Source organism: Falco peregrinus, chromosome 5 (genome assembly GCF_023634155.1).
Source record: "Falco peregrinus isolate bFalPer1 chromosome 5, bFalPer1.pri, whole genome shotgun sequence".
NCBI classification, from domain to species: Eukaryota; Metazoa; Chordata; class Aves; order Falconiformes; family Falconidae; genus Falco; species Falco peregrinus.
In genome coordinates this window covers 50,836,767-50,908,855 of record NC_073725.1, presented here as the reverse complement: position 1 = coordinate 50,908,855, position 72,089 = coordinate 50,836,767, and the positions used below count along the sequence as shown (strand labels likewise).

General features: G+C 37.1%; 1 long non-coding RNA gene across 1 annotated transcript; it reads left to right on the top strand.

Annotated features, from left to right (window-relative positions):
* Positions 1 to 40,944: 40,944 nt before the first annotated feature.
* On the top strand, positions 40,945 to 61,184 carry LOC114011183 (uncharacterized). The gene is made up of 4 exons (XR_003553014.2): positions 40,945 to 41,211; positions 44,360 to 44,694; positions 47,143 to 47,229; positions 60,369 to 61,184. It is a non-coding gene; the product is annotated as an uncharacterized LOC114011183 (long non-coding RNA).
* The last annotated feature ends 10,905 nt before the right edge of the window (positions 61,185 to 72,089 follow it).

The following is a 72,089-nucleotide window of genomic DNA, read 5'->3' as shown; positions in this document are numbered from 1 at the left end:
CATTTTCAAGAAGATTATAATGAGTAGACATTGCCTGAATAATTACATACAATCTATTTTCATAAAATTATATCTGTCATATGATAGTCCTAGCAATTAAATTTGAGCTGGGAATCTAAAGCTTTATTGCACCAAAAAAAAAAAAAAAAAAAAAAAAAAGATACAACATTCAGTAATAAAAGTAAAGTGAATTTCAAGAACTATCAACCAGACTCAGAGATTTTAACTTAACAAAGTGAGATGATTATGTAATAATGTCATTCTGGACTGCTAAGATTTCTTCCATACTTGTCACCTCTTTGACATGTGTTGCCATTCACAATATTCTCTGACAGATGTTACTGTTTGTGCTTTCACTGTTGTTAAAGTGACCAACCAACCCTGACAAAAATGATGAGCCTCAGATGTACTCTTAGCAGATTAGGATGCATCCTTGGAGAATACCGTTCTCTTCAGTAGAAGGCTGTAGATACATGTTCATCGTTCCCCAGAAACACATGAACCAAATTTGAGAAAGATTTTTTCAAGTAATCAGAAATGTTTTTCAAAAATGTCTTACCCAGAAGATTCAAACCAACCAACAAAAACCCCATCCAAAACCCTATTTTATTCAAAAAATAATGAAAAAAAAACCCCAGGTAAACAAAACCTTTTCTAAAAAATGTTCCACGTCTAAAACAGATTTCCTGACCTAAGAACACTCTCGCACTAAAAATGGATAGTTGGACTGACAGTAAGTGTTGTACTGTAGAAAGTCAAGGTTTGTACTCTTCTTGAGCCTGACTTGGAACAGCAATGTTAATCTGGATCCTCTATGCCAATAATTTCCCAATTGTCAGTTTGCTTATTGGGGTATAACCCAGGAGGTAGCTCAGTCCCACACAGCCTCTCATTCACTCTATCCCAGTGGGATGGGAGAGACTCAGAAGGATAAAAGTGAGAAAACTCATAGGCTGAAATAAAGACAATTTAATTGATAAAGCAAAAGCTGTGTGCATAAGCAAAACAAAACAAGAATTCATTCACCACTTCCCATCGGCAGGCAGGTGTCCAGCCACCTCCAGGTTCCATCACATGTAACAGTGACTCGGGAAGGCAAATGCCAGCACTCAGAACGTTTCCCCGCTTCCTTCTTTCCCCAGCTTCATGTGCTTAGCACAGTGTCATATGGTGTGGAATATCCGTTTTGTCAGTCAGGGTCAGCTGTCCTGGCTGTGTCGCCTCCCAGCTTCTTGTGCACCCCCAGCCTCCTCGCTGGTGGGGCAGTGTGAGAAACAGAGGACTGGACACTGAGTAAGCAGGCACTGCTCAGCAATAGCTAAAACATCAGTATGTTATCAATTCTGTTTTCAGCACAAATCCAAACCATAGGCCCATACTAGCTACTATGAAGAAAATTAACCCAATCCCAACCAAAACTAATACACTGCTGTTTCTTTCCTTAGGTGACACCACAAGCAAAACTTCAAACAAAACCAAGGAATCAAAAGCTTTAGAAACACAATGTTTCATATTTTAAATGGAATTTTTTTTTCTGTCTAGCTGTAGTTCACAACAGTGCAACAATCAGACACCAATTTATACTACGTAGATCCAATCTAATTTTACATCAGAATGACCACAAGACCATCCATATTTATGAAAATTGCAGTCATATTTAATAAAAAAAGCCCCATATATTATTTTCTTATTTATCTCAGCCAACAGATGCAGGTGCATATAACAATAGTCTATAAATATTTAAATCTTGAGGCGAGAAAGGAATTATTTAGGGTGGATTTAATACACTTACAAAAATAATTAAAAAAAAAACTATAAAAGAATCTGTGGGCTGAAGATCAGATCAACAGCTTGGTGATAAAAGCTTATGGAATACTCCTCCCTAAAAATGTGACACGTTACTCAAAGTGGAAGGATTATGTGTGGACACAAGAAGCTGTACATGTCATAGAATATGCCATAGGTGGACTAGACTAAATGTATTCCCTTTGTTAGTCTTTGAATTACTGATTACCAATTTCTAAGTCAGAAAAGATTCTTTTCATTTATTGCATGAGGGGGTTTTGTGTTTTTGTTTTTGTTTTTGTTTTGCTTTGTTTTTTAAAATATACACAAAACACTAGAAATAGCTCTGTTTTTGAAATCTCTTAACAGAATGGCAGATTATAATGCTTTTTCATCTCTAGTTCTTATTTCTATGATACATGTATACCACAGATCAAATACTGCTTCATGAAATTATGTATAGTAGAACAAAATATTGAAAAAAACACAGAGATGTTTAGTTCAAAAGAACAGCCCTTTACTCATATTATATATGTGTATTTTGAACATCACATTTCATTCCAAGGCTAATACACAGACGATGAAAAAATTTATTCAGATTAAATTGCATTTTCAGTGTCATGACTTAGTATTGCCAGAAACTTTTCTTGACTTCAACTAAGACTTAAGGAGTGTTTTTGCTGATATTTTACTAGAAAAAAAAATAATAAAATAATGAAAAAATACTACCAGCTTTTTGGATTTGTCAGAAAATGGGGATTTTAAAAATAGAAGTATTTACAAACGTTTTTATTCAAAACATTTGTATTTGTAAATTTTTTCTAAATCTATTCTTTACAAATTTTTAAATCTAATTCCATTCTAAACTTCCATTCATTTTGGAGCTTAACTGCACTTTTTGCAGATTGACAAAGTGGGTCAGGCAGTTTCCACACCGTGAAACTGCTCCAATTCACTGCAGTGACACTGGTCAATACGGATCAGAAATGTGCTTGGAAGATTTTCACTTTTTTCCAAGTCTTTTCTCTTCCTTGTTTTCCTATAACACTAGGGCATTCCAGCACTAAATGTAATTGATTAATAATATTCCTTTCTGATTACCAGCTTGAAAATATGCCCTTAAGAATTTTGCAGTTATTTTCCACTTTCCTTCCTCCCCACCAGGTGCAGTGAACTGCACACTTTGGAAGAAAAAAAAAAAAAAAAAGAAAGGGTCAGTTTTCTCCTCATTAATTTTCAAATAATTTTCAGCATCTTATGTATTGAGAAGATAGGAAAAATGTGCTATATATCAAATTAGTCAGTAGATGCCAAACCATGCCCCCCTCGCCCCCAGCCCATATGCTAGCTTGCTGTGCAGATTGTGATTAAATAAAGAACAGAGTCCTACTGTAAATAGGCAAAGCTGTGCGTTTAGTTTTGTTGAATCATCACATCCTTTGTGCTCCTTCTGATTTTTCATACATACCTTCTCCCTTCTTATGTTTTAAATGATGAATATCCCTAAGGCAAACTCCTTGTGAGGTTTTATGGCCAAGTTACTATTCTCTATGGGCTGTTGTAATGGCGCAGGTTTGGGCGGTGGGGGAATTCTTTCTCCCCCTTCGTAGTTATGTATTGAAGGTTGTCAGGGAATTAGCCAATGATTTCACATGTTCTCATCTTCCCTTTTGTTTTGAAGACTTTCTTGATACCGAGTTTAACAATTTTGTCCTTAACTGTTGTGCAGTGCACATTTTCAGTTCAGGTATTAAAATTTTAAGAGCTCATTAGAGACTTTTTCTTAACACGGTGAATTTATATCTTGCCATTCACTTATATGAAGCACATGTGGCCACTGATGATCCTGTGGTAGAATAATTATTCCACATTTAACAGCTTATATAACCTTGCATTCAGCGATTCAAGGTAAGGCTAGTTTTATACAGTTCAGTATTTTGCTAGAGTTAGAACATTATGTAAGATTATTCTTGTTAAAGAAGCTGTAGCGTACCACAAGCCAGCTAAAACATACCAGAAAGAGAAAAAATGCTAAATGAGATCAGTGAAAAGCTCTATCCACCCTTGTATTCTATTATGAGAGGTATTTCAGGGCTAGTCTTAGAAAACCTGAAAAAAACTTCACCCTCTTTTCCTCTGCCAAGAAAGCTTAGCTTGCAGCTTTAGTAATTCATTAACATTACTTTCCATTGGCATATCATATGAGTAATTTTTAAGCACTTCTCACCACGAAAACTGGCATAAATTTCTCCTTAAAAGCTGAGAACATGATCTGATTCAATTACAGAGATGTACTCCAGTTTTTAGCATGGCTTCCAAATAACTATATTAATAAAAAGTCCACAAGGTGAAGTAATTGCATGTGTAATGAAAAGAAATCAAAGTTCAGTAATAATCCTGTCTAATATGTTTGATAGGACATTTCATGGAAGATCTGAACATGGAAGACGTGATTGGCCACTGCCTGGAGAAAATTATTTTCCAAGACAGAAAAAACCTTCATTAATCTGCAAAAGCTGTTGGTATGTTCATAGGAGAATCAAGGACTGGACTCTGGGCTGTTAGTGTTACTGTGAAACCTCACACACATGAACGTTTCATGCACAGTCTTTTACTATGCCCATTCCAACTGCTCTGAGGCCTAAACTGGTTTCTCAATTCACTTCATTTTCATCTGAGCAAAAGCCAAGAGAAAATCTTAGCTTTTTCCATGAGGATGTGATCTTAGAGTCTTCTCTGTGCTTACCATACATGTTCATCCTCTGCTATTCTCCCGAACATAGAAGATAAATACACCTTTACAGAGGAAATTTTTTAAGGTGCAGACTTTAGAGCAAGGCATATGGCTTGAAAAATGCAGGAAAAGGTTTGAAGAAGAAGCAGAAAGAGAAGAAGCTTGGAACTGCACAGAAGAACAGTAAGTAAAATGGCAGCATTAAAAAATATTTAAATTAATAGAAAGCTTCAATGCTGGTCTCCAGAAAGCCCATTGCAAGGAAACTTTCCTCGCGAGCACATTCTTGTGAAATATAGATCAAGGGTTTAAACAGCTCCTCAGTATCAGCAGGACTGCAAATAGCAGAGCAAAAAAATAGCATCAGGAAGCATATTGCCTCCCCACAGCTGCTCTCAGATTTTCTGTGTCCCCAGGGTCTGCAACTGCCATGTGCATCTGCAGAGGACTGCATCCGCAGACAGCTGCACAGCAAACTCCCATGCCCAGCTCCAAGGCTTTCTGCACAGGAGGGAGATAAATTCCTCACACTGTCTCACCTTGCACTGAATACCTCCTCTGACATCTGTCTCACACCTCCAGTGGTCTTCTCCTCTTTTATTTTTTAGTCACAGGGTTTGATTGCTTAACTTGGATCTAGTACCTGCTCTGGAGTCTCTGCACAGAATTCCTTTTCTGCCTTAGATCTGGCCCATGGGGAGGAAGCCTGGAGTGGTATAAATGTGACAATGAGTTTGCAGCAAAATAAAAAGTATCAATGGAGCTCTTGGACTTAAAGGTCCTCTTCCTCTTGGTCAAATACATATATCTTAAAAGCCAAATATTAGAAAGGAAAAATAGGAAGGTGGAAGGATATAGGATTTGAAGAATATGGCAATAGTTTCGAGAATTGCATGAAGGTTACCAGGGCATTTTAATAATATTTAATGTCTCACTTCCCTTTCAGTTTCACCTGTTTCAGTGTTTACTAATAGCCAATGGCTTTCTGTCATAGTTTAAACTTCACTGACTTCCATAACTTTGGCCTTTGATAGCAAAGCTGGTATTAGCCTTAGGCTTTTTGCTTATGTTTTACAGAACTCAAAGCAAGCAGCTCTAGTCTAATTTAAAAGGGGCGTCATCTGAACTGCAGTCCCTGCTGTCTCTAAAATAAGGAGAGGTAAAATGAAAAGCATCAGAAGTTAGGCTCTGCTCGGATGAAAACTAAAGTCCAGTTATTTATTGAGTTGAAAGAAACAGCTGACTGCAGATATTCTTTCCCTTACAGTCATAAGTGACCAAATTAATTTTTATCCATTTATCCCTTCATGATAATGTCACACAATATAAATGCCTATGTAAAGTAACTACAATTAGAAAAATCTTTAATGGCTGTTCTCCATGGCTGGAAATGCACAATATATGAAAATGAGTAGATTTTATTAAAGAGTTTAGACTTTGAAAGTCCAGTGATGCCATGAACTTGGTAATATAAATTAAGTCAGTGAATAAATAGAATACAAAGTCAGTGAAGTTGAAAAGCCAATTCTTATACTTACCTAAAGTAGCAGAGTCCTACACAAAATATTTAAACTCTGTCAAATTATACCACTCATATAGCAAGGTAACTCAGCAGAACTGTGCGTGGCATCATTTTTCCCAACCTACTTGCAATTCATATTTTAACCTAAAGATGAGAGAGCACCCATACATGTTTTTAGTCGATAAATTTCTTGCCAGTTCAGTTTACTGACATTTTTACTTGAACATGAAATTAAGTAGTAAAGATTTTTGTCTTAAAATGATCAGAAATGCCCATAGTGTCTTAAAAAATTCCTTGTTCCTCTTAGTAAGGGGTTATTGAAAGAAAAGCTGTCTATATAACCTGTTCTTTGAGCAAGCCAGTTCAGTTTTTTTAATGCAGACATCCTGCAAGACTACATGGCCTGATAAGGATCTTTGGGCCTTGGTTCCCCCACCTGCAAAGCACTGTTCTGCTCAAACATGTGAGCTTGCTATATTCAGGATAGTGATGTATTCAGATGCTCCACTGATGGAAGCCATATACGTACCATATTTTTATTTTCCAGTCTGTGACATTCCTTCTTTAAAGTATACTGTCTTTTTATTGTTTTTATTTCTATTACTTAACTGATGTGGAAGGTAATCTCACTGGTCTAAGTACATCTACTAATGCAATCTATCAAGCTGTAGAGATTACACTGCAGGGGCTGTTTTCAGAATTGCACTGGATCAATAACACAAGATTGTTTAAGCACACTTGCCTTCTTCTCACCTGAAGCAAATGGTTTGATTATCTCTTCACAGAGATTATGACACAAGGTGCTGACTATGGTTTTAATTTTATTTGATTGATGGATTTAGATTTCAGCTGCATACTATCTATCTATGCTTATCCACCCACAGTCCAGTTGCCACGTTGATATGCCTTTTCTTGTGTGTGTGCGTCTCATCTAAAGAGTGGAGATGATATAGTGGAATAATAACTTTCCAGTTTAATATTCTGTTGAGCATCCCCACTGCAGTTCAGCAAATGCAAAGCTGAGAATTTTGCTCATTACATTTCTGGGAGCTGTTATCTTATTGGCCTTGGAATATGCTAGGAGAAAATAGAAGCCTCAGAAACCGAATGAAGAACATAAAATGTAAAAGCCCAGAAGCTCAGTTACTGAACTGAAAGAAGTTACTTACATATGAAAGAAGTAAGAAAAATAAGCCATTTGCCCCAGGCTGCCTGATTTGTGCGGGCCTCATTACATTACAACAGATGTAGTTTGGAGCTGCTAGTATTTTTCGTCTTCTATCCTAAGCTAGGAAGAATCATTCTGAGTGTTCGTATTATGTCTCATAGTCATGCTCCCTACAAATGAAATCAACTTCCTTGCAGGGTAAAAAAAAAAAAAAAAGAAAAGAAAAGGAAAGAAAAAAACCTTGTAGGATGTTACATATTTCACAATGTGATAAGATATGATTGGTTTAGCTACTATGTTTTTGTTGTGCAGTGTAATCAACATAGTTGCAAAGTCAAACTTTATTTTGCAAAGAGAGATTCTTTTCCCACCTACGTGGACAGAGAAGCAAGCAATTCAGGAAGGCCTTGAAGATTTGCAACATGCGTCAGTTTGGCTAGTGACATAATCCACTGTGATGGGCTTTGGGTAATAGGACATAGGCAGCTGTATTTGAAGGTGTCCAATCTCACAGTTTTGGGAGACAGGTGACATCCTGTCATCCAGCTTTACATTAATTACCAAGTATAACTAAGCAATAATTTCTATTTCCACACTCAGAGGTATCCAAATAAGCTTAAAGCCACCATAAAATTTTATATGCTGCAACTTTTTATAGACAAAAAATAGGGGATAGCAAGAAAGGACTATCATTTTGCTGAATGCCAGTGTTCCCCATCTATCCGTAAAGCAGATAATGTCTATACGTGATGATGTGGGCAGGTGTTAAAGCAAAAACAATTTTGTCCAGTTTGCTATCATAAACTAATACACAGCTCTTATATTCAAATAATATCTTGAATTTCTGTACTTAAAACTTCTTTTTTTCTTTAACTAATCATCACAGAAGGTCAAAAAGTATTTTGCTTCTCTATTACATACACGCAAAGTATTGCTATTTTCTCCCTGTTCATTTGAGATCTAATAGCCTGTCTGCCCAAGCTGTGAAATGAAACCCTAGGTCTCCAATTAAGAGTCAATCACATAAATCTTGAGATAAAGAAGAAGAACAAACACTTGCTCACAGTTTCATTTTTACATTATGCCTTTAATTGTGATGACCTTTCCCCATGCACTGCTTTAGCATTGAAATCATGGACTGGAATGAATGCTTTTTATCTTTACATTAGGTTGGCGTAAGACTGCCATTTGAGTTGCTCTTTATGACAAATACCAAAAGCCAAATTCTGATCTCATGTACGTGGTGTAAATTTAAGGTCTCTCTATTGAATTTCATGTGATATTAAGCTACTAATTAATTCTGTTTGAATCGAGTCCTTTTTTTAAAACATGTATACAGTATGAATAACAGAAAGAACAGCAGTTTTTTGATAAAATGTAAGTTTGATATAGGCAATATTCCTTTAGTAATTAATTACCTGTTAATCAGGAAAAGCAATTAAAGACTATTATAAAAATACAATGTAATTTCAAAAATTATGGAAGATAGATACTTTTACAGGATCACATTCTTGAAATAAGCATGGACCATCTGATGAGTTAAATAAACATGGATGAAATAAACACTGGATGAAATAAACATCACCAAGACCATGAAATAAACATGGACCATTGACACTGGAGAGAAAAGAGGTCCAAGAAAACCGATTAATAATCAAGTATTGCCTCCTCCATGATGAAAAGCAATCTACCCCAATGAGCAGGGAGCCAGGCAAAAATATCAGGAGGTCTGTGTGAATGAACACAGAGCTCCTGGCAAAACTCAAACTTGAAAAGAAAATATACCAAAGCACACAGTTTCTACGTTCCCCAGCATCAGAGAGAGATGGAGCTACTGGAGAGAGCCCAGAGAAGAGTCACAAAGGTGATTAAGGGACTGGACCATCTCTCATATGAGGAAAGGCTAAGAGAGGAGACTGCTCAGTCTAGAGAAGGGAAGACTCAGGGGAAAACTCATAAATGTGTGGAAATATCTGAAGGGAGGCTGTAAAGAAGACAGAGCCAGTTCTTGAAAATTTACCTTAAGAACAAGAGCAAATGAGCACAAACTGATACACAGGAGGTTATGTCTGAACACAATGAAACACTTCTATGCTGAGGGTGATTCAGCAGTGGCACAGGTTGCCTAAGGAGGTTGTGCAGTCTCCATCCTTGGAAATATTCAAAAGCTGTCTGGACATAGTCCTGGGCAAACTGCTTTAGCTGCCTCTTCTTAAGCAGGTGGGTTGGACTAGATGCCCTCCAGATATTGCTGCCAACCTCAAATATTCTGTGATTCTGTGATTTCGGTAGAGGATCTAGCTAATTCAGTATAAATCTTGGCAAAAATTCCATTATGGAATGTGATTAACAAGATATTTATCCAATATCATGATTGAAAACCATTGAGGAAGCTCTTCCATTAAAGACCTTGCTAACCTCCTTTTACCTCTAACTTCTAAGGTCACATTTCCTTTTGAAAACTTGTGTGACAGGTCAGGGTTTGGGGGTTTTGCTTCTTTGCTTCCTTGTTCCTGTCAGCACAACAGCATTTGACTGAAGGACTTCTACATCCACTAAGCCAAACTTAAATTAGAGAGCCAAGGATACAGGATTAAGAGAGACAGCTTATGCTGAGCTTGTGCACAGCTGAACTCGTAACACACCGATGAGTGTGTTACCATTACAGCAAATGGATATATGGAATTCTGCCTCCAATCTTAAGGATTTTATGCTGCTTTTTTTTAAAAAAAAACTGTATTGATTGGGTTAAGATTTGAGGTATCACAAACATTCTAAAGTTAGTATAAAAAGATTATTGGTATTTCAAAACAGAATAGCTTTTCTCCACACAGTACTGTACAGACTGTCATGTGACATGATGAAAGACCACAGTAATAGGTTGTAGTAATGGTACAAATGAAAAGCTTTTCCAGGGAAATAAATTGTGATTTTTAGAATGTGAGGTGCAGAGCGTAAAGCAGAATAAATGTACCTTGTGCTGTAGAGTAGAAAATTTGTGTCCCAAAAGGCTACAGCATAAAGAAGGGAAAAATAAAGAGAGAGAGAGAAAAAAAAAAAAGAGAATAAAAATGGAATTGAATGACTGAAGGAGGATACATCTCACTGTTCATTAACCTAAATGCATATTGGAAGGAATGGGATATTTGAAAGTTAAGGTATTATTTTTCCTAACATTCTTGGCACTAAGAAAATCAACAGAATTTGTTTATAATATTTAGTTGGTAGAATACAGATGTGTTCAAAGGAATTAAAGCATGACTGGATTAAAGTTTTTTAAATGAGATAATATAACACAAAAAAATATAAATCTCATGTGACTTCTACACATTCAAACAGTTAAAAAAAAGAGGAATTCTAAAAGAAAGAGATCAGAAATAGCTTTTGTATTTGACATTCAATAATTGCTATGTCTAATATTGCTAGGTCAGATCAGAGGTCTCTGTCAGTGTCTCAAACACTTGCCAGGAGAGTGGACCTGGAACATTTTTATGGAGTCATCTTTCCTTTGAAATATCTTCCCTCTTGCAACAAATACGTTTAGGGGATTCCAGAATGAAAGTTGTATCTGAACCGTTGCTTTCCTCATAGTTACATATTTATCTAATACCTTCTTGAACCTTATTTACTTCTGGTCTCTGCAATATTCGGTTTCTACGGATATGTTCTAAATGCTAAATAAAAAAGGGTCAGAAAATGACACTTGAAGACAAGTGTCGTGGTTTGTCTTATGTCCTCTTAGCCTCATGAGTAGCTTGGTCACATCCCTACTACATAGCACTTGACCTTATGCATCCAAGCAGTCCCCCATGATAGTAAGACCACTATTCTCATGTTAGCTTGGTTCAAAATGTCTGAGGTAAAGTTTGGGCTGTGCAGTACTAGCATCAGTACAGTAGTGCTCTACAACACCAAACAGAGTGTGCTGACTGCCTTCCCTCAGGTGTGGTGTGACAAGAAGAATAAGCAAAATATTTCAAAACACAAATCCCTGCTGGGATACGGTATATGGTAGTTAGAATCAAACTGCATACAGCATCACCTATATGGCCTTTTAGGAACACTGTCTTCAGTAATTCCAAAACTTCTAGTCTTTGTAGAGAACTTATTGCTAAAACTGAGGTACAAGCAGCATAAGGAACAATTATCAGTATTATTGTTAACCATGTCTGTATTTACATTAGAAAATAACACAATGCAGAGTGTTCACTGGCCCTGAATGTCTAGTGCAAATGCTGTAATTCTCTTCATACCCCAGATAGTCTGTTGTCATTCATCCCACATGTGGGACACAGCCCACGTAAAAGCAGTTCCTTGAAGAGTATGCAAGATGGCTGTGTATTACGCAGGACAACCTAAATCCAGGTAAGACCATTAATTACATAAAGCAAAGAGCTGCACGTCCGTACTTGAGTTAATGGTCATACTCTATTTTAATAGGCTGATCCCATGTATTCAGAGTTGGTCTCATAAAGAAAAGTATTTCCTTTGGTCATTGAACCTACTATGAATTAGTTTTGGTGGTTGTGTTTTAGCTTTATAAAGTTAGAAATTGAGAGCAAATTCTCTAATCATATTCTCCATAACCTTCACAAAACCAACAAATCTAGTCTTTCCCACTCAGTATTTTCCAAGATTAAAAGTTTTAATTATTTAATATTTCCTCTAATAATCTTATCCTTTTTTCCCACTGTTATGGTTTAACCCCAGCCATCAACCAAGCGCCATGGAGCCGCTTGCTCACTCCCCCTCACCCAGAGGGATGGGGAGAAGAATCGGAAAGGAATGTAAAACTCAAGGGTTGAGATAAGAACAATTTAATAGGTAAAGCAAAAGCCACACACACAAGTAAAGCAAAGCAAGGAATTCATTCAGTGCTTCCCATGGGCAGGCCATCTCCAGCCATCTCCAGGAAAGTGAAGACAAACGCCATAATGCCAAATGTCCCCCCTTCCTTCTTCTTCCCCCGGTTTACATACTCAGTGTGATGCCATGTGGTATGGAATATCCCTTTGGCTAGTTCAGGTCACCTGTCCTGGCTGTGCCCCCTCCCAGTTTCTTGTGTCCCTCCATCCCTTTGGCTGGCAGGGCCTGAGAAACCGAAAAGTCCTTGATTTAGTGTAAGCATCACCCAGCAACGACTGAAAACATCAGTGTCCTGTCAACATTGTTCTCAGATCAGAGCCAACACCCAGCGCTGCACCAACTACTAAGAAGAAAACTAACTCCATTCCAGATGAAACCAGGACACCCACTTTACAGTTTTTCCTACAGCTTTTTACGAGGTAGAGTGACCTTGTGGAAATAGGGCTTAAAAGGTTTTTCTTGTATAAGATGATACTGCTTGTTGTGACCTTTGATTTTTGAAAAGACAAAAGATTTATGGCCTAGATCAAATAAAGCATTTAAATGTATCTTTAAGCATCTCATTACTATTTTCAGGTAAGTTAGGCAAAGTTGTAATGAACCTAACCATTTATCTAAGGGTAAACAATATTTCAACTTTTTCTTGGCTTGAGTATAAAAATTCAGATCAAGCCCACAATAGCAGCCGTAGTGGAGGGAATAAGAAACAGATTACCTGTTACTTTTTTACTTCAATCACTGTTGGTATATTTTTTGATATTAAACATTTAATTGTCATACTCTTTTTTTTTTCTATCAAGTCAATGATCTGATAATTGTTAAAATCAGAGAAATGTTCGCTGACTACAATGGATGCTGATATGGTTTGTAATTCCTTAAGTATCTGTACAAAGATAAGAGTCAATGAAGGATTATTTTACACTGCACTATAAATAAATGGTATGACTAGAACCAAACCAAATCCTGATTCAAAATTTATCCATTCTGTAAAGCTCGATTTCATATCACAGCCATGATTAGGTATCTCAGACAAGTCATTGACTATAACAGCATCATTCATCATCCAGGAATATAGCCACCTTGTCCATCTGAGCGGACACATGTTAGCAGATACACAAAACTATTTATCTGCACAGTCACCTCTGTGGTTACACTGCAGCAATACACTCATCTTCCAGCTCTGCTAATAGAGCTGTTCCAACTACAATTATACCTTCTAAGGTCAAAGCTCAGACTGTGCCCAGGGGAGATACCGGAGAAGGACAAAGCTACTTACAGTCATATGAAGCAAGTGCATTTATTTACTGTATTTTTTAAGCTATGGGTTTCCTGGAGAGAAGCCTGAGACAACCTTGAGCTTTTGATAAAGGATCATAGATCAGTTTAGTAGTTAGATTAGTTTGTTTGGTCTAAGAATAGTAAGAACACTATTAAAACTGAGAGGAGAATTAAAAGGGAGACTAGACTTGGTACTAGCATGGACCTGAAGAAGACTTAGGGAGGCAGAGGGACTTTAGTTAGACAATATGAAGAATGCTGGAGGCATCACACACAAGCAGTACAACAAGCACACACAAGCCCTCACAGCATATCTGGCCTTTATTTGCCTTATCAAAGTGGTTTTCAGCTTTCAGGGGCATCTTTTCTGGGTTTTCACCATTCCTGGGGCATGCTAACAGCCATCAGCATGGATTTTCTTGTAGAGGTGAAGGCAAAGTTGGGCACTTTAATCATTGCTCTAGCTGCTTGCTAGCTGAAACAGGAATAATAAGAATATTAACAGTTCAGATTATGTTTTTCAGTTCTTGTAAACTGCATTACAAAGACAAGAAAGTTATCACAGAAATTTAATAGAGATTAACATAATACCTGTAAGCAACATATGTTAGAGGTGTGTTGTCTTTAGGTTGTTTCACTAAGTATATCTAGAAAAGACAGCCAGAATACACTCAGGAAAGGATGTAGCAAGAGAGGGTTTCTGGGGAGATGTGTAAGTACACGGATGCTTACAAAACTATGTAATGGTCTTTTTCACAGCTACTGAAATACTCAGGAGGTCATAGTATCCCAATGACAGTAGAACACACTGGATTTAATACTCTGATACATTTTCCTCACTTTTCCATTTTTTTCAAAAATCTAGTGTTATACACAAAGGCCTTAGTTAACCACTAGTGCAAATCCTACAATATCAATATGTAGCACAGAACCCCTGTTATCAGACGAAAAAATTCAAGGGTCCCCAGAACGTATAATAGATGTCCACAGCATTTGGAGAGGGAAAATCAAGTTAATTGGATCATCCCAGTTTGCTATGATATTGAGGGTGGAATTGGACAGAGTCTTAGCTTAGTCACAGCTCTCTCATATAATGGAAAACTGACTTTCTCAGCCTCTACTTCCTAAAGAACCTGTATCCATCCATGGCATCTCTCCAGTTTTGTGAACTATCCCACCAAGCCTCTCTGATCCCAATGGGATTATAGCGCTGTGACTGCATGCAGACCTCTAGTTCCTCCTGTTTGTTCCTCATGCTGTATGCAGCAATTTGCAAGCATTCAGAGGCACCCCGTCCTACCGTTGGGATGGACCTCTTTCTGCCCTGTTATGAAGACTTTGAAGTCTCTCCTGTCCATATCACCCTACACCCTTTGCTTGCCAACCCAGTCCATGATTTCCTCACTTGACTGGATTATCACGTCTCTTCCCTATTGCTCCCCACTGGGGCATCCCCCAATGGTGCAGTCTGTAAGTCGTCAAGGCCAGACTGAAAATTCTACACCAAACCCAAACTTCTGTATAGAGAAGACAGTAATGATATTATTTTGGTTATTTCCTTCAGCTCCACAATCAATATAAATCTAATGGGTGTCAATGTTGTTTGGTGATAGCTAACAGTGCCTTCTTGGAGGCTGCTCTCTACCAGAAGTTTTCTAGGTCTCTAAGTGACCACAACCCCTTACATTTTCCTTGTTAAACGTAGGTAGCAGTTGTGCTTTTACTTTTTTATGCCTTTGTTTTTCTGAAGTACTTGCTGATTTTCTGAAGGGATTGTAAGGTGATAGGGATGTGAACTTAGTAGTAAACCTGGCTTTTAGTTGTGTAAGTGATGAATTCAAAGACCAAAGGTGATAACAAACAGGGTTTCTCAGGGAGCTCTGTACATGTATGTGAATACCTCTGTATCATTATCTATATCCTAATGAAGGATGCTGAAAAGTGTGGTATTAATACAGAGTTCTTGTCTGGAGCTTCTCTGCCTACTGCCTACTGCTCTTAATTCTTTAAAAGATATCTCATGGATGGATTGATATAAGGGTATAGTCTGTGATGATACCAGAATATCTGATATATTAATAAATTTAGATATTTAGAAAAAAAAAGAAAAAGGATGTTGATTTTAAATTTCTTTAAAAACAGCATATTGTCTTTGCCTTTAAATGTCATATGGACAGATCGGTAAAGAGGATAGGATGGGTAATTGAGGAAAAATTTACTCTAGCTAAAAATTCCTTGGATACCAGTGTTGCAAGTTTCAGTTAAATTACAATGGGAAAAAAATCCAAAGAAATGCAAGCTATTATTTGTTGTAAATACCAGAGATCTGTCACTGTGTCCCTACAAAGTAATTGAGCATGCATGCAGCTGTCAAGCTGCCTTCATATGGGTATAATAGATATCATTACAGTTATCTAGCTAAATTAGGCCCTGCCAAAAAAAAAAAATAAAAAAATGCACCACTTCCAACATTGTCCTCCCTAAACTGGAAGAGATTATCACAACGTCTGAGCTTTTATGTTTTTATCCAGCTCCAAAATGTGTTTTTTAGAAATTGTAATATTAGGAGCTTTCATATACCACACCAGGTGAATGCCCAGTGATGACATACGCAGCTTTCATATTAGAGAGAAATAGCGCACATTGTTCATTGCTTGATCAGTGTAGGGACTCAGAAGTCTTGCCTTCCATAGATGTTTGACTTAAAGTTTATTTTCTTATACGTTTGGAAAACAAGACTGTATAAATAGCAGTACATATAGTAGTATTGGTTGCCTTTTGCTGGGACAGTGTCGATAAGGCTGTTTCTGGGAAAGAAACTTTTCATTAGTGTTCTCAGAAACTTAGGGAATTTGGGTAATCTCCCTGAAAAAAAGCCCACGTGTCATGTTACAGGATGGTCTGGTCATGAATGGACACAGAAAAGATCATTTGACAGCTGGTTAAAAAGACATGTATAAATTTTAATCCAAGCTGCAGAAAGCACAAGCTTGTAACAAAGTTCCTGTGGAAGATTGTATGTATTATTTCAAAAATCCCATTCAGTCAAATGCAGGGATATCATATTTTTTAACAGAAAGATTAAAATGGTTCTGCTACATTTATATTCCTTTCCAGAATGCTCAGCATTTCTGCATGATCAGCCCTTTTCCTATCCTTGTTCCACCTTTGTAGCACTAATCTTCTTGTAGTAACTGCTCACTTGCTAAATATATCCATCAGTAAAAGATAACTATAATATATGACAAATGCACCTTGAGAAGAATTCATTATAGACACCAATCTGACATCACAGGATAGTGGTATGTTAGCAGCATCTCTTCTCCCAGAACAGGTTGTGAAATCAGACTTTAAGATAATTGCATGTCTTATCTAAAATTCTCCCACCTAAATTGATACTCTGTAGATGACTACTGAACTGTTCCTCCAAAGCCACAAATCTAAATTAACCTCAAGTGCAAGAGAGGTTTAGTGGTTCAGCACTAAAAGTTAATATAAATAGAGAAGTTTAAAATCTCTTTAGCACTGAATCTGTTATCTTAATTATTTTTTCTTATCAAAGTAAGCATAAAGTTTGCAAACAATACACCAAAGACTCAGAAAGTATGTCATTCTGCCACCTCTGTTTCTTTCTTCTTGTCATTTTGCCTGAGAGAAATGAAGAGGAATTTTTTTTTTCCAGGTCCCTCAGTTCACAGGGTTATTATAACCTCCTCATTAAAACATTCTCTGTCACGGCTATCATGGAGAAACTGAAGTCCACTTGTACTGACTTTCAGTGATAGAAAATTCTCATCATTCTGGGTCTAACTGTGCTAACCTCAAACTAGGGCAATTTTAGGTGAAGCAGATAAAATACTGAATTCTATTAACACTGAAAAATGTTTGAAAGGCATAGTTAGATACCATTTAAAAACTTTTGCTTTCCCTTTCCATTTTTTTTTTTTTTGTTTTTATAAGATCTGGTCCACATCTCAGGCAGACCTTCAAATGAAGTCTTTTTTTTATTTGCTTTGTTTTTGTTAAAGTAGAAAATAATTCAGATGTGGGAAACTATATAACACTTGAAGTAATTATTTCTAGGAATTCTGTGCTGCAGGAATACCAGCACTGGCAATGGAAATGTCTTCAGAGCAATAGTTTATTGTCTGTATAAAATATGTTCCTCCACAGCAGAAACTTGTTCATCTGAAATGCTGCTTTACAGTCCAACTTAATCTGTATCTGATACAAGCATTAGTTGAGTCAAAACATGATGGATTAATTATTGGCTGAAATATGCATGGAGTCTAATATTAATTCAATAATATGCTGTTGTAAGTAACTTCTGTCTTTTTCTGAAGGTTTTTGTTTTTATCATCATCTCTTTGCAGGGCTCAGAAGTATTTTATTAAAAACACATGAAAATGTATTTTATTTCAAAGTTTTATAACTTTTTAACACATAATGTAGTGACATTTTCAGCAGTGACAAATTTTGGCCATGCAGTTGGTACTAGCTTCATTTTCAAAGAACAATGCATTTCTAATCAATCCTACTCTTGGCTGAAAAGTTGAAAGGTGCAAATCAATTGCTACTTTTGAACAAGGTTAAGCTTTGGTTTTAGCTCTTCACATGTACTGTTTTGTACAGTTTAGTTTATGGTTCTGAAAGAAAGCATACACCATAGACCCTCACACCTTAAACATATTTAGAAAGCTGTCTGTTGTGAGCTAATCTAATACACTGAGCCCAAAAGTGTCTCCTCACAACATTTTCCATTCCTCCCCCCATGCAATTAAATCACTGCTGAAGGCAAAAGTAGTGCAGAGAACTTGGAAATATTGCCTTCACTGCTCCTCAAAGGCCTTTAAGGCACCTTCTTATTTCTCTGCAAGCACTTCTATATTGCTACTCATAGCATATCTGTGGAGAACAGAATAAAAGAAGCTCTTATTCTCTTTCTTTCTGATGGAAGATGACTGAGGAATGTTTGGCACCCTTCCTTGTGCTGAATATCAATGCAAGAAGAGGAATCAATCACCTATGGACCTTGCAGTTCAGTGCTGTTTTAATCCTTACTCTAGTTCTGAGGTAAAGTCACTGTATGGTCTTTTGCCTTAAGTGCAAAAACTAACAATGTTGAGGGAGGACTTTAACACTTCATTCCAAAATGAACCCTGTCCAAGAAATATTCAACAGATGTTATTTTCCCTGTAGTCTTTTCTCCACGGCCTTGTCAATGCAAGAGATTGAATTTTTACCTCAGGGACTCAAAATTTATTACAGAAATGCAAGTAAGATTCTTTCTTTGATCAAATAAAATAATGACAAAGAAACACCCTAACTTACAGCTGTACAGGAAAACATCAGAGAGGAAAGCAGGCTGAAATTTTGGGTCATCTTAATCAAATTATACTCAAATGTGTTTGAAAGAGAGATACTACCCTCACTTTACTGCAGATGTGTTGCTGTTAACAGATGCATATTGCATTGCTCAAGAAGCAGTAAAAGGCAAAAAGAGAAAAAATGGTAGATATTAAATGAGTCTTTCTCAGAGTATCACAATTGTAACAGCTATCTCCATCCCCAAGCCTCAGAAGAAGGAAAGGTGTGAGGAATGAAGCATAAGATTCAAGAATATTTAACTGTGACATGGCACCTTAATCCTAAATCTGGAATATTTGTTTTACAACTGCAAGAAAGAAATTTTATTGACTCACTGCCGGTCTTTACCGTCTGTGAGTTACGGTTCTCTACAGAAGCTCAGCTGAGCCAGACGATGTATTCGTAAGGGAGTCAAAGATCCACATGTATCTTTTAAAACAATAAAAAGCTTTATCTGACTTTGTAGTGTTTCCCCTAACAGTTCCTAGTATTTCCTTCCATTTCTGTACTCCTGATTTTTCACACTGCAGACGCTTTACTTTGAACACTCTGACAAGGAAACCCAAGCATGGACTAAACAATATTTTTGGTCTTACTGCTAAATTCAGCGTAGAAGGTGGGAATCAATTGGTACCATTCAGTTTAGACACGATGCAGCATTCCTGGGATCTAATAAAAAGAGTAGCTGTTCTGTATTTAAAGAATCCTAATGAAGAACAAAAAGTCTCTTAAGAAGGCATAATGCATATTCAAAATACTATGATTGTGCATGACCTAAGGAAAGAAAAAAATCTTTTAATTCCCTACTATCTGCAGAATGATCTGTAAATGTAATTTGTACACCACCCAAAAAGATCTCGTTACCTACGTAAAATAAGCCATTACACACATACCCACAGTTAACACATAATGACTTTTTGCAGATACTCACTACTATACATTTCTGATATTACATAATGAACCATTCACATCCCCTTTTCAAACTACCATGTCTTTCTGCTCTTTTGTTTGTTGCCTGTGAAACAGCTGCATTCTCTGAGTGATGCCAATAGAATACAGAATGAAGAATTCAACAACCATAAGAATGTCCAGTTTTGCCAGACTTTTACCATTAATATAAAATTCTTGGTAGTATTTCCTCTAAGACGGATCTAAAGCAGTGGATAATACACAGCATCAAGAGAGTTCACTGGGCAAGATAACAGCATTTGCTAAAATGAAAAAAGTTAACTTTTTTTTATTCAGAAGGAGTACTTGATCTGTTCTATCAAAATAGACCCTAGGCTTCCAATGTGTTTTCCAGCCAGGAAAATGGAAATCTACTGTGGTCCTTGTCTTCTGCAGTAGAACTATATATGTTACATGAAGATTTAAGATACATCTTTGTGCATTACAATGTATGGATATGCCACACAGGTCCTTCCCACTTCATCCAAGTTCAACCCTGTCAGTCATAGCAAAGTTGAAATTGCCCATTAAAAAAGTACCCAATTTTTTATCTGAGTAAAGGTAACATCAGTCTGATTAATATTCATATAGCTTCTCTCATTAACTACTTCATGATTTACATAGACTACATAATGGGAAATTGTTTTGCCGTTTGACATAACTCATATGACTATGTTAAACATAACATGTTCTCTCTAGCCTGTAGACCAGAACAGAGACAGAATTTTCTCAGTTGCTTTACTCTCAAAGTCATCAGTAGCAAAGACTTCTCACAGCTCTAGCTCACTGGCATTGACCAGTTCCAGCCACTAAAGAATGATCCTAGTTTCAGATTTGTCATGTCCAGGTAAAGACACCTTTATATATAAGAAGTCATTTTGCATGTTTACAGCAAATGTTGTCAGAAAGTATTTTACATTTTTACATTTATGTATTTTACAGTTAGCTTCATGATAACTCTAGATACAAGTAAAAACACTGTTATTTCAAGTTGACATAGCTTCATGAGAGTCTGTCTATGGTTTCTAGATACTAGGTTTTCTGCAGGACCTCTTTGTGAGTAGTCCCAAACACCTGGCTAGCCCAGAAAGTTAATTAAGCTCCACAGTTTGGTCTCATCCTTGGCGACCACTCAGTTATTTTTGTAACACACATCTTCTGAGCCTTGAAAAATTATTTCTTCAAATCCTGGCTGCACCACAGCCATCTTGAAATCCTAAAGAGGAATTTACATAAGAGAACAAAAGGGACATTTCCTTTATAACACAGAATCAAAGTGTCGTTTCCTAGCCGAAAAGCAAAATCGTGTTTTACTGATTCACTGTTGAGTGTAGCAAGGAAACAGCTGAATAAGTTCCCCCCACAGACACACACATTCAGCCCATCACACAACCACACTGGTGGTGTTCCCTGTCAGAACAAGCACATTCTTATCGCTTAGCATCTGTTTCCTTTTTTCTCAGACTTGTTTACCAGGTTTTTCATTGAGAAGCTTCCTTGCAGAGGGTAATTTTTTTTACTATCTCATTCATTCATGATGGAGTTACACCTCCCAGCTGCAGCTATTTTAATAGCTTTAAGAGTTAGGTATATAATTTTTCTGTGTGACTCACATCCTATCAAATAGTGAGCTAAAATGCAGTACAAAACTTTTGCAATCAAAGCTGTTTATAGTGACGGTTAATTTAAACAATATTCTTTTAAATCATGTTGCTTCATATTCTTTGGCAATAAAAAGAAATGATAGAATTATATTTTTTTTATTTCAGCCTAAAAGCAAAGAGATTATTTTAATAAACAATAACACACATAAATATGATTTCTGTCATTCTAAGTAGTTAGAACCTAAGAGTATATTAAAGTGAAAAGTCTAGATGAAAAAGGCTCACACTGGGTTTGTAAAGGTTGGAATGAAATTGCTATTTCTAGGAGTTTCCATGGAAACTATAGTCCTAAGTGAACCTCTGTACAAAAAGAAGAGGGTTTTTTTGTTGTTGTTGTTGTTGCTAAGCGTTCTTGAGAAAATTCACACTAGCATCATTATAATATGTAGCCAAACCAACAGGCATGCTGGTTCAATAATGTATAGCATACAACCATTGTGTTTACTTGCAGAATATTTTAGAAATGAAAGTTCAGGCATCTGTGCGACTTGAACAGTTGCAGCTGTACAATATTTAGATTTATCATTGCCATTATGTTTAAAGTGAATCTACATGGTTAAAAAACAGAATAATGCTGAGTAAAACAAAAATTTGTCAAATTTTTACATTCAAAACATGCTTGATATTCTCAGTAAATAAGTAATTAATTGTCTTTTCTTTGTTTTTTATATGATCAGTTATTCTTAGTGTTTATTCAGAGCACCCTTCTATCCTCTAAGCTTTTGCTTAACTTTGGATATAGGAATTTATACCTCCCATAGAAAGTTTTACTATCTGAGAAAAGACTAAAGTCTTTCCATAGTAAAGCTGAGAAGTAGGGCTGGCTTTTCTTTCAAACCAAACCAGAAAGTCTTTGCATAAAGGGATATATGCTCAGATTACAAATTCTTTATGTTCACAAACCAGTTTTGATCCTCTTTCTGTTTCTGCAGCTACCCAAACCAGCTTTCATGATTCCTGAAAATTCAGATAATTCCACAATCAGTCTGAATGTGGAGTGCTTAACATTTGACAAGGATTTAAGCGAGCCTGTAAGAGTGTTGATGTAAGATGTACAAAACAAGACACTAACCAAAACTGAACAATGTCAATTTATACTTATTTAAGAATACAATATCTATTTTTTTCTCTGGGACTTCTAGGGAAAAGAAAATATTACAAGTTTTTCCTTTACTCTGTTATGAAGATGAGAAACTGAAATTCATGTCCATCTATCTTTCATCACTTCCAGTGTTAATACTATTTAGAAATCACTTACCTTTCAGTGGAATAATGACAGAAGTGCCCGTGAGTATGAATTAACAACACAATGTGTTGTGATTATTGGTATGATATATATTGATTGCAATAATTTATTTCTTTTTTACTAAAGCAGTAGTATACTGTAGTGAGGCTTTAAATATTTGATTAAAAGCCCTGTATTAATAAAAAATGATTCAATAAGTCACCAAATGCAAAATTCTACAATGATGCCTCTATATATTATTTAACAACCTCAAGAGTGTTAGCTTTGGTAAATTAAATTCAAGGACATATGGTCAACATACTTACAAAAACTAAAAATATAATTCTTGTTATCAATGCAGCAGTCTGGGCTCTTACATTTCACCATGAGCAACTTGAAATTTGCTTGATAACTTCCTCCTAAGAAATGCTTTTTTTGAGGAGGATAAATTAATGATATGAAGAGGAATTTATGAAACACAACCAACAACTAAAATATATAGGCTTATATCTATCCTTTAAACACTAAATAACTGGTTAGTTATCTAAATGCAATAATCAGCATTTTTCCCCTCTTCCCGAATTTAGCTAGACATCTGCTATTTTTTTGGTTGCTAACAGACACAGACTACACTTCTCTAGAAGACCTTGGGATTTGTACTTCTGAATCCTGCCAAGAGATTCCATTTTCCATATAGCACACTTTGGACTTCTGATATACAAATTTCTTTTAGATTAATTTCTAAGATCTCCCTACTTTAATCTATTTTCAAACTGTCCGTAATCATACCCAGCACAGCTACCGGTCTAAGTAGCTACTGGTATTAGTTATTTCTATTGTACTCTAGTTAAGTTATTGAATAAATCCATGCACATACTTAATAAAAGGAGAGTTGAGTTTGTTTGTTTTAAAAATCCACAGAGTGACTAACCACAGCAAGTTATTAAATGGAGATTTTAAATCTTCCTCTTCAGTCAATGAGCTAATTGACTTTAACTCTCAGAATAGATTGCTCTGGTAATCTATACTATACACTTTAATAACCTATTTTCTCAAGTATTGTTCATAAGTAATAAGCAGAAAGAACAGTTATTTAAGGTTATTTTAGAAATACAAAGATATCTTCCAGCTGCAATAGTACATCCAAGAGTAAAGAGCTTCCTGTTGTGTTTGGTATTCAAAAGCCCCTCCACATTTTAATTACTACACTTCACTTGAATTAACTCAATTGTACTGATTCAATAGGCTTTGCATCTCAATGTTTCTGCCACACACCTAGATTTTTGCCTTTTTTACTATTTTTATTTTGTAGAAGAATAACTTAACAAAATATCTTCAAGAGCTGAGTTTTCATTTATACTTCATCTAAGAGAAGTAACCAAATTTCCTAAAGGCTTAACAGAATCTAGCACAGTGTACAGACACTGAAAAACATGGAGGTCCCAGTCACCTAAGGAAGCATTAAACACATTTGAAGTTTCAGAATAATTTAGGAACTAGTAGATGTTCAGCTGTTATAGAAGTTTCCCTTTGTTTTATTTTTTTAATGCTTACAGTAAGCATAAACCAGAATTGTGCATCTGGTAACACAGCAATCACCTGCTTACAATAAGTAGCCTTATCAGAAAGATTTTATTTTTTTTTTCAAAATAATATGTGGGGGGGAAAAGTTCACAGAGTTCATTCAGATTTGTAAATTTAAACCTTTCAGATTAGGGGAGGGTTTGCTCACAGAAATCTATGAAATGCAAGTGTACTACCGCCAGTGAATGTTTTAAACAAAATGCAAAATGCTGAACATTGCTTAATGCTGGAACACCTTCCACCACACCTTTGTCTCATAATTGTTCAGCTGCCTTTTACAGCAAACGTGTCCCATGTCCAAATGAATCATGGACAAAGGGCCAAGAGAAGCAGGATCAAACAAATGGCTGCAGTGACAGCAGCAGTGATTTACTTCATTGCTCCTAAAATAAAGCAAGTTAAAAATGAAAATGCTGACTTTTTCAGAAGCCTAGAACTTTAGAATGACTATTCAGGAAGAGCCCATGGCTAAGAATTTGCCATATAAGGATAGTTCCATGATGTATTCTCATCACTACATGATTAAATACACATGTTCAATGAAGCAGAGGACAAAAAATTTTCTCCCCTCAAAGCCAGTGGTAAAAGTACTTCATCAGGACAAGAATTTTTCATGGATTCTCTGGCTGTGCAAATCAAAGGAGGCTTATGTCAATCTTTCAGGTTTAAAAGCACCTGTCAGCATTTTTACCCACTTACCCTCATGGGATATGACAAGTTAAAAAAAGTTTGGGATTTATTTCCCAAATTTATTCCAGATTCTTGTGGTTATAACTCACTTGTGTGTAGAGCTTTGAGTTCATATTTTGCTTGTGATGTCAAGCATCTGGGGATCAAAACCCCGAGTCCATCTTTTTGAATCATAATCCATCTGGGGACAGTCACTGGTGCTTACTAGGGAGCTGGGTGGGATGGTGCCTATTTTATCCTTGGTTAAACCACACTTAATAACTTATTAAAGGGAATGAATACAGGCTCATATAACACAGTCTATGGTCCCTTTCTTCCTTTTTGCCCTCACTAGAGCAATGCAAAAGCAGCCTTAACACACCCTTAGTTTGGGAGGAGTCCTTAAACATTTGATCTTCAATACTTTCAGGGTGGAAAAGGTGAGAAATGGATTTTAGCAAGTCACTGTAAAGAGTCTGGCAATTTACCTCTTCAAGAAGAAAAAGGAAGACAGGGGCAAAATAGCATTTTAACCAGAGTTTCCAATTCTGGAAGTAGTTTTTTTCTGATGGGACTCAGTCGTCATTAAAAATTCTGACTGATTTACCCACTAACTTTATTATAAGCATTGGCTTTGCTTTCCTAACAGAAAAGAAAAATAGACTTTATTGAAATCATTGAACAATAGCTAGCTTTTCCTTTTGGCCAGTTAGGCTTCCATAATTTCCATTACATTTGACTGAAATCAACATTTGTTTTAAATCAGAATGCACTACAGTTAGTATGCAGAACTTTTTTATTAGTTTACAGGGAAATCTCTAATTATAATTGATAGCTACTTTACTCTAGTCTGGACTGTATAAACAGTTCTCCATTTCACTTTGGGTTCATAAAGTAATCTCATAAAATATTGGGAGTGGTAATTTCATTCATACGTTATTCTTAATCACTAGAGAAATACTGTGCATGCTTAACTCCTATTGACTTCACTGGCAGTATTGCAAGTCATAGTAATGATAGAAAGTATCACTACTCAGACAATCAAAGACAGAGTGCTTGGCTAATTGAAAGAAAAGTTTTGTTCTTCCTCCAAAATCAGTAAACCAGTGGGTCTGGCCTCAATTTTTCCACCTTGTTGTCCAAGAAATATTGTTCCTAGGTGAAAAGTAGATCGGTCAGTCTCTCCTGGCAAGAAAACTGGAAATTACTGAGCAAAAGAAAGAAATAGCCTGATACTATTGCAATATGTCTAGATAATATTTAAATCAACTTCAAAGAAATTGCTAATCCACATAGTCTTTTTGGACTACATGAGTTGTGTTTACTGCTTTACAGTTCCATACAATCACCAGAGCAAGGTCAATGAGGTTTGAACATGTCGCACTAGCATGTTTTGCAGACCATGTAATTTTGGCGGATTCAGAAGCAGAAATATTGTGTTCTGTGTCTGACCTATTGCTTAAGCTCTATTGTTCTAGGCATGAGCCACAAACTCAATAAACAGCTCTGTGTGTTTAGATCAATTGCAATATTTGCACGGAGTCCAATACATTTGGGACAGACTCACTATGCGTGAACAGTAGGATTTGTCTGCAGCCACAACAGCCATTCAACTAGAGAACCATTAAATCACAAGACAGAACAGTAGTGTTGCAGGTTTTTGCAGAAGTGGTGGCTTCCTACCAAAATCAGGAGGGTAGTGGATCTGGGTTTGTAGTGGTGGTTTTCAAAAGAATTAAGTGGGCTCTTCATAATGGAGAAAGTTTGCCTGTGGAAAACAAGCCATTAACAAACAAAGCGACAGAACAGCTCATTGTGTAATCCGGCTTTCTTCTCGGATACATTATGGTAATTTCATACGATGTACTTAGGATGCTGAATGGGAAAACTGAGCTGTAATATCCATGCACAGGGCTTAATAAGAAATGTACTACAGGCTGACAGGGCAGATTAAGACAATCGCTACAAGAAGACAATGACGTCTAAGTTAAGAGCAGGTTTGTAAATACTAGTCCAAATGTATGTTGTTAAGATGGCAATATTCAATAACACAGTTGCTATTCCAGGCAGTTCTGTAGTAAAACCCACATATTTGCAAACTGAAGGTGGGTAACATCTCTTAAAGGAGGATATGGATAAAAGGGAGCAGTTGTTTATAAAGCAAAGGGTTATACTTTAAGGAAACCTGAAGATGAAAATAGAAATCTAGGGCTGAATATCTTATGTATTGCTATCTGCTATGACATAGTTTAACACCCTAAATCATGTTAGATGGGAATCTGAGAAGTGCAAAGCTGTTAAAAGCCTTAATTTACAACTACTAATTTTCAGCAGTTACAATGGTTCATAACTTAGAATATAAACATTTTTTCTAAACATTTTTATAATAAAAAAATCTTAGCATATTGTGTGGGAATGCGTGCAAAAATATTTCAGCTTTAAAAGTAAGCAAAAAAATAAATGTTTCTTTAAAAAAGAAAAGAAAACATACAGTCCTAAAAATACTTTCAGGAAGGAATAGCCTATTGCAATTTGCAAAGAAATTATCTAATTCTGAGGTCTATGGATCAAAGAGAGAATTATGAAGTGAGAATTTAATTCAGGAAAAAAATTAGGATTTGCAGAAACATTTATATATTCAAAGAACTATTAAACCTTCTTTGTAGAAGTAACAGATAATTTCCAAATACATCATAAGGCTGATCTAGCATAGTTAAGCTGGCAAACAGTTAAGTGAAAAATGTCAGAGAGAGCTCTGAAACTTTCGATTTGTGCAGTGACTTCCTCTGAGCTTACAATCACTAGTAACTCTTTTGATTTGTGCAGTGACTTCCTCTGAGTTTACAATCACTAGTAACTATCATCTGCACAGAACTGACAAAGGATGTATAGTTTGAGAGGAAATTATTAGTTATTAAACTCAGGAAAAATCTAAAATGCTCAGGAAAAAACACTTGAAAGGAGGAAAGTAGGGTAGATTATTTGTTCTAGACACTGCATTTGACATAAAATTTAAATCATAGATGGGTTGTAATTCAGAAGATGAAACAATAGCTTTTCAGTTATCATGGTTTTATCAAATAGCAATATTCAGAAAATTTTGTGCTTTTTGGACATGGTGCCTTGAATAAAAATATAATTTTCCTTTAACTACTCGATATAAACTTTCTAAGTGAGCAAGTACACTCATTAGTATACTTTTCTTTCCATATTAAAACAGGATAATAAGTTATACCATATCTGTTCTATTTCAGAGACTTCCTTTGAATGGCTTTCCTGTGGTTTTATTCTCAGCTGATTATGGTCATATAAGTTCATTTGCTTAAGAACTTGAAAAGAATAATTAAGGGAATGAGCCTCATGTTAACTCATGGCAATCTTTCTGGGAGATTCTAACTTGCCCTGAAAGACACTGTTTAGCTTATCTGAGAGAAATAAGTGGAAGGCAAAGATCCTTGAGGCTATGTAGCAATAAATTATCTATTTAGAGGGTACTTATTATGAATTTTAATATTTATTAGATATTTTAATATCCCAGTTGTCAAGTTAAGTAATAAAATATCCCAGGAAACAAACTTTTTTCTAGAAATGTAATTGGTGTATTCTGGCAAAAGAAATGTAACAGATGATCATTCACAAAAAAAACCCCAAAACCATAACAGAATGAAATGTTCTCACTAGTTAAAGGAAACTCTCTTTTTTTTTTTATTTTACCCTGAATTACTATTAATTTTATTTTTTGAAACTGCTGTTGCTACTTTCTTAGATCTCTGTAGTTTTATTTTTCCTATAATGTACAACTAACTTAAAATCTGCTTCCACCTTTACTAGAGTCACATCATCTTCCTTCCTCACCCCTAGAGTGTCTATGGTTGCACTTTCAAGAGGAGAACTAAACTGTGTGTTTAAATCAAATTTAAAGAGAATATCATAATATATGCAGAACAGAATGCAACAGATTGAGCCAAACTGCATATTAATGCCTTATGCAAAACAGTGGGTATTTAACTTAGAAACTGCAAAAGTTTAATACTATATTTCATTCCCATGAGCAGCAGGTATTGATGAAATCCTATTTTAAACTATATTATTATATAAACTATAAATAGTTTATATAATTATAAACTATAAATATTATAAAAATATAAACTATATATTAAATTTGGATCACAGGCAATGAGAAAAGGTACCAAAATTTATTGGACAAGTCTTTCTAGATGTCATCAGTTCTGAATATATTCTCATTACTGGAGAAAACAAGAATAAAGTCTCTTCAGAATCTCAATTTTCTTAAATTGTTTATAACAATTAGTTAAAAATAGTTCCTGTTAAGTAAGAACTCCAGACACACAGGTGCCCAAATCCCATTTGATTTGTAATTTTTATCCTTGTACCTTGAGCAGTTTTGTAAAATTCCACTTTTATTCAGCAGTTCAGAAACAGAATAATGAATAGCTTTGTGGGAAGCTAGTGAGAAGGTGGTAAGGCTTTTAATAATTAATGAAACTAACAGAGCCAGGAAGTGCAAAGTTGCCAAAAATTCCGTAGTCCAGGCTAGCTAAGACAACATATAGTTGTGCTGTAAACTGTAGTTTATAGTATTTTATTTATAGTCAATCAAAGGCTGGTTTTGGAGGCATAAGCAACCAGGTCAGCTGGCTTTGGTGCAAACCATGTAGAAAAAGGTAGCGACATTGCATTAAGGGGCATTACAAATCATCCCATGTGTAGCAGTTAGGAAAGAGGGCTCTTGCCCTAAGCTCTACTCAGATGTCACAAGTTTGATCCCAGCTGTAATGCCAAGGATTCACAAAGATTTTGATGGGCATCCTTTCTTTCCAAAAGTATTGATATAAACACACCTCACCTGTATCTTATAGCACTGGATATTTGTGTTTAAATGGTGTTCTGACCTGAATTTGATTAATCAAGGACAAAAAATGCAAGAGGAAGCTGTTTGATGGCAAAGATGTTAAACTTGAGATTAACAGGTCCTTCCCTGGCATAGCAAGACTGGATTGTTGTCCTTCTGCATGGTGTATTCAGAGAAAGTGGATTATTGAAATACCGGGCAGAGACTTACTTGAAAATAACACAGGAGTTATTTAGTAACAATATTCTAATTGATCATATTAATACCATAGATATTACTTCCTTAAAAATATCAGCCCTTGTTTTTACTGCTGTTTGGTTTTCCTGCCATTTTCCCACATATTTGATGGTGGTAATGGTGGTTTTTAAGACAGAATTAATTGGTCAAGTTCTTTTGTATAGACTGTGTTGTGATTCTGGGCCTTCCCCAAGATCTGGCCGCTCAGACTCCTGAAGACTTTCTGGACTTTTGGTGACTTTAGGCACCTTAACCCAAGTCTTCATCTACCCACCATGTTTTGCAATTTGGGCTAATGCTGCCTTTCTCAATTTTAGCTTAAGTATTCCCTCCAAGAGTCCATTAGCCAAATGAAACAGAAGAGCAGATGACCAAATGGGCAGAATGTGCATAGTGCATACATGTAGTCTATGAGCATAATTTTAAGCCATTACCTTTCATTTATACCTAAAGGACAAGAAACTTAAACCAACACAGAATCATAGTGACCCTCATAGTTTATTCTTTCTCATCTCAAGGAGCAAGATTCCTTCTGTTCTATAAAGCTTCTTCAAATTTTTCTCCTTCTGACTTGATAAAAATAGACTAAGAAAACATTAGTTTGTCTTCTGCCTTGTTTTTAAGGTTTCAGCCTCCTCTCCCAGTTGGCTTCCTAGAGCTCAACAGGGAACTTCCAAAATATTACCAGGCAACTTTTCAGTAAGACATTTTCTGATAAAACAATTCTCTTTCTTAACCAACTAATTTTAGAGTGAGTGCATTTTTTTTGTTTGCTTTTTACAATTATACTTTGGAAGTTTTAGCCCCACTTTTTACCTAAATTTTGCCATCAAAGAGAAATATGGAATTAGTTTCCTTAGTTTTATTAGTTTTCTCAACCTTCAGAAGATTTTATTTATTTTTTTTAATCCAACCTAGTCATCAAATCCCTGGTTATAGACAATGGAAACAAAATTAGGCATTTCAAAGAGAAGATTACCCCAACTGTTTAAAATGGGGATGAATCCTTTACTCAAGATGCTGTTCCCTCGACTGACTACAGACAAAGAGAAAACACTTTACCATAAACCCTAATCTGGATATGTGAAATATTCTGTTTCAATTTATTTTTTATTTTTAGGAAAACAATAGCAACAACAATGATTTTAATTTTTATATGTTACATTTTGCAATTTTTAAAGTAAAAATTCCCTGCTTTTTTTTTTTTTTTTGGTGATTTTAAGGAAAAAAGCCCAATATTTATCAAAATTGTTGATGTTTCTATTCCAAGAAGGAAAAAAGTTTCAAAGTCTCAAAATGTTCAAAGGATGGCAAAGCATTTCATGCTAGAACTGCTAGTTAGGGTATGGGATGGGCAGTAATAGGTGGAGTGGTATCTGCATTAAGCAGCCTTTAAGAGGTGTTAGGCAGGCCCTGCAAGGGGACCTGACATGGATCACTTGTTTTGCAACAAGCAGCCAGATATGCTTTTGCATTGTAATTCCCACCATGTGTCTGCCCACGGAGGGTGACCTGGCTTCCCACTCAGGCTGCAGCCAGCATTGTTCTTCTTGCTAGCAAGAGCAGTGCAGTTGATGCCCGAGGGTTTTAGGAGGAATCCTGGATGGGTACACTGGAATTTGTCTACTGCTCATCCTCACTCTTATCCCTCCATATCCCTCTCACCCAGCTGACATAATTAATACATCTTGGTAAAAGTGTGAACAAAGATGTGATTGCAGTACATCACCACTGCAATACAGTGCATCCTTTATTCACATTGAAAGAGAATATTTTAGTGAAGTGGCTGGAAAGTGGCAAGTAAATTTTCAGATTAATCTATTACCTGTTAACCATTTTACAATAGTATTTTCCTATTAATCAAACAGATAAAATCTTTACATTTTATTTAATAGATATCTATACTGATGCTCCCAGTGGACTGTTAGCCCTAAGACAGTACAAAGTACCTCTGTTGTTTAATTGGAACAGTATTAAGAAACACCAAATTTAATTGGAAAACATTTGCCTTATTCCAAGGGGTTAGGTAACTACTGTTTGCCCAGGTGTTTGTGTCAGGGTTCTGGCATCGTGTTACAGAAATAAAGGATTCAAAGAGAGAAACAAAAGAAAAAAAATAAAGTTGCTGAGTAACATTTTTATTCTTGGTTCAAACCATTGTCTTCAGAGTTTTTATTTGGTTTTATGTTTGGTTTTGGTGAGGGCTGAAATGTAATGTTGGATATCATTCACGGGCTTCATATGAGTGCTAAGTACTGTTATTCAGAATAGATGTTAAAAGCAATTAAGTTCCACCTTTCTTACATTACTGCCATGTGTATGCTTGCTTGGTTCATAAGTAAAATGAAATTTCAGGCCCTGATATTAGTAAAATATGGCCAATTAGTAGATCAGGTAAATATTTTCTACCAACTGTGGTTATAGCAATATATTCCAGTGAAAGAGAATTGAGAAATGGCAAGCTAGTCTTCATAAAAGAACTATGATTGTATATAAAATTAACTAGCAGTAAAATAAGATCTGAAAATCTATATATTTATTCAAACAGAAAACCACCCAACACATAGATGCTGGTTGTACTTTGAAATGTTTTTGTTATTTCTAATTTTCAGTTTTGAAAATTAAAAAACCAAGACTCATTAGCTTCTTTAAAGCTTTCAAGATGCAACCAGTATGTAACGGCAGTGGAGCAAAACTACTGTCGCCCAAAACTTTAGTAAACTTATAGACTAGTGAGAATTTTCTAAACAACTCCAAGGTGTAGCAGGCAGGAAATTGTGTACTCTGCAGGTCAGGACAGATTAATTACTGTTCTAAACAATGCTAAATTAAGAAAATTGTATTCTGAAAACCTAATGTTATGATTTATCAAGTAAACCTATGTTTCTTTGGGCAGTTTTGTAAATCATCATAAGGCCTGCCATCTATTCAGGATTTCTGTTACTGGTTGAGGAGAATGGCAAAGACACAAAATTAGAATCATAGAATCATTTAGATTGGAAAAGGCCTTTGAGATCAAGTCCAACCCTTAACTCAAGACTTCTAAGTCCATCACTAAACTGTGTCTCTAAGCACCACATCTACATGGTTTTTGAACACCTCCAAGGATGGTGATTCCACCACATCCCTGGGCAGCCTGTTACTTTCAGTGAAGAAATTTTGTCTGATATCGAATCTAAACCTCCCCTGGCACAACTTGAGGCCATTGCTTCTTGTTCTGTTGCTTGGTACCTGGGAGAAGAGACTGACCCCACCTGCCTACAGCCTCCTGTCAGGGAGTTGTAGAGAGCAACAAGGTCCCCTCTGAGCCTCCTTTTCTCCAGGCTAAATAACCCAGTTCCTCAGCCCCTCATCATCAGACTTGTTTTCTGAACCCTTCACCAGCTTTTTGCTCATCTCTGGACACGGTCCAGCACATCTACGTCCCTTTTGCAGTGAGGGGCCCAGAACTGAACACAGGATTCGAGGTGTGGCCTCATCAGTGCTGAGTGCAGGGGGACAATCACTGCCCTTGTCCTGCTGGGCACGTTGTTTCAGATACATTAAGATACATACCAGGATGCTGTTGGCTTTCTTGGCCACCTGGGCACACTGCTGGCTCATGTTCAGCTGGCCGTCAACAAGTCCCCACAGATCCTTTTCCTCCAGGCAGCTTTCCAGCCACCTTTCCCCAAGTCTGTAGCGTTGCGTGGGGTTGTTGTGACCCAAGTGCAGAACTTAGCACTGAACCTTCTTGAACCTCATGCATCTGGCCTTGGCCCACCAGTCCAGCCTGCCCAGATCCCCCTGCAGAGCCTTCCTGCCCTCAAGCAGGTCAGCGTTGTCCCCTGCAACTTGATGTCATCTGCAAACTTTCTGAGGATGCACTCAATCCCTTCATCCAGATTGTTGATAAAGATATCAAACAGGACTGGCCCCAATACTGAGCCCTGGGGAACACCACTTGTGACCGGCCGCCAGCTGGATGGAACTCCATTCCCTACCACTCTTTGGGCTCGGCTGTCCATCCAGCTGTTAACCCAGGGCAGAGCACACCCATCCAAGCCAGGAGCAGCCAGTTTCTCAAGGAGAATGCTGTGGGAGACAGTGTCAAAGGCTTTACTAAGGTCCAGGTAGACAACATCCACAGCCTTTCCCCCAGCCACTAGGTGAGTCATCTTGTCATAGAAGGAGATCAGGTTCATCAAGCAGCACCTGCTTTTCATAACCCCAGGCTGGCTGGGCCTCATCCCCGTGTTGCCCTGCACATGATGTGGGATGGCACTCAGGATGATCTGCTCCGTAACCTTCCCTGGCACTGAGGTCAGGCTGACGGGCCTGTAGTTCCCCCGATCCTCCTTCCCGCCCTTCTTGTAGATGGGTGTCACACTGGCCAACCTCCAGCCTTCTGGAACCTTCCCACTTTGCCAGGACTGTTGATAAATGATGGAGAGCACCTTGGCAAGCTCCTCTGCCAGCTCCCTCAGTACCCTCAGGAAGTCATGGAGGATATAGAACAGCTCCACTGTGAGATAAACCTTCTGGGATTTTTGTTTTGTTTGGGTCGGTGTGGTTTGTCTTTGCATTTTTGTACGTTTCATTCTTTTTGGGTTTTTTTTTGTGTGCGAAAACTGAATTTCTATGGCAGCAGAGAGAATTTCTTAAAATCATGTCTGTTTCTTACTCATAAACTCAGAACCGCAAATTGTGCTGCAGCACAATATGTGAAGTGAATTAATCCTGACAGAACGACATGGGAATTTGTGGTATCAAAGTACAAGCCATTGGCCTTGGAGTATCAGTCTGCCAGATGGGAGAAACAGAACTTTGCTCCTGGAAGTCATGTACAGTCTTCTGCAAGTTGCTAAGACTGCATCTGTGTTGTACATGTGCTTTACTCATTTTACTCAATACAACTGAGTAAGTAGGTAGTTCAGTCACTAGACCTACTTAAATACCCTTTCCCTCTTTTCAAGAAGCTTCTTTGAAGCTCAAAAACTTCTCCTGTGACATGTGCCATAACTATATTTTGCCTCTACCTGAGAAATTCCAGTGCTTTTGTGTCATAGATAAATACGATGAATATTGGGAGGTTCTGCAGTACTGCTGAAGGAAGAAAGGGGAAGAATGGGAAGGATGGTAGACTAGATATTGCCATTCAGCATTCCTCCCATTTTGTTTGTATTTATAGAACCAATTTGATATCAATATTTTAATAAGTGGACTAAAGGATTCAGATGCACTTCCCTTCAGAGTAGTTCTCAGTAGCTGGTCTGTGCTGTTGCAACTGAATTCAAGAGCTGAGTTTTGGAGCTTGCTTTTCATTTCACTCCCAATAGTGTTATTCTACTGAGCTTCACAGAATTGTTCCTGATTTGCATTACTATGACTTAAATGAGAATTTAAAGTCCTCTGTGCTCTTTTTGCTGTATTTGCTGAGAACATAATTTCTACTTCGCCGAAAGAAACAAAGGAATAGATTTCCAATTCATGATGTTTTTTGCTGATTTTTCTCTCCTTACTTCTCTCTAATTTGTATCCTCCGTCTGTCTCAGGATGCTTACATAACTCACAGGACATATTGGAGGGATTTACAGTTTACTTAAAGATTACCTTTTAAGCTGTTGCTTTCAAGTTTTATTAATAATGCATTATGTTTTCCATCTTATGCACTACATTTCTTTTGTGAACCTTGTGGAAAGTACATTTGGAGGAGAGAAAAAAAAAGCATGTTAAAAGAAAATATAAAAAAGTAGTTTTCAAGTGATGGTGTATGTGTATATGTAAGTAATTTTATTACTAAAAACAACTTCTCAGTCTGCAAGTTCTCATCTGATGTAAATCTGGTTGTCCTTATCTGTACTAGAGGAAGGTTTGGGCCAAACATATCAATGACTTTAAAGCAAACAGCTTGATACAAGTGAAATTACAGGATTTTTTCTTATTGTTGCCAGCACATCTGAGCTGCTCTGAACCATGAAACAGAAGCAAGAAAATAAACATGTGTATTCCTCACATAAAATTAATCATAGGGTTGGGTGAAAGACAAAGAATTTACAATATTTCTTCTTCAGTTCTAGTAAATAACCAGCACAAATAACTTAAGCTGGTCAGTCCCCTATGGTATGTGAACATATAGTAAAACAAATCGTTTTTATTTATCCTTCATATTAAATCACAAAGATGATTGTAAAGGTGGGGGGGGAGGGGGAGGGGCAGGGGTGATAAGGTGGGAGAAAGGTCTCAAGAATCATCTTGTAGTTATAGGAAAAAGCAAACAGCTAAAAGCCAGTAAAGTCCCTGTTGTGTGTGACTGGGGTCAAGTCACCTGGTGTCTTTTTCATCATCCTTTGACACAGCTCAAGAGAAGACTAACAGTAGAATCTCACTGAAAAAGCAAATCTGTTTATGTACAAAGGTTTAATTATGAGCAAACAAAATTAAACCAACTTCTTAGGGAATGTTATTCCAGCTGCACTGCATGCACAAAAAAGTGAAATCCCAGATGGTTAGCATGCCTGTCAAAATTTCAAAAAATGACAACAAAAAAAGTGAATTTGATGTGATTGTTAAGTTCAGCAGTCCTTATAAAAGCCTTCAAAACCCTCCAAATTCAGCTTACCTGAAATTCTAGTGGCCAATTTGACTTAGTAAAAACAAAAATAAATTAAGTGTCTTCCATCTCGTATTTTCGGTAAATCATGTGTTGTGCTTGTCTGACATTGCCAAAGTACCATAATTATGACTGTGAAATTATTTTTGACACTTTTAAAATATGATCCATCTCACAGGAAGTGAATTTATTAGCTGTGTTATACAAAGTGTGCTAAAGGGAAAAATATAGCTGATACTGTAGATTTGTCAGGAGAGAACAGTTAGATGACACCGAGAAGATACAGCTGTAGTTGGTCAATACTGGAGGGAGCCTAAATATCAAGAATAATGGTTTGTTTACATATTTGCATTTGTATAGGTTGAATGATTGTTCCCTGAATCCAGTGTACACCTGAGGGTTGTGGAAATGTTGTTAGTGGGTCAAACAAGGGAGGTGAGAATTCCAGCTTGGCACAGAGTCATGCTGTGCGAGGAAGCACAGCTTGGCTTGCTTTCAGCTATTTCAGACAGCCACTGCATAACACTGTGTTGCATTCCTAAATGGGAAGGCTTCTGTATTAAAACGGACAGATACTCCCAGTTCTTGGACCTGGCGCTCCACACCCTCGTCTCTTGGAATACCCTTATAGTCAATTCTGTGGAGCATCAAAGATCCATTCTGAGCTCTTCATACTAATCCTGACACTGTGTTAATCAAGCCTGCATGTTTAATAGCATTTTGGATTTGAAATTATCTGAATTGGATGTCTTTACATTATGATCAGTGTAGATCCAAAAGAAGAGAAATAATATTCAAGCCTACTTTTTCTCCCTTTACAGTTATTTTAATTTACATCAGTTAACGTCAGGCCACCATTTCACATTTTACACAGCATAGAAAAATATCTGTCCCAAACCTCTTATACTCTACAAATAGAGCAGGAAAAAAGCACAACTGTTTTTTATGTCAGTAAGGAGTATAGACCGAAAGGGGATAGATATGCAGAGCAGAACAGTTTGTGCTGAGGACCATTAAAAAAACTGTAGACATTTCAGGGTTGTTAAGTTTGGATTAATTCACATCTGGTCCTATGAGCAGAATAATTTTGCGTGTGTGTCTAGAGTCCATTAAGTGTGCTCCTGGAGCACAACTTCCAGTTCCTACACTCTGAAAAACTGGATCCAAAGGGAATCTAGCTCATGCACACTGAAAATACTTCACAATGCAAATCAAAAAAGAAAAAGAAAAAAAAAAAAAGAGTAACAAGAAGGTGTAAAATCAGAATGCTAATGTTGTGTACATTTAGGAAATACAAGAAAAAAGAATTCACTTCCTTAGCTCAGTTCCATTAGAACTCTGTGACCAGGATTGAATATTAATCTAAAGTAATGTAATACAAATAAAAACATACACATTAAAAAAAGCATAATTATTTAGAAGTACAGTAATTATATAGAAAAAAAAAGCCAACATATGAAGTTAATGTATGGGGAAATGTTTTTCATCACTTGCAGGTAAGAGTACATGCACAGTCAGTCGTCCTGGTTTCCACTTCTGATGAACAGAACCATAGCCTGTTGGAAAAGTAAAGAAGCATCTCCAAAGATGACGATTCCACTTTGTATGTTTTGCAGTTTATTAAAAAACTTTAATTTTTATGGAAAATCATAATTTCTGGTTTTAATTTTGTTTTCTTTTACACTGGCGCTCATACATATATAAATATATACAATACTTTTATTTCACTGCTATGCTTTGAAAACCTGGACAGCTAGACAGCTATTTTCAATATTTTCTTTGGATATCCTAAGTTCAAATATTTTGCTGTGAACTGACACTGCTCCATGAAATTCAATGGCACTGACCTGTTAGGAATTTTGGCCCACTATAAATATTGAATCTCAGTAAAGATTATCTACCCATAATGATAAATCTTTAGTTTGTATGAATAAACTCAAATTTTCAAGCATCTAAGGTAAAGGAAAGTGTTATGAATCTGGTGAAAGAGAAGAACAAGGGCTGAGAAAAATGCAGATTTCCCTGACACTAGGGAGTGTCTCCTGATTCTGCCACATCTAGCAACAACACACCTGAAATATTTTATGCGACCTTATCCAAAGCAGAAAGTGGTCCCTCCTGATTCCAGTGACCCTGGATCTTTCTAACTTTTAAGATAAACGAAACATTAAAAGAATATCATTGTCAGGCAGATAGATTTATTCCACAGCATGATGAACTATGATTAAATTTTGGACACACCGCTAGCTTTTAACCAACTATTAGTCAAGAACTGAAGTACTGTGAGCTTATCTCATCAGCCAGAATCAACTGTTCAGCTGAGGACAGTAGGGGTAAAAACATTTAAAGGAAGCAAGGAATTAAATTCAATTGCAGGAGTACAATGTAGCTGATGGGACATGTTTAAAACCTATTTTTCAAATAATTTGAGTTCTATGGGTCTGAAATACATATTGACATATGCATTTACATAACACTCTTACTTGTTCATGATCTCTAAAATAACTAGCCCCAATATCACTGCCATTCTCTTTCTGTTTAAATAAGAAAAGGAAAGAAGTGGAGGTGTTTCCTTTTAACTTTGAACTATCTCAAAAGGTGGATTTAGTTTTCCTAACCTAAACTAACATTGCAATACCTTTATTCTACATCAATCAAACTTCTTTTAAAACCCATGACTACAGAAATTCTGAGGTGGGTAACAAATCTGTACAATACATAGTAAATCCTCTGCTTCTTAGCTCTGTCTATTGTAAAAATAAATGTGTAAAAGAGAATATACACACCACCTACAATACATCAAAAGTAAATTAAATTAAATCTTATCTACATTTCTAAGCAAGACTGTCAGATAATAATACTTGCCTCAAAAAGAAAAGAATACAAAGATCTGGTCAATAAATCTTAGTCAGTCTGAAAGGGATTGCAGTAACAAAATCTACAAAGAAAGTGACTCCCAGCAAATCCTGTCTCCAGGAGCCATTCCCCTCCTGCACTCTGAGCACAGCACTGCTCTCTAGACAAGTGACCTCCCACAGCAAGTCTGTGATTTTAGACAGACAAAGACTTGGGCTCAGCGTTTGTCAAAGATTGCAATATTTGTTCTGCACCATGCTCAAAGGACTCTTGTTTGCTGCTTTTGTGAACATTTCTTTCCTATTAAACCATTTAGGACAAAATTTTCTCAGGTGTAGCTCCACTGAAGTTAAGGAAAACCAGAGAAAGTTATCTTTAAGAAGAAATAGTGAATTTCCAGACATAATCTATACCTAGAAAGAGCAAGGGCTGGGATTATGTATCAACAGTCTCAAGTAAAATGCATTCCAGGGATGCTGCAATTGCAGACTGAAAATTCACATCCCAATCTAAACCTCAGATGAAATCCAAATGTATAAGGCATGAAAATATATAATCTTTTCACTGCCTCCATATCATATGATTCCTGAGTGGGTTCCCTTTCTAAGTTAAAAAGAATATCAAACATTTTACATAGTTCATTAGAAAAAAGTTATCGAATAAGCATAATAAATGAATTTTTTAAACCCTCAATTATTTGACTATCCTCTTGGAGTATTTCTTTGATTTTTGGTTTTTGGCTTTCCCTCCTCCCAAACTATATATGTTCATTGATTCCAATGGATTTACCCTTGATTTACAGCAGTGTAACTGGGAGGAGATCTATCCCCTGATGGAGTACTATCTTAACTTTCTTCTATGCACATGCATCATCAGCCTGGGCCAGCTAATGACTACTGGGGCTGACGATCAGTAAATCAAAAATTCTCTAATGAGGTTTTGATATGGTATAGTGTAATGTCTCCAAAGGACACAATACCATCTACTGGGTCATTGATTTGTTAGCTACAAATTCACTTTGTGTGCCATAACATTAATCAGCTTTAATGGCTCCTATGGAGGCATATTAATTAATTGCAGCTCCATTAATAACTCCCTGATTATGTATTTACCTGACCTAGACTGTACTGTGCATTTTAGAAACTCTTTAATTATGTTTTACACAATAGTGGTTCCAGGAGACTCTATAAATAGTATATTGCAGATACTGTTATTTCCAAACATTATTCCAAATGTTATTTGAGTAGCATCAAGCTAATTTTAAGGCAAACACACTGAAATCTTTTAAAGTTTACTTTGTAAGTATAAATTAAATCCATATGGGCAGACAACTGAGAGCTGAGGGTAAAACACCTAGACAATTTGCAGCCTCAGTTCCTGGGTGTCCTGTTTGTTTATGCAAAACAAGCTGCATCCCTTTACAGATGGTCCACACAAGGCACCATATGAGGCCTTAAGCTGATCAAAGGGAAACATCCTCCTTCTGTCTCCTTAAGCACTAAGGGCTTTGTTAACTCTAATAACCTTCAAGAAAGCATTGCACTGTGCTGGATTGTTCCTCAGTGGAGAAGGCTGAGGTCACATAGAGTTGGTAGATGCAGGTGCTGCACACAGAGCTCCTACAAAATGTATAAAAGCTTTACTTAGAGAGGTCAGTAATTGTTTCTGAATGGGCTCTCAGAGGAAACTGTCTCATTTGGTTTGTTCCTCTTCATGGTCATTCTTTAATGGAAGAAAATTCAAAGAATAACAAGCATCCTGAAGAATATTACTTAGAAGCTTATGACATTACTGATTATTATATGGATCTGTTTATTGTATTTGCTACCATCACTTCAGCCGGGTAAGTTGGTGCTTGCAAAATTCTGTGGTGGTTCAAAATTTATTCCTTTAAGTTTATGGCTTATTTCTTCCACTTCTGTTTTTGTGGAGTCTACTTGCAATTATTCATCTTGAATTTATCATCATTGTTGACTTTGTCTCCCTTTTTCCTTCACTTCTATGCAATTCTCACATGTAATTCAATAAACAAGATAAAGGTATTTGACCAGTTAAGAAAAATGGAGATTGGATTTTTTCAATAAATTTTAATATTTATTTTAGTCTTGAAACTTCATAAATTTAATTCTTATTCCTGGAGTCTCTCTCTTACTCAAACTCTTTTTTAGGAGACTAAGGGAGTATTCCCTTTTTTTCTTTTTTTTCCTTAGCAGACAAGGAAGGCTTTCAGATCACTCCATACCACAGTGTGGACAGAATATAAATTTCAGCAGTATGCAACAGAATTAAACAAACCCTCAGTTTATCTAAGAATAACCTGTAAAAACTAATCTTATAACTTTCTTTAAGACAATTATGTTTATAAACAAAAGGAATTCATATTTCACCTACCTGGATTTTAGTGTAGCATTTTGTGTAATGCTATATGGGAGATCAAACAGAAAAAAAAAAAAAAAAAAAAAAAAAGATGGGGTACAGGAATATTATGGAGTGACTGTATATTAGGATAGGTAATGGGCAAGATTGATGGAAAAGATGTCAGACTGGAAGGCAATTAGTTGTGAAATTCCAGAATCTCACTCAAAACTCACCTCATTTATTATTTTAAGTGGCTATAAAGAAAAAAAGGGGGAAAAAAGTCTAAGCTGAAAATGACACAAAACTGAGACATCATCAGTGCAGAAATACTAAGAATAGCATTCAGAAAGAAACGGATGAACTTGAACTTGGGACTGGAATAATAACAGCAATTTGATGTTCAACTATATAAAATATAAAGTTGAAAATAACAAAATACTTTCAAAGTAATAAAATATAATCACTGCTGTAAACTATAAAGGAACACATATAGACATAAGAAATACATAACATGAAAACTTCACTGTGTGATCAAACTGACCTAAAAATATCCACAAATGTATTTTTAAATTAAAATTAAAAGTTTCTAACTCTCACTGTAATTAAATCCAAACAAACCCTTTCATTCTGAGGCAAGGAAATCTAACTGGGTTTATCACAGCACTTTTGGGAGGCAAGAGGCAATTTGGTGCACATATTTGCCAGTGGCTTTGCTTCATGATGGAGAAGCATCTTTTCCATTTCATGATTCTATTGTCTCTCTTCATGAGGTTTTGTGTGAAACAGCTACTCACCGGCTAAATTCCCACATCTATCAAGCATTAGACCCAATGAAAGATGGCTTTATCTGTTCTTTGAGAGAGGGAGACAAAGCTAGGTGTCTCCAGCATCTTGCCGGCACTAATATCTCCCTCAGTAGCATTACAATGCTAATTGGACAGTTACAGGAGAAAGAATTCAACATAGTCATGAAGTCTTCAGGATATTGCCTTTTTTGTTACACAAACATGAGCAATGACTCCAGATATGAACAAATATAAGCATTTGTTGGTGTACATCTCTTCGAAACCACTGCTTTTTGTGTCTCTGTAACACAGGGTTTCTGAGAAATAATCGCCTCTTCTGACAAATGGTGCCATGCACTTCCGTAATCAACACAGAGCATGACTTATGGAAGGAATGTCAAAAAAATTATTGCAAGCACTTCATTTGCCTTGTAGTTTCAGAAAAGCAGATGTTGTGCTCGGGCAACAGGTTATAGCTTTTTGCTGTCTTTTTAATTTTCTGAGACCACTTTTGCAAAGAGTGGATATTTCTCTTATTAAAATAAGAAGAAAAAGGATGAACAGATGCTGAATGAATGGATTTACACCAGATTTTTACCTGTGTGAGTGAGATCAGTTTATGAAACTTGTTAGAACAATCTCCTTTAGTACAGATACTTAAATATAAGTATAAAACAAGAAGTTTACTATTCTAACCTGAAAACTGAGGATGTACTATAGAAAAGGTCACCAAATACATCAAATGAATGAGTAGAATTTGAGGAATGTCCTACAGATAGGAAAAATATGCGCTTGCTCTTGCTTTTGTAAAAATATTTATTTATGATAATTTATGTGCACAGAAGATCTCTATATTTTTAATTTCCACAGAAATGAGTGATTTATCTCTTTATATATATCACAGGGCTGCAGTAACAACCATATGTGATATTTACTTTTTTGGAAACAGGCTTACTGAATAGTCTTTGAGCAATGCAGATCATGTCTGTCACTCATTTTCTTTTGCCTGCATTTTATAAAAGGGCAACAAGTAAAAGCAAGGTTAAGATAACTGTTAGTTTATCAAACCAAAGCCTATTATATATTGTGTGCACCTGCATCTTCCTCTCCACTGCTGGTTAAAAAAGTGAATTGCAAGTGTTTAAAATGTGTGCAAAAATTAGGTCAAAACTAGGAAAATTTTTGGCAATCATTTTGGTAGACTGGATTACATAGGAACATATAAAAGCAATTCTGATTCCAAATTCATCAACAGGGTAAGACCTCAGTAAAGCAGAATTATACTGTAATCCAAGAAGAAAGGAATGCTTTTAACACAAGAAAGGTTAAAAAGAGGACATATAATGGAATAGCTAAAATTTGATCAATACAAGAAGCCAGAAGTAAAAAGGCTGGAAGAGGGAATGAATTAAAATCAGGAAAATGCCATTTGCAAGGCAAAGGAATTAATTGTTCAGGAGTTCTTCACAGAGGTATCACCTGAACACTAAATTTACCTTGACTGCACTCAGTCCAGCTCTTACATTTCTATTTACAAAGCCTGTCAAAATAATAGCAGAGACTCAGGTAACCTGAATGATCAAAAAATATGTCAATCTGGTGTTGTGGCCCAGAAGTTCAAAACACAAAGGTGATCCGAATACCAAATAATTTTCACTGAACCTAGTTGTTTCATGCCAATCTTTAAAGGATTATAACAGTCTCATGGTCACAAAAGTTAGGATCATGGTCAGTCTTAACAATTTCAAAAGAATAAGAAACTGTAGGGTCTTTAAAAGCCTCAAGTGAGTTGACTCCTTTCCTTTGAATCTTCCTGCTGCTAAAACTTGTTACCTGTGCACTCAGCAGACATCATTAGGAGCAGAGCTGAGTATGTGCCACATCACAGTGAGGAGTCACCAGCTCCAGGAAGATGGAAGACATTTCTTGGAAAGAATGGACAGCTTGTGGGATGAAAAACATGCTTGAATACCTTCACCTAACATGGAAGTCAAGTTAAAAGGCAAGCAGAAATCTTCCAAGAGAGTCAAAGCGGAACGGTCTGTGGACAGAAAATGTCATGTGGCCAGGATTTTCAGACACAAAGAACACCAAGACAATCTCTCCTAGCACAGCACTGGTCTGGGCTTCCAAAGCACTGTGCCCAAAAGGGATCACTCCTGAAATCTGTTTGGGGTTATACAGTAAGTTGTACTATTTCCTATGTTACTCTAACTATTGCATGTCCCTCTAACAGTCACAGCTTCATGTTTGTCTTTGATGTCAGAAAGGAAAAAAATCTCTTACCTTCCCCCCCCCCCCCCCCCGCCCCCCACCTGTGTGTGTGTGTGTAGGATAAATGAAGGAATGAGGAAGGAAAACAGTGGCTGAGACACAAAGGGGTGACAGGGAGACTGAACTTGCATCAAAGTGGTAATCACCTTGAAGAATGTGTCAGTGGCTACTGAAGAAGAGCACCAGGATCTGTCCTGGTGCTTCAGGTTGCCTGCAGCTGAGCTCTCAGCTCTGCTACTTCCACATAGCTGGAAGATGTCCTTGACCATCCTCCTTCCTATGGAAAATATGTATCTCTTTTTCTCAAATGTGTCCTGTTTGGTTTTCATTATTTATAGTTCCAATCTGAATTTTCTTTCCTTTATGGGTCGTATGGAAGAGCATCCCAAGTGTCCGTAAAGGCGTATGTTGGCAGAGATATAACTGCGCTACTGGGCCTCTTAGCTCAGCTGTCTCCCAGACAGTTACTTTTCCTATCACTGTTTCTTTACCAGAGACATACTGGAAGGCAGCCTTGTTAACTTTTACCCTGCCATATATCTTGGCTACTCTCTATCCCCTTTATTTCCAGCTGCATGGTGATAAATTGCTTAATTTTGTCCTTTCTAAAATCACTCTTCAACCTATCCTGCCATCAATTACCAATATTGAGAGGAAAATACACAAAGAACTTGAAGTAAGCCGGGGGGGGTGGTGGGGGAAGTTTTTCTATGAAACTGTCTTGTTTACAAAGAGTAACAGCAGTAACACTGAAAGGTCCAATGATTTCAGCTCTCATTTGATTCTGTTCTCATAATTTTACCAATTTTAATCTCTTTTCCTATATGCTTGTGTGGTAGCTTCATCTGGTTGGTTTTTGCCTATTCACCCTCTTTTATGGCCTATTGAAAAAGTCAGCTGAAATATTTCTTAATTAGTGCAGTAGTGAAAAAATTACCTAGTAAGTGTTAAAGTATATCTTAGGATGGTTTCATAATTGATACAAAACTGTCATCACATATCATACTTATATTGTTTTCTCCTGCTGTAAGGATTTATACTCCAGATACTTTCTGTTTTCATAACAAGCCTCATAAACCCTTAGAGGACAAATTCTGTCCTTAGCTTACACCAATACAAACTATGATGCCTTTCATCCACTCTCCAAATCAACTTCAAAAATCACAGTCAGAAAAGCATATAGATTATTCTAACTATGTGCCATAAAAATTAAATAAAAGCCTTTCTTTAGCAATCCTAGAGATTAGTAGCATTCCTGTATATTCTACATAGTTTAACAGTAGCAAAATACTAAAACATTCAATGAAAAAGTAAAGCATCAAACAGTGGAATCCTATGAATTTTCTTACTGTATCACCACTGCACACAGACCAACACAGTGTGTTTATTCATGCAGAAACCTGTGGTTATCCAAGACTACTCATTTTTTCTTTTATCTTTTTTTTTTCTGCAAAGCTGTTATATGTTATTGTACAAATGAAAGAGAAAAGCAGCTGCAGACAATCTACTAGTCATATTCAAATGGTTAAAGGAAGACAGGATAGGCATTTAGCCCTTCACACATTATACAGAGAAAGTTAAGCATTTTAAAAGATTGTTAAGATTTTCTAAGATTTCTAGGCCTAGAATCATGACCACCCAGCCAAAGACTTAAGAAATACTGGGAAATTCAGTAGGAATCTGCCTCTGGTATATTATTTAGAGGGCATAAACAGAAGAGCTTGTCTGAAAAGTTGCATGCAGGATCCAGTCCAACATCAAAGTTCTTACCCAAACATAACAGAATAACACCTACAAATGTTGGATGTCTTGGATGTCCAACACTGATTAGAATATTAGATCTGTAATTCTCCCCTCCAAGCAATTTCACAACACCCAGCTACCTCCATCACTTCCACTTGTTGACAGTATGAGCAGGCTTTGCAAGCTGGCATAATGCACACGTGGTTTCAGCTTTCCGGTTCAGGCACTTATATGTACTTCTCCACGTATGTCTTCACTGACTCCAGAAAGCTACGCTGCATAGTCAAAAAACTGACTTTTGTAGCAATTAATGATGAGAAAATCTCTCTATCATTATCTTTGCCAGCATAACTTTTCAAAGAAGCTCTGTGGACTTTCAAACCTTGATCTGAAGATAGGTATCGTTCAAAAAACTGAATAAGATTGTAGCAAATAGCAAGGTTATTTACCTTCAAATGACATATCATACTGCTTTTTTGATAGTGTCCAAAATGAAATAGTAATATTGGTTTACTTGAAAATTGGAAAATTATTGACTCATTAAGGTGACAGCTAGGAGACCAAAGAAATTTCACAAGCAGAAATTCCACTTAGTTTTATTACTTCATTCATAGGGTGATGAAGAATCCATCCATCACTACTTTCCTCCAGCAATCGGCGGCCTCAGCTTGCAGTGGGCTGGTCTGTCTCCAGTAGCACAGGTGAGGTCTTGTTTAGCTGGATACATACCGAGGGGAAAAAATAAGAAAAAAGAAATTAAATGTTGACTCATCTGCAATAGTAAGTGGATTCTGTGACTTTTAATTCTTTCATTAAGTATGATTTTCCCTTCTTCACTGCATAACAGTTAAACTGAATTATTCCCAGCCTGAGAAGGCTGGCATAAATATACTCAGAATATATGTATGGTCAAGAGCGGGACACCAGTTTAGTGCATGTGCTCTAGGTCTTACGATGTGATTGTAGACAGTTAAGTCAACTAATGTCTCTTCCATGATATGGATGCAAGAAGCCTGTACAAACTACGCCTGCTTTATATTTGTAGAATATATATACATATTTTTAATACTTCATTGTGGTCACAAACAAAACTGCCTGAAAGCTTTTATCTGAAATTTTTCTTTGATGAAACCTCTGCTTTCATCAAAGTTGTAACTTGGAAAGAAAATCTGAAAATTGAAAGCTGAGAAACAGTGATAGAGGTGAAAACAGACTATTTGTAATTGAATAATTTCAGGGGGGTCCTGTTTTCTTGGGTTTTTTTTCTTTTTTGGGGGGGCTTGCTGTTGCTTTTTTCATTTCAACAGAAAAGCATTACTAGAAAAAAAATATCAGTTCCTCTCCACTGAGGTAAGCTAACTGACATGAGCTGCCTTGCTCAGAAATGCTGCACTAACTTACATCTATATACTTTGAGGGTATTTATGAATAAGCTTTCATATTCAGCTGTTGCATATCAGCATTTCTCAGAGAAGCTAGGGAGTTTAAATAGGTAAACTAGAATTTTTAGATATCTTAAGTGCTGTAGCAGGGAAACTTCAGGAACAGTTCAGAACAAGATATGATAGGGTTGTTGGGAAAAGTTTACTTAAAGAAAAAGAGAGCAAACTTTATTGAACATGGAGACTTATTAGAAATGGAGGGAAAAAAAAGAAACTTTTGCCAATCTATTTTCTCTTCCGCTCAGCTGGTGTAGTCCGTTTCTAGCTGCTGCAGTCCGTTTCTAGCTGCTGCAGTGATATATTGTAAACATTCAAAGCAGTGTATCCTTTCCTCAGGTATGTAGCTGTGATTGCTTGCAAGCCCAGCAGTATAACAAACAGGAGAGATTTCAGGAATGTTTGCACTGCTCATTCCAGCCTTACAAGTAGATGCTATCAGAAAACAGATGACAGGATTTACCATGTTATGTAAGGGGCAAAGAATCTGGAAGGGTTTACTGCAACTGAAACTCAATTTCCAAACAGAGGGCTCACATTTCAGGCTGTGTTACTGTCTTCTGCAGCTCCTCAGCATAATTCTTAGTCTTACTTTGAACTGGCAAAAGCCCTTGTAACCATTTTTACGCAAAAATAAAAAATATGAATCATCAGACTAAACTAATGGAGTCATCACCTCTCAGCAAAACACCAGGGATGACAGGGGACAAACCAAAGCTATTCTGAAGATGGAGGGCACACGTATGTACATGTATACATGCCATAAGCTGATAACTTTGCCTGAAGTTTTCTTTTTGTGAGTTAATGTATTCCATTGACTGCGCTGTAACATGGTTTTACAGTTCACCTAAATAGCTATCTAAAAAAAAAATATATATATATATATATGTATATATAATATTTATAGCCAGAGAGACTTATTTGGCAAATCTATTAGTCTACTACAACAAGGGCAAAGGAGTAAAAATGAAATTCTGACTCACTGCCCATGATGTTGTTCAGATGTGTGTTTTACTCAAGGTTGCAACATACTGCATATGGGTTGCTGTCTCTCCCTAAGGCAGAGCTGTGTTCCTCCTCCCTTTGATAAAAGTGCTTTTTGTTCTAGAAGACTGCATTTTTATTTTTATAGACATTACAATAGAAATATATCTTATAAAGGACTTGTATAGAGGAGAAAGCAGTAGTTTTATGATAATAATGTTGGCTTCAGGTCTACAAATACAGTGTACTTGTAAAGGAGATTTATTTTATTCAGCCTAATGAAACCAATGGAATCTTTACAGGACCTTGTAGAGCAGGATTGGACTCTGTTCTGAATTCAATCACATGTTCCGCGCATGCTAGAATGATCATTTTCACATTTATTCAGAGGCAGTCATAGCAGATTATGAATCAAAAGCAGCTACTGTAAATAACAGAGCAAATGAATACCCCCATGTTCCCCAATACTCTTAAAAGTTCCTGTAATCTCATGAAATTGAAATTCCTGTTACAAAAATAAATATGGAACTTCATGCAGCTGATAATATCTGATTATGGGAATGTGCATTTTGTACTGAATGACCAAGATTTTTTTCCTCGTTATCTTTATAAGTCCTATACTATGACAAGGCATGCATCGTGTTGCATGAAGAAGCAGGATATGTAACATTATTACTTCTAAAATACATCCCATGGGTATGGTAAGTGATATGGCTCTATCCTATCACTTCAAAGATTCAGTGATATGTCCAACATTTACATCTTTTTGTGTTCACCTTTTCTTCAATATATATATATAAAATTCTTTATTGATGCAGTGTTAGATCACAGAAATGGCTGTTCATTTTTTTGCCTGATAAGCCTGTGATTTATTGCAAAGAATCAAATATTTATTAATCATTTGAGCTCAGGATATGAAATAATTTTTCAAGTTGTCCAGCTGAGCCCATCCAGTTAAATTTTCCCATCAATTGTAAGAGATGGTATAAACTTGGCCCTGAATGTCAATCTGTCTTCAGGAACAGTTTTAATTTCAGTCTCAACCTCTGCATCAATGCTTAGACAGTGAGTTATGAATTTTCAGTCTCCTAGTAGGACAAGTCCTTCACAAGTTCATTTCTGGCATCAGAAGTAAGATCAAAAAGAATTTTCGTAGTTTGATAAAATGTCTGCAATTAAAAAAAATAAAATAAAAAACCTCACTAGATATTTTTTCCTGATCTGGACCTTTTATGTCATGGGGGATTCACTAGAATATCAAGCATATCTGTGATTAACTGTATTTTTCTTCGGTTTTAGAGATAACACTTTTCTGTAGTGGAAATGAATTTGTATCATCAGAGTGGGAATCCTTGCAAGAAAACTCATTGCTTTAATAATTCCCATGGGCCAATACAAATACCATTATCAACCTCATTTCTGAAGTGATAGTTTTAATGTTAAGAAACACCATTAGTACCTGATTCAATGCCAGACCAACATGGAAACCAATCAGTTAAGTACGTTGCTTTAAACTGATCAAACTAAGAAGACAAGGATTTTCCTGAAGTAGATTTGGATTATGCTACTCCAAAGGGAGACACAGTCCAGTGATAAGTTTTGGGTAAGGAAATAAAAAATCATTTCTGTAAAGCTTCTGGAGAAGTTCTGGACCTGCTGTTACAGGAAACCAGAAGTTCTTAACATAAGTCGATGTACCTAAGTGAAATGTTCCTTTATGGAAAGCTTGGATTTCATAATAATTTCAACTGTACTATGCACCAGTATTCTGGCAGAATGACATTTCTAATGAAATATCATGTTTTGCTTTGCAAATTATATGATAAAATATTACAGAGAAATATATCTTTTGAACATCAGGTTATTTCTTTTCATAATATTTTTTCCAGTTATTTTTTCAAATACTGATCCATTTTCTGGTTCTCATACACCAAAAACCCCACAACATAAAGTACTGTTTATAATTAAGAGATAAAAATTAAATAACCATTTATAAATGAAGTTATAGCAGATTAGAGAGGGAAAATATCTTACTTTTAACTTTGTTCGGTTTGTTTTTGGTTTGGTTTTTCTTTGCATTTAAGTCTTTAGATTCAGAACAAGATCAACAACTGACTACCCAATTTTATGGCACAGATTACTAACCAAGTTAATTTCTTATAATATCATTTACTGAGTAACATTTTTTTTTTTTAAAAAATGGGGTTATATCCAAAATAATTCTATTTACCTATGGAATTCTATACCTATGGAAAGCAAAAACTCGCATATCTTCTCCAATTCTAATTTTACAGCCCATATGCCAGTCTATAGTCTGTAAGATTAGTATTATCTTCATAAAGTAAAATTAGAAGGCAATATAAAATATTGAAACAAGGGAAAACAAGGCTTCTGGAATCCTTGAGTCTTGGAATAGAATAGAGTAGAATACTGTAGAATAGAATATTTCTGTGGAAAGTGACCTACCGAGATCATCTAGTCCAACTTCATGACCAGTTCAGAGCTGACCAAAAGTCAAAGCATGTTGTTAAGGGCATTGTCCAAACAACTCTTAAACATTGACAGGTCTGGGGCATCGACCACCTCTTGAGGAACCCTGTTCCACCCTCTCAGTAAAGAAACGCTTCCTTATGTCCAGTCTAAACCTCTTTGGGTGCAGCTTTATTGCAAGACTTTTCTAATTTAAAGAAGCACAAACTTTTGCCCTACTCTGAGCTGACTTTCTATCTTTAATAATAATAATAATGCTAAATTTTATCTATATTCATATTTTATTATGGTGGTGGTGTTATTGTTTTCTGCTTCCTAGTTTTGGCTAGCTCTATCTACTTCAAAATTCACTGCAGTGATCCACATCACCTAAAGATTGTTTTCTGAGAATGAATGTTCTGTATGAATTTTGGGCATCAGACAGCAAAAAGAGTTGTCGATGACTGTACCATCATCACTGCGAAAGTGCAGCTGTTGATGAGCACTGTGTTGTTCTTTCAGAAAAGAGACTATTGTATTTCCAAAGAACCCATGGCCTGGGTGAGCAAATTGCTCCAGTAACATTAAGCGTTTTGAAGCAGCTTAGGCACAATGCAGGAGCGCTCCATCAGTTCAGGAACCTCTTGGCTGAATTCTGCCAGGGGTAGCGACCTCAGGCAGGGATCTGCTGTCATCTCTCCTTCTGCCACTTTCTGTTACACTCCAGACAGCTGCTCCCTTCACCCTCTGATCAGTCATGCTTTCTAGTTCTGAAAGCAAGTTGAATCGTCCTAGACAAACCCAACAAGCCTCTCTTCTAAATAAATAAAAATAAAAGTGTGACTCGGCGTATCTTTTCACACCACATTCTTGGCAACTTCTTCTGTCTGTGTGACTGCACATTCATATGCAGATGACTGCACCCTACCTCTGCCTGTCTGTAAAACAAAACCTTGGAAATGTTTTAGCATACACATGTGTATGCTAAATGTAGAAAGTCTGATTGACACAGGCTCTGTCATACTGTAGACACCTATGTTAGTGGACAAATCAGAGCAGCTTCAGCTTCCTGTAATGACTGTCTCCTTCTGACCCTGTAGAAAGCAGTCAGTGCTCACAAACCTCTCTATAAGTTTTTGTTCCATGCTTGAAAAGGAGCGGGAAGGTTTGGTACCAGAAGTCAATAATTATATACTGTTTAGACTAATGTTCACATGTGGAACCGAAAGGCTGTGCCTGCCTCTGACGTGGGGTTTGCACTGGCTCATAAGCCTGTGAAGGGGACAGGTCCTGGTTCCCATTCCCATCTGTTTTATGTTTTGGGGTTTTGGCATATTAATGGATTATGTGATTTGAAAGAATTTTGTTTTATGGCATTTATGCTTTTTTGGATTTGAGAGATTTAGCAGGTAATTGTTTTTCCCAGACTTAGCAGGACTTTTTCCTATATAGAGATTCTTCAATACAGTTAAATAGTTCTTTGTGTAAGTTATTTGTAATCCTGGTAAGTCTGGTTTATTTTCCCAGACAGTTATGTAGCTATGCAAAATTTAATAGCATACCTTTCCTCTTTGCAGCCACATAAATAATCAGTTTTATTAACAATTTGATAACGTTGTATCATCTCACACACTAACAAAAGAGAAAACCTGATAGTATCAAATACTATTTACGGCTAACATGCTTGCTATATATGCAAGACATTGCTCTTTAGAGAAAAAAACTTTACTCTTTTCCTAAGCTTCCAGTGTGTTCAGACAGAAAAATGTTTAGAATAGGGGAGTTTTGCTGTAATGGGATATGCTCATAGTAATGTTTTTCAGTTACCTAGAGTGCTTATAAGTTTGCATGTTTCAGACTAGCGGTGGTCCTGGGTGTACAGGAGAAATAAAAAATTGTGAAAACCAGAAAAACCAAAAGGCTGTGGTGGTTGACCATGCTCTGGGCAGGGAGTTGGACTAGGTGGTCTCAGAAGGTGCCTTCCATCTTCAGTAGTTCTGTGACTGTACAGGTCTTAAGCTCAAGGTATATATATGAGCAAATTATTTTTCTCAATAAATATTTTTTTTTCTGTAGAAAGAACGGTGATTCTGTATTTCATGATAGCTGAAAAGGAATTCCCCTATTTAAAGTTTATTGCTTATTATGCTTTGAAGAGAAAACTTGCATTTAAAGGTTTTAGCTTAAGAGAAGGAGGAGAAAACATAAGACATAAGAAATTTTTCATCTGTTGTATTTACCACTGCTGCAATAATCCAGATCTAACTCTCCCTTGGAATTAGCACACCCCCAGCATGATCTCCATTTGAACATGGAGTGATGATAATCGTTGTGATTTGCATCTGACAGCTGGGATTATCCCCAAGGAGTTCAGTCTGGAGCCAGTGTCTCGAAAGGACTGATGACCACTAAAACAATGGCTTTATTAAATTCAAAGGGGAAAAAAAGCCAATGTTTTACTAGTGACCATTTAATCTGGGAAGAAAGCAGCATTGAAACTCTCACCCTCTCTTCATCATGCAATTACACTTTTGACAAACTGTTGGTTCCAGTTGCCTTATAAGGCTCCAACAAAAATATCATCCAGCCAGCCCAGGATATTTTTGTCAGCTTTTAAAAGCTCATTCAGCTCCACTGTAGGATTAACTATGTTTTCGTGAATAGCAGGGAAGTCTTGAACTAGCTAAGGACTTATAAATCCATTTAATCCCTCAGTAAAACACAGCCTCCTCACCTTTTTCTGATGAGCATAGAATGTCAGACGATTGACTACATGTGACTGAACCAAGTTGAAAAGTATTTTTATCATTAAGTTTTAAATTTTATCCATAAACTAAGTGTACAACGTGTGGAACAAAAGGGTTTTCCGATCATGAGTATATTTACATTTATGAGGCAACATTGGTTTTGCTGAGATCACATTGTGAAACTATGGAGCCAGAACTGAATCTAGCATTTCCATAGTTCCTCTTCAGTCAGAGAAATATCACAGATATAAACCAGACAACGATCTGATGAAACACAAAGAGAGAGAAATAAAACAAGGTGCTGTCACTTTTATCTTTGCCTATTTTGCTTTTAAAATACTACTGCACTACACTCCTACACACACAGATTATTTATTAGAATGATGAACAACAAAAGAATGATGCATAAACATAAGAGCAAGTAGGGTTATTTGGTAAAGACCTCTGATTTTCATTTCCCCTAAACTCACATTTTACCAGACTCACACAAATTCAGAAAAAATGAATGCTTCCATGTATTTTTCAAAATATTGATTATATTTTGCTATTTTTAGAGAAAAAAAATACTAAAAGTAGGGCACTAAACATAAAACCAAATAAAACCTTCTGCGGGCAGATTGTGCTTATAAAGCCATGATAAAGGAATGGAGTACCATCAATAGTTGAGTGAAATATTTAATTGGAACCATGAGTATGTTAATAGGTATGGCTGTGACTCTCTTCAGCAGAAGTTAATAAAGATGAGTCAGGTGATACACTAGATTTCACTATGGACACTAACGTGTGTCTGTTTCTTTACTGTTATATTGTTCCTGAAGAACTTGCCTAGGAAACTGCTGCTCCCATCTGCCTGATCTAAGGGAAAAGGCAAAAGAAAAGTAGAAAGCATATCTGTCATTTGATTTAATAAGATCAGACTATGCAATTTGGGAGCAAGCTCCTGAACTTCATTAGCTCTGATGATAGCTCCACTAACAGATATTTACAGGTGCTCTGAGGAAGCAAAAGGAAAAATTAAGACAAAAAAAACCCCAACTATGATATGCAAGGAAACACACTGTGGTTTTAGAAAACGTTGATTTTGATCTGAAAAAGCCAGATCTGAAAATTCAGAGAGCACCTGAGAGTTATTGGTTTAGAGTAAATTAAAAAACAAAAAAAAGGGGGGAAAAAAAAAAGAAAGAAAGGATAATTTAAGATGGGATGCATCTCCTCTAACTGCAGTTGTCTATAATTTAGACAGGCTTATCTACTGATCTAAGCTATAACACACTAGGAGTTAAAAACCTTCAGAGTCATTAACTTACAAAATTATAGACATCGTTTACGATAGAATTAATTCCTTCTGATCGCATTCACCTCTCATGGGTGCCCACTGGAGAATCCTAAACATCAGGCTTACACTGGGCACCAGTCATCAGTCGACATTTCAATCCAGAGATGGATTTCATGCTACACACCCAACAAAAGAATCAAACAGGTTATCACAGTGTCACAATGATTTATACAGTGGATTGATGTCAACAATGAAAATTGTTCTCAACTGATGAATCTAAGTACACATACAGAAACCAACATAAAGGAAATTAATTTTCCTAGTAGTAATATAAAACCTCACAAGCTCTCTGAGTACATTGATTGTTCCAATCGTGCAAGTCATCAGGTCACAACAGTTTTAGCCTATAAGGACACATAGATTCTATTATTATGGCTATTCCTAGTAAGGCCATAATATAGTCATACATACTGATATTCTGTGAAACAGAGATCTTTTCCTTAAAAATAAAAATTGGAAAGAAATTAATTTTGTTTAAATTGTCTTAGATCCCTCTAATGCCAATTATCCAATTAAATCAAGTGAAAAGGAAAAATATAATCTGCTTGATATTATTATTTTTTAAAATCTAAACATTGTCACTTTTTTCAAAATAATAGTAATCTGAATTGTTCAGGAATGATAATGTCCATTTACATTCAACCTCAATGTATTTTTAATAACTTCCATAAAAGTATCATTCAGCAATTTGCAGAACAAATAAACATTAAAGCTTTTTTGAAACATCCAGATTTCTGCAGTGTTGGAAGAACAGCTGGCAGTCAGCTGATTTTACCTAGTTAAATACAATATGTCAGGGGCAGATGCAGAGTTTAATTGCTATGGGGGTGATAGAGAAAGAAGGTTTTCTCCAAAAAGGCAGCTGATCCAAAATCAAATGTTTCAAAGTCAGCTGTAAACCCTGAAAAAAAGTCCATACAGAAGACAAAGAACTTACAACGGTAATGAGCTGGACTGAGTGGATATGAAATGGAACAGAAAAATACCTTTCTATAGGTGCAATATGAAAGTTCAGTGCAGATGGTTGCCCAAATTGAAGGCCTTAATGTGTTATTTCTGGTACACACCAAGTATTCTTACCTGATCTTTACATTGGCACTCAGAATTCCCAATATTACTAGAAGAAAAATAACAGCATTTTTTTTGTAATGGACACAATTATAAGGCTTGCACCAACATGCCCTCCACACGAAACTACTGGGATATAGAACTTATTATGGTAGACGAAGGATATCTCAAAAGCTGTGAGCAACATCGAAAGGCTGTGTAAAGAAATGTGTTCGCATCATTGCTGAGTGTCAAGAAAGGTGCTCCAGTGAGACGTCCTGCAGGTGGGAAGACTCTCACAGAAGCTGTTGCACACAGGGTTTGCAGCCAGCAGAGCAGCGGTAAATCTCCCACGCACAGGGGGCTTAGCCCTGCTCATTGAACCCTTCCAGTGCCAGAACTGCCAGTCAGGGTCAGCCAAGAGTAGATGAAGGAGGGACTGAAAATATAGGTAGAAAAAACAAGAACCCTGTAAGCTGAGCTACATTATGTTGGTGGAACATAAAATAAGGGTGAAACATGCTCTCTTCTGATCTAAAGATGAGAAACAGAAGGGAAGAGGCTGGAGAACAGAAAGGTAAGGATGAACACATCACTGTGAAACATGGGAGACCATTTCGCTTGTGTAGCTATATGTAAAGCATTTCAAGCAATTTTAATTTCTCAAAAGGGAAATAAAATAAATCTGTTATTAAATTTATATGAGAACCTAACAAGCTAGCAGAAGACCCCCCAGTGATTTACATTAGATGCTCTTATTATCCATGGATCACTGACATGATAGAGTGTAATGACATTCGAAAGAGTACTTGGAGACCACTATTTTGTGTCAATGAGCAGTTAAGAAGCCCTTAGCTTTTTGGATCCTCGGTTTATTGTGTCAGTCTGTGGAGAAACAGACACTAAAGGCAGCAATATCTCCATATGATGAAGCCAACTGGCATCCTAACAGCATGCCTGCTCATATTGTACTCGGAAGGGCTTTTTATTCGTGGCTAGCTCTGTGTGAAATAATCCTATTTTTCATGATATTGCTGTGTGTCCATCTTCTGGAATATTAATATATAGCTTTGAATTTAATCTACTCTGTATGTAGAACCACTGAGTTTTTAATTCAGACTTCTCAAAAATAGACTTAACTGCAGTGTAGGAATATGTGTTAATGACTGATTCTTTGAATTTCAAAATTAATGTGAATAATCCAGCATTTTTAAACTGCCATATTCACTACAGTTACGTTCACTTACTGTCCTTAATTTTTAAGAGGAGGTGCTAGCCTCATTCACCAGCTTGTTAGATTTGCAAACAGCCACCTTCAGGCTTTGCTGGTGTTGACACTCATAGTATTAAAAAACTCTTTGAAATCATCTGCAAAGTCTTTCCACTACCATCCTTTTAATCCTTTCCTAGAAATTGTACTCTGTCATAACACCAGAATATTTGCCTTTAATCGTGCCAGGGCTGGTGATGACTGATATTAGCAAGTGAGCAAAACATTCACTATACTTGTAGTGGGTTTGCATGGCAAGGTTTTGGTAGCAGGGGGGCTATAGGGGTGGCTTCTGTAAGAAGATGCCAGAAGCTTCCCCCATGTCCAATGGAGCCAATGCCAGCCGGCTCCAAGCGGGACGCACTGCTGCCCAAGGCTGAGCCCATCAGTGATGGTGGTAGCACCTCTGGGATAGCATATTAAGGAGGGAAAAAACCCAAAAATGTCTGCACCAGTGGAAAAGAGGAGTGAGACTGTGTGAAAGCAGGAGCCCTGCAGCCCCCCAGCTCAGAAGAGAGGTTCCCTGGCAGCCCCTGGCATGGCACACGGTGAGGCAGCTGTGCCCTCAGCCCAGGGAGCCCATGGTGGGGCAGATCCCCACCTGCGGTCCCTGGAGGACCCCACGCCAGAGCAGGGCAGAGTGTGAGGAGTCCTGCCCCTGCAGAGGAAGGAGCAGCAGGGACAGCTGTGAGGGACTGACCCCAGCCCCATTCCCTGTCCCTGCACTGCTGTGCTGGAAGAGGGAGAGAGATTGGGAATTAAGTTAAACCCGGGAAGAAGAGAGGGGTGGGGGGAATGCGATTTTTCTAATTTGAATGGTAATGAAACAAACTGATTTCCCCAAGTTGTCTGTTTTGCCCATAACAGTAACTGCCGAGTGACCCTGTCCTTAGCTCAACCCATGAGCCTTTTGTTATGTTTTCTCTCCCCTGTCCAGTTGAGGAGGGGAGTGACAGAGCAGCTTTGGTGGTCACCTGGCATTCAGCCAGAGTCAAACCACCACAATTTTCTTATTTTCCACTCTGTTCAATTGTTGTCCTGCTTGATTTTCTAAAATTTTCAGCGCTACCAGGGAAATTGTATTTGCTCTATGTTTGTACAGCTTCTAGTGCTGTGAGATATATTGCTTCCTGACCATGGTTGTTAAGTAATATCACAGTATATCATCAAAATAATAGTCTGTCTCACTGAAAGGGCTGCTCATTCAAACATCTGTGTTGCCCTGACATTGTGAAATCCTGCCTCCAGAATCCTGGCCTGAGATGCCAGATGTTTTCTCTGCAGTTGTTCCAGCCAGCAAAACAGTCCTGGTGCACTGTTTATTTTCATCCATGTTCATTCAGAGTCTTAAATAACAAAAGACAGTGTCTAAAATAATTGGTATTCCCTACCAGTCAAAGCCTTTGGGAGTAAATTCTTTCCATTGATATAGGAGGTCTGAGATAAACCCCGGTATCCAGGGAATGTAGAGCTATTACACCTGTAGGATATCTCTCTGGAAATCATTGTCATTCTTTTATTAGTGACTAGTTTCATAGCAATACATTACGTACAAGTGCTTGGTATACATTACTTAATTTATCTGATGATCATTACTGAAGCATGTCAAAGGACAGTTATGAAACATTTAAGTAATGTAGGTAAGATGTTTCCTATGGTCAAAAAAAGATGCAGGAACGAAAATATTTTGAACTGATTGACAGAATTGTTCAGAACACAGAACCAGTCTTGTAAAAGTAGCTGAATAAAAATAGGTCTATCATAAGTAGGAAGAGCTTTTGGTGGGATAATTAAGCAGCAATGTTTTCATGTCAAGAAGATATCAACCATTTCTATTTAAACAATAAACCTGTGATTCTGCCTGCCTCACTTATTTTTGTCCTTTTTAATTATTGGAACATGGCATCACTGCTCATGGTGTAATAAAGGGTACTACAATTCTCCCAATTTCAGGCCCTACTGGAAAATTATTTATTATTTGATTTCTTTAATTTTCTAGTGAATTTTATGTCTGTATTCCCATCTACATAATTCCTTATCTGGATAATGTTTAGTACAGAGGTGAAAATAACTCCCATATAAGATTGTTTTTGCATAGGCCAGGTTGAGTTCTCATGTTCTGCTCCTTTGCAAATTTGGGGTTTTTTTTTTTGACAACGAAACAACTTAAATAGATGAGAGATACAGGTGCAAAGACACCTAATAGTGTCTATCTAAAACAGCATTTCCTCCTGGTTTGGGGGTACAAAATGCAATACTGTTTCATCCTTTCTTTTTCACTGATAGCAAAAAATGTGCCATGATGCCACAACATACTGAGATTAAATTCAGCATTTTGGATAAGGACAGATTTTCAGTGCTGGTAGTGATGGCGGGGATCTTCTTTCTTTAAACACTTAATGTGTTTTCTTAGACAATCTTACTGAAATCTTTTCCCTTGATGAATAATTAATTGAGGATTTCAACCTGTAATGGAAGTTCTATTGTGAAATTTTGCTTTATGTTGTGATACGTGACTTCTCTCTTCATCTTCTGTCTCCTTTCCAAGATTCTTCATCCCTGCCCTCCAACATGCACATACATCTGGAGATCTACATGCATGAGACCTCCATATCTTATCAGGGAAGGTCTGAATGACACGTGCTGGAGAAAGAGATTGGATCATACTGAAAAAGTAAATCCAAGTATTGAAGAGCAGCTCTAAGACTGGTTAAAGACTGGTTACAGGCAATGACAGAAGAGAAGAAGCACTGATTTCATGATAATGTGACATTATTGCCACCTAATTATTTGTGTAATATCGTTGGCACTCATAGATGAAACCTGTTATAGGATATTGGCATACTTCCTATTACAGTCTGGATGGTGATGCTGACAGTGCTGAAGGATATGTAGCTTCTCAAAATGTTCTGCAGTACAGTTATTTCTCATAGCCATGACTCATTCAACACCATTATTAATTATCTATCTGTTATAGAGAAGAACATAACCATGTGAACAGTAACATTATGAATACTGGTAAGCAAGATAAGTTTTGTAAAAAAAGTAAAAGAAGGAACAACAAGCAAGAATTTTTGCCCTTTTCCCCTAGTGGCCATCAGCTCTGTGGTTTAATTTCTCCCAGCTTTATGGACAATTGAACTCTACGCTTCTTTACCTGAGCACTATGGACATTAAAAATATATATATAGAGAGAGATCAGAGATCCAGGTGCAAAGGCATTGGGACTTTCAACTGTGAAACTGCTGAAACTATTCCATGGGGCAAAGTGAAAAGTTAACTTGACTTTTTTGAAGATTGAGTACCTAGGCTCTGTCAAGAGCATCCACGGGCTATCACCATTTTGTTTACTGTGTGACATCAAATAAAGTTGGTTTGTTGAAGTATTGACAATTTTCATCATTTGCATTAAACTGTACTCCATCTTACAGACATTCAAGGTGTTCAGCACTACTTCCCTCATGTGTATATACTGTCCAAATAACACACAGCAATGTATGTCATGAAAACCAAGAGCCATTGTTTGTGCCAAAGGGCAAGCAGATATGCTGTTCTAAATGTTAGCCTATTAGGCTGAAAAAGCTGTAAGGTGCTGCTTCTCACTGTCTCCAGTATCCCTTTGCCAATAGGTTTAAGGCGCAGAAATGCTTGCTAGTCACTAATGAGACAAGTATCTTCTAGTCTGGTGCAGCACACTATACATTCCACAATTAACAGAATGCGAATCAACACATATCCTGACAACCTTTTTCGTTACTGCTGCTACTGCAGGTTCCCTTTACTTCATTTAACTCTGAGTAAAAAGCTATCAGGGATATGAAAGTGGTGAGGTTTTGCTTCTGTATTTCTCTGTTCTGCAAACAAAGGTATTGGGCAAGCATAGCAAAAAACGTGATTGAAGAGAGAGCAACTACGATATTCTACATTCATGTTTTAAGCTTCTGAGCACCATCTCAGAAAGATATCATCTGCTTAAAGTTAAGTTAATTTTTGCTTTGGGCAAGAGTTAATGATTATTTTTGTAGCCTGCACACTTTATACTTGGCCAGTCCGGCTGAATTTCTTTCAGCCATTGTTTATTGAGGAATACGTGACCAATGTATTACAAAACAAAATATTAGCATATGCTGTTTACAGTTATCACTTCTGCAGAATAACATCCAGAAGACTAATTTCCTCTGTACACGTTCTTAAAAGTAGTAAGGTTTTTCTGCATTGTACTCTCCTAAACAAGGTCTTTACAATTCTGCTATTAAAGGACAGAAACAGCAGAACCATTTTCAGGCTCCATTCTAAGCATTATTCCTCTTTTTGTTTTCTAAAGTAGCTAGATTAGAGATGCCACAGTATCTCATGCAGCCTCATAGTGGTTGTTTGCAAGATGGTGCATCAGATACTCTTTACAATTACCCTTATGAGGTGGAAATTTTACTTTTTGCACTGACCCAGACATTTTTCTGAATGTATCTGATAACTTGCAGTTCCTTCAGAATTTGTCCTTGAACCACCAATGGTTAGTATTGGAAGATTGTTTTTCTCACTGGAGGCACACAATCTTCCAGTTCTCTGTGCTGTGCTTTCTGAGACTATCCAACTTGTATAAGCTTCCTGAAGTGCTGTAACTCTCTGGCACCTTAGAAGTTGCAACATCAACTGCAGATTTGGGGGTCAGTTCTGCTTCCATCAAAGACTGCTTCTGGATTGAATTATTTTGTATAATACTCACTAACCATTCTCTTAATGCATCAGTTAAACTCCCTCCAAACTGGCAATGCTCATTTAATTGCTTTAATCCAGTCACATATTCAGTAAATGTTTCATTTTCTTGATTCTATCTATAAAAGCATAAATGCTTTGCAATCACAAGTGGCTTTGGGGATAGGTAATTTTGCAGAATTTCCACAGTCTCAGCAAAAGTTTTGTCTTTTGCTTTAATAGCGTCTGTAAGGCTGTGCTACAGGATACAGTTTTGGTGACCATTACACTCAGCAAAACAGACATCTTTTACATAATACTGATATCATAAAATAAAGTTCAAGTCTTCCAGTACAGGCAGCAGAATCCTTCATTGAACTATCTTGTTCAAAATAACTACACTTTACTCTCTCATCCACTCCAGAGAATAAAATCATTCTTAGCACAAGTGTTGCAGGCTGATGGCTTTGTATCACCCACCTGGACAAGCACCTTCTGTTTCAGTGTATTCTTTCATATAAAGCTGTTCTTGTTTCTAGTCTTTGATTTCTGGGATATCAAGAATGGGAGAAATAAAAAGGCTACCTTAATGATCTAGAAAAGTGGTGTGTTGCTAGTCTGATGGACTTCTCATAGCTACTGTATGGGAAACACAGAAGGTTACTCCTTGAGGTAGTACTTCTAAACACTCCAGGCATGCCTCATCATAATTACTTGATCACATCCAATGTTAACCTCAGAAGCTGCATATTCAGTGCTCAGGACAAGGGAAATCTGGTGATGAACCTGGATTTTGGAATAAAGGATGAAGTAAGATATTAGATGTTACTCTTCTTGTGTGTACCCAGCGTGAGGTGCAGGGCCTGGGATGCATATGCTTACAAGTACAACTGAAATGAGGGATGCTGTCACACTACACACTGCTGAGTAACTTGACCAGACTGGTGGACAAAGCCAAGTCAGTGATGGGCATTCACACTGAAGAACTGGGAAGATTTCAGTCTGTGGACCTCAGAATACAATCAAATTACAGCTTTTAATGAAAGTCTGGAATTCATTAACAGTACAGTTGCCATCCAGATAATCAGTTAACATGGTTTTTAGATAACACACATGGCAGGATTCAGCATCTCATTGATGACAGCTACCTTTACTTAGCTGCATGAGCTGGGTGTCAAAGTTCCCCTTACAACTGAAGAAAATGCCCAGCAGCAGAGTTTAGGGGATAATTCAGGTGACCAGTTACAGACATGACAGCTTGTTCAGCTTGCCTACACGTAAGCATTGATTGCCCTGTGAAGTTCCTTGTTCTAGCTGATTCTGTCAGGAGCAACACCTATGACTCAGGTTCTCCAGGATATTTGGAGGAACCGCTGGAGAGCTGTTGATTTAAGGGACTTTAGGTGGCATTAAATCTGTATGGTTTGGCAGCTAAACTGAATTCTGGACGTCTACTTTAAAGTGAGGTAAACAGCTCTCTGCATTCCACCAACTGTATTAAATGAATCTCCATTGACTATAGTGAGACCATCAATCAACCTGTCTTCAGAAACTTAGTTTGGTGTCTTATCCTGTGAGCAGAATACCTTTGTGGCCATCTGCTCTCATGCAGTAACCCAATCAGCTGTTTCTGTCCTTAGCTTTTTAATGTCCCATCTTTAAAATTATGATGATGATGCTCCTTCTGAAATCCATTGTGAAAATGAAGAATGGTCAAACACTGTAGTGAGGCACATTGTATCGGAGCACAAGAAGGAAAAAAATAATTACCTCTTTAGTACGGGTTTTAATAGTCTTCAATGTATGGGGCATGACACAATGCAACAAGTGACAAAACACCTTTCTTCATATGAGTTGAATAAGGCAGGGACAGTATCAAAAAGAAGTATATGGTCAAATATTAATGATTCAGTTACAGTTCATGAACAGAACAGACAGACTATGCAGGCAACCATCACTGTGGCATATCCTAATTCTGAGTCATGCTTTTCCAGCCTTAGTAACATTTTAAATGTACTTTTTTTACATATTTTATGTACAGAACATTTACGGTTACATAAAACCTCCTTTACTTCCCTGTTTTCCCCTCACAAAAAAACTAGGCCAGTAGAATTTTGTAATATTATTTCTTAAACTATTACTAAGAACAACAGACTGAAAATTCAGACTATATCCATATTGTTTTCAACAATATTCTTTTGGCCTGAAAAATGCATCTGCTTCCTCATCTCTTATTACCACCTGCCCTATGAAAAAAAAAACAAACACCAAAACCCCAGAGGTTTGGTTGAACCAAACCAAAGATATTCATATTTGAAAATAATTGTTTTACTGTGTGATGTCATGCAGAAAATGTTATGATGCTGGAAACAGATATATTTCTGACCTGTTTGAAAACAGCTGTGATTACTTTCATGGTGCAAATTGATGCTATGAAGGACCACAAGTCAGTAAAATCTTCACTTCTTCCATTGCAGAAGGGCCAGATCTGCCCACATTAACTCATGGCACATGTTTATCTGGTCCATCCATAAAAAATGTCCAGTGAGAGAGACACCATTTGTCATGAAAAGAATAATAATTTTATTCTTTGTCTTCATCTAGCATAAGCCACAGGACATCTTCATGCCTACAGCCTGAGTAGACCTATAGGCATCAGCAATGTATGTACGTATCTGCAGCTAACCACATTTGTCTTAAGGCTTTTCTTATAAACAAACTTATTTTTGAACATGATTAGTCTGATTTATTTCATAGAACTACCTTAAAATACGATAAATTGAGCCACTGACTACTGGGTCAGTGTGCAATGGGTGTAAAAGGAGAAAAGGGAAAGTAGGTCAGGTAGAAGAGTCTTCATGGAACTGCTGATAAATTCAGTCCCCAATGCTCAATTGATTTTCATCCTATTGCCTTCTTAGATTGTCTGAGACTTTCTGAATCTTACTGATACCTAAAACTATTCTGCTTAAAAATAGGTTGACAGCTAGAAAGACCTCTCCATATAAACAATGCTGTTTTACCTCATATTATCACAGTTTGATTTTTAAAAGTTTTAAAATAAGTAAGTTTGAGGTGTTTTTCTTTAATTATCCAAAATGAAGTTATAGTATTAATTCAATCAATAATTCTCACTCCTACAGTGTGACTGTCTTGAACAAAGCTGAACAAAGCCAAACTGTGGCTGAATTGTCTGTGTAACCAGCAGGCCACTTCTTCATCATGGAATCAATGGTGTGACAGAAGGTCTTTACCTCCCTTTTCTTCCATCCCTCAAATAAACTTTCTCCCAAGGGAAAAGGTGCATACTTCACCCTACATTTCTGAGACTGAATATATTAGTATAAATCGACCCTAACGTCAAAATTAAGCTGAAAGACCAGTGCAGGCATTACTGGGTGCAGGTTTTTTTTCTGGCCTGTGCCTAGCATAAGACTATTTGTAATAACAGGAGACACATCCTATGGGATTGATAAAATTGAGAAATTCTGATAATTGTCTTAGATTTTTAAGATACTACCTTGTTTAATTAATTAAAGAAATGCTGAAGAATTGTAATACAAATGTTGCAATTTCCTTGAAGATAAATCATAAACTATTTAGAGGCATATATAAAAGCAGTGATTACCCACTTGGACAAGTCTGGGTGTAAGGAGAGACAGAAACAATTCAAGAAAAAAGAGTAAAATTGCACCAAAATATATGGTACCTATCTTTTTTTCTAACTTCAGTACAATGCAGAAGAAAGGATCAAGGTAGAGACAAAAATAAAGATGGCTATATTGTGCCTGTTGAAATGCAGATCAGACATGAAAGTAACATATTTCATCAGGGATTAAGAATCGTCTGAAAGATTTTTAAAGAGGCTTACAGAATATTCAAGATGAAATGACTCAGACTTAGAGGTGGGTCTTGATGGCATCCAGATTTGGGAATGTAAATGATTGCTTTGCCTTAGGTTCCTTTGGCTGTTTGTAATGTCTAAGGCAGTTTGCCATCTAATCTACATAAAACCATTTGTGCCTAATGATTTTGCTATTTGTTACGAGCTAACTGTATCCTACAGTAAAACTGCATCTATTTCTGAAGAATATGCAACGAAATATTATGCCAGCTGCATTTTAGAAGGCTTTATATATTGCTATACATATAGATTTTCCTCCTGACCACTTAGAAAGTTAACAAATTCTTATTCTACTTTCCTGAATCTCTTCTGTTCTTTGTTCTAAGACTTTACTACCTGTCAACTTTTTTTTTTTTTTTTCAAAGAACTAATGAAATACTGGTTTCAATGTGTGTGTGTGGTTTATATCATGAGTATATTTTGTGTAATTCAGCATGGTATTTTCTGAGGTATCTCTTTCACAAGATTTAGTTCAAAGTCAATAGACCCCAGAAAGTCCAAACCCCACTATTCTTTTCTCAGTGCCTTAAAAACTTTAAGGGGTTAAAGTAGTGTCTCTGCAGGATGTGCAATGCTTGTGAACAGAAATCAAGCTGTGTTGTAAGTGTCTATTATTAACCAAGTAGAGGTTTCATTCAAACTTCTAATCCATTTACATGTGTATAAATAGGTTATAATATCTCTCTGGATTTAAACTGAAAGAAACCTTACAGGGTGTGGAAACTTCACTGTGGTTATGACTGGTTTATTTCCTTTACCCCTCACAGCTTCATTATACTACTGTCTATCTGTCCATAGATATTAATGTATGGTATTTTCCTACAGAGGTCTATAAGAATGTGGTTTCAGTAAACTGAGAACAAATGGCTTAAAATTACAATAATAAATAATCATAAGGACCAAAGATCTTTTCTTTTAAAACCGAATCTTGCAACAGCTATACTACTCAATGATGGCTATTGACATCATGAGCTAAAGAAAAACCTGGAATTCAACCTTCCAAAATGTGAAGACTTTGAAATCCAGTCTAATCCAAATTTTGTAGGTCAGCCCCATCTGTACATTATATAAAGATACAAGGAACTAATGAGACTGAAGTGACTAATGCTAGGTGTTGTTTATACCAGATTGCTTCAGTCTGAATCTGTAGATTTCTTTGGCAAAAATATTGTCTACCTTGTTTCTTGATCCACTAATTTCATATAAAGAAAATCATGTGATATCTGATGGAAGGATCCAGAAAATACTGAATTTTGAAAAGGCAGAAGAAGAGTTCTTACATGAAGGCTTTATGTACTGGAAGGTGTAAACACTGTCCAACTGTGGGGCTTTTTTGTAATCAAAGTACAAAAACAGGAGTCCAGTCTTGCTCTAAGATTCACAGAGTGTGCCAGATCTTCTGTGAAAAATGACCACACCTTATGCTGATGAAGAAGTGACAGTGTCAAGCACAAGGACAAGTCCAAGAAACACAGCTGAACACTTTAAGGAAGGCAGGCTGGTTGCAGTAAGGTATTAAAATGTTCCATAACAACCAACAGAGCAGTTACAGCACAATGTTGACAGAAGGTTGGGTTGACTTTTATAAGGTGTGTTGGATGAACACAGCTGGGAAGTAATAACAGCAATAATAACTGCAAGTCCCCCTATGGGCTCTTTAGGCTCTTCCTGCAATCATGGAGCCCTTACCTTGAGTGCAGTGAGAAAATTAGAGATTTGATTGTGAAAAAGAATTGTTTTGCTACTTAAGTTCAGGGAGTTTTTTATAACAGAAAGTCATCAGAGCTGGATTCAGTTAAGGTCGTAGACTTTGCAGTAACCAATCAAGTCCTGGGTCATGAAGTGGTATTCTGACCCTGGCTGGCACAGAAAGCTTTTTTTATATAAAACAGAGAGGTGTGGCATGGATGCTCAGTACAACTGGAAAGCTCAGCAGGAACCAGCCTGGACCCAGGACAAACAGAAGTCTTAACACAACCACCTCTGAGGTGCCGTAAGTGTGTGGAGCAGACATTTTCTTCCATGGGGTATATGACCTGTGAGATGAGAAGCTAACTCTTTCATCCAGATAAACCAGCTTGCCTCTAATCATTTCCCTTCAGGGCAAAGTGAGTGGTACCCTGCTCTTGTCCATGATAACCTCATGGTCAGAGCATTTCAAGACTCAGATCTGGCCACAGCCTGAGAAAGGAATTAGATCACCCATTCCCTTGAGGATTTTTTTTAAAAAAACAATGCTTCAGGCTATTGGTTGCTCTCCAACACTCTCAGTTAAGTTCTTTTCCTACAGGTCTGAATATATTTCAAAATTCAGTACGCAGAGAGAAAAAGCAGAACGACCCCCACTCTGTAGCATAGGGATTAGAATAGTCAACTAGAAGCGGGATTCTTTATGTCCAGTATTGCTGCGGGTTTTGAGATTTTTAGGGGTTGTTGGGGTTTTTATTATTGTTATTATTGTTGTTGTTTTTAAAATGAAATTACTTTTAATACAATGGACTTGTCCTTTAAAGCATATACCTAGCACCCCTACATATACCTATACATATGTCAGTAAATTGTGTCACATGAACACTACTCCGTTCTCACAAGAAGTAGTTCTGGGTTCAGACAAGTACAACAATGAGCTCAGAAGTACATTATGCCTATATAAAAGTAGACCAGACCCTGGTATGTGACCTGAACTCCATAGATATATGCCACTGGCTAGTCTTTTAATACTGTGAACGCTTTCCACCAGACTTTTTTTCTGCCCACAGCTTGCCTGGCTTTTAAGGTCTTCATTCTGAATTTAATCACGAAGCAAACTAAAATGCCAGGATCAGATCAGGCAATGATTTTCAGTTGTATTTGTCCACCCACTCTGCTGTTCAATCTGGGCGCTTTCCAAATTTATCTGCAGAGAGAAATGATGTTTCAACTAAGCTTGGAATACCTAGGAAAAACTGGGGGGAAAAGTGCTTCAAACGTAATAAGCACCAGAAAGAAGTCAGTGGTTTAGATAACAATAAGCTCCACTCTGCCTCCATGGTGTGAGATGGCAAAAAGATAATTTTTTAATATCTTTTCCTATTTATATATTTATTTATGTGTTTTTTTATTTATGTCAGACTGTTAAACTGGCTAAATAAAATGTCACAAGAAATGTGCTAATTTGGGAGAAACAAAGTACCTACTTTGCGTTTACTTAAAGAAACAGGAGTGTATGAGAGAAGGCATTCTTTGTTTACAGTGCTGACACATAAATAAAAAATAGGAGAATAAAAGGTATCGTAAGCATCTGTAGTTTTTAAATGTAAGGGGGAAAGATCTGAATGTTACTCATCAGTTAGAACTTTTCTTAGGATGTGCACCATTCCACAGAGATTTTAAGATTTAACAAAGGAATAATTTATATCTCAGAGAAAAGGCTTCCTCTGAGGAAAAATACTAGTCATTATGATAAATTCCATGTAGCTTAAAAAGGCTTTTTGGATATCTTTTAATAATTTTGGGAAGTTATTAATTACCTTAAAGATGCTATCAATTTTTCCGCAGCTGGAAATTCTAGATGACTTTACAACAGCGAGGTTAAACTTTAGCACTATTGATATTAACTGAGCACCTTCAAGCATCAAGAGTGTTTATTAAAATTCTGGTCATTTTATTAGGTCTCAGACTGATCTTGCAGTATCAAAATTAGCATATTTTTTTCATTGATTGGTTGATTCTTCTACCCAGGGTGAAGTTCTTTGTGTATTTTGTGGCCTAGGCTGTAGTGTAGACCAGCCAAAATTGAGTGAAAGATTCCTTTAGAACTCAAAGTAGAAAAAAATCATAGATAACTCCTAATATTTATAAGAGTGCCATCTTTATTGCATGTGGTGGGGAAAATTACCACAAAGGACGAGGATAAGACTGAAGTACTTAAAGTTTTCATTGCCAGAGTCTTTAACAGTAAGACCAGCTTCACTCTGGGTACTCAGCCCCCTGAGCTGGAAAACAGGGATGAGGAGGAGCAGAACAAATCCCCACAGTCTGCGAGATGATTAGTGACCTGCTGCTCCACTTGGACTTGCACAAGTCTATGGGGCCAGATGGAACCCAGCTGAGGGTACTGAGGGAGCTGGCAGAGGAGCTTGCCAAGGTGCTCTCCATCATTTATCAACAGTCCTGGCAAAGTGGGAAGGTTCCAGAAGGCTGGAGGTTGGCCAGTGTGACACCCATCTACAAGAAGGGCGGGAAGGAGGATCGGGGGAACTACAGGCCCGTCAGCCTGACCTCAGTGCCAGGGAAGGTTACGGAGCAGATCATCCTGAGTGCCATCCCACATCATGTGCAGGGCAACACGGGGATGAGGCCCAGCCAGCCTGGGGTTATGAAAAGCAGGTGCTGCTTGATGAACCTGATCTCCTTCTATGACAAGATGACTCACCTAGTGGCTGAGGGAAAGGCTGTGGATGTTGTCTACCTGGACCTTAGTAAAGCCTTTGACACTGTCTCCCACAGCATTCTCCTTGAGAAACTGGCTGCTCCTGGCTTGGATGGGTGTGCTCTGCCCTGGGTTAACAGCTGGATGGACAGCCGAGCCCAAAGAGTGGTAGGGAATGGAGTTCCATCCAGCTGGCGGCCGGTCACAAGTGGTGTTCCCCAGGGCTCAGTATTGGGGCCAGTCCTGTTTGATATCTTTATCAACAATCTGGATGAAGGGATTGAGTGCATCCTCAGAAAGTTTGCAGATGACATCAAGTTGCAGGGGACAACGCTGACCTGCTTGAGGGCAGGAAGGCTCTGCAGGGGGATCTGGGCAGGCTGGACTGGTGGGCCAAGGCCAGATGCATGAGGTTCAAGATGGTTCAGTGCTAAGTTCTGCACTTGGGTCACAACAACCCCACGCAACGCTACAGACTTGGGGAAAGGTGGCTGGAAAGCTGCCTGGAGGAAAAGGATCTGTGGGGACTTGTTGACGGCCAGCTGAACATGAGCCAGCAGTGTGCCCAGGTGGCCAAGAAAGCCAACAGCATCCTGGTATGTATCTTAATGTATCTGAAACAACGTGCCCAGCAGGACAAGGGCAGTGATTGTCCCCCTGCACTCAGCACCGATGAGGCCACACCTCGAATCCTGTGTTCAGTTCTGGGCCCCTCACTGCAGGAGGGACGCAGAGGTGCTGGAGCGTGTCCAGAGACGGGCAATGGAGCTGGTGATGTGTCTGGAGCACAAGTCTGATGAGGAGCAGCTGAGGGAACTGGGGTGGTTTGGTCAAGAAAAAAGGAGGCTCAGAGGGGACATTATTGCCCTCTACAACTCCCTGACAGGAGGCTGTAGGCAGGTGGGGTCGGTCTCTTCTCCCAGGTAACAAGTGACAGGACAAGAGGCAATGGCCGCAGGTTATGCCAGGGGATGTTTAGATTCAATATTAGGAAAAAAATTCTTCACTGAAGGGATGGTCACGCATTGGAACAGGCTGCCCAGGGAGGTGGTGGAATCGCCTTCCCTGGAGGTGTTTAAAAAACCTGTAGATGTGGTGCTTATTGACATGGTTTAGTGATGGACTTGGCAGTCCTGGGTTAACGGCTGGACTTGATGATTCCAACCTAAACTATTTTATGATTACTATTTACTGAGAGAATGTCATTAGGAAACTTTCCTTCTGCAATAATTTGTTCCTGGTTTATATTATTAATAATA